This window comes from Gossypium raimondii, chromosome 11 (assembly GCF_025698545.1).
Source record: "Gossypium raimondii isolate GPD5lz chromosome 11, ASM2569854v1, whole genome shotgun sequence".
NCBI classification, from domain to species: domain Eukaryota; kingdom Viridiplantae; phylum Streptophyta; class Magnoliopsida; order Malvales; family Malvaceae; genus Gossypium; species Gossypium raimondii.
The window spans coordinates 47,785,674-47,857,762 of record NC_068575.1 but is presented as its reverse complement, the minus strand read 5'-3'; the positions used below and the strand labels follow the sequence as shown (position 1 = coordinate 47,857,762).

At 33.0% G+C, this 72,089-nt stretch overlaps 4 protein-coding genes and 1 long non-coding RNA gene across 6 annotated transcripts; 3 read left to right on the top strand and 2 right to left on the bottom strand.

Moving 5' to 3' along the window:
* Nucleotides 1-7,325: 7,325 nt before the first annotated feature.
* Nucleotides 7,326-9,768, top strand: LOC105803473 (probable WRKY transcription factor 31). The gene is made up of 5 exons (XM_012635687.2): nt 7,326-7,897; nt 8,003-8,095; nt 8,172-8,648; nt 8,743-8,856; nt 8,933-9,768. Exons 1-5 carry the CDS (start codon nt 7,583-7,585, stop codon nt 9,632-9,634), a joined length of 1,701 nt encoding a protein of 566 aa, XP_012491141.2. The 5' UTR covers nt 7,326-7,582; the 3' UTR covers nt 9,635-9,768.
* A 30,205-nt stretch (nt 9,769-39,973) lies between these two features.
* On the top strand, nt 39,974-46,648 carry LOC105803475 (methionine aminopeptidase 2B). Of its 2 annotated transcripts, none has more exons than XM_012635690.2 (12): nt 39,974-40,139; nt 40,650-40,814; nt 42,352-42,388; nt 42,478-42,585; nt 43,089-43,188; nt 43,313-43,458; nt 43,538-43,629; nt 43,768-43,862; nt 44,622-44,718; nt 45,386-45,529; nt 45,642-45,859; nt 46,235-46,648. In XM_012635690.2, the coding sequence occupies exons 2-12, from the start codon at nt 40,661-40,663 to the stop codon at nt 46,343-46,345; spliced, it is 1,302 nt and encodes a 433-aa protein (XP_012491144.2). In that variant the 5' UTR covers nt 39,974-40,139; nt 40,650-40,660; the 3' UTR covers nt 46,346-46,648. The 2 variants fall into 2 exon arrangements, with proteins under 2 accessions (XP_012491144.2, XP_012491143.2); XM_012635689.2 differs by having other exon boundaries at nt 42,349-42,388.
* A 5,257-nt stretch (nt 46,649-51,905) lies between these two features.
* LOC128034647 (uncharacterized) lies at nt 51,906-54,464 on the bottom strand. The gene is made up of 3 exons (XR_008190772.1): nt 54,359-54,464; nt 53,216-53,300; nt 51,906-52,413 (listed from the first exon to the last, which is right to left on the bottom strand). It is a non-coding gene; the product is annotated as an uncharacterized LOC128034647 (long non-coding RNA).
* Nucleotides 54,465-57,173: 2,709 nt separating this feature from the next.
* LOC105803476 (coproporphyrinogen-III oxidase 1, chloroplastic) lies at nt 57,174-61,706 on the top strand. The gene is made up of 8 exons (XM_012635692.2): nt 57,174-57,957; nt 58,069-58,144; nt 58,795-58,889; nt 59,449-59,532; nt 60,774-60,861; nt 60,957-61,081; nt 61,168-61,266; nt 61,411-61,706. The coding sequence occupies exons 1-8, from the start codon at nt 57,421-57,423 to the stop codon at nt 61,477-61,479; spliced, it is 1,173 nt and encodes a 390-aa protein (XP_012491146.1). The 5' UTR covers nt 57,174-57,420; the 3' UTR covers nt 61,480-61,706.
* An 849-nt stretch (nt 61,707-62,555) lies between these two features.
* LOC105803477 (probable inactive leucine-rich repeat receptor kinase XIAO) lies at nt 62,556-64,470 on the bottom strand. The gene has a single exon (XM_012635693.2). The coding sequence runs from the start codon at nt 64,129-64,131 to the stop codon at nt 62,875-62,877; it is 1,257 nt and encodes a 418-aa protein (XP_012491147.1). The 5' UTR covers nt 64,132-64,470; the 3' UTR covers nt 62,556-62,874.
* Nucleotides 64,471-72,089: the final 7,619 nt, after the last annotated feature.

Here is a 72,089-nt window from a genome sequence, read left to right as displayed (position 1 = left end):
TTTGTCATTAGAATTAATAAAATCTGTAAATTGTTTTTCCTTATTTATTTTTATGCTTTTTAATTATTTTATAAAATATGATTTTCTGTCACTTTAGGATTCGTCGTAATATAGTTTAATTAAATTACTAATTAGATCTATTAACGCAGAAATTAGAATTAATTTAGTCTTACCTCCCTTGGGTACGATCCTCGGAGTACTCAAATACTTTGTTGTGTAAATCTATATTACAACCTGACCCGTATACTTGCAAAAACCACCTAACAATTACATTTGTTGCAGGATTTACACTCTAGACGTTGGTACGTCTGGAGGCGGTCACCTCGTTAATTACTCAAGCCCAATTTATGTATCAACACTTATTTTTTTATTAAATTATGAAAAAGTAAATTCTAATATTAATAACTATAATTATAAAAAGAGTTTAAAGTAAATAATTAAATTACTAATTAATTTAAATATTTTAAGTTAGTTGTTTTTATTGAATAATAAACCGAAATTTAGTAGGTTTTGAATACATAAAAATATGAAGAGAATATATTCGATCTTATTTTAAAGAGAAATATAGAATATTTATTTATTTTATAATTATATAATAAATAAATATAATATAAAATTTGAAATGAATATTTTTTGTACAATTGAGCGTCGATAATGGTAATATAGAACGATCATAAAGCAATAAGAAAGAAAAATAAAACACACAGATTTTACTTAGAAACCCTTTCAAGAAAAAACCACGGGTAGAAAGAAGAAAATTCACTAGTGTTGAAAATCGAATGATACAAGAAGAGTTGTGATTACATCTATTTAAAGGTTGAAAAATATTATTCTAATAAAAGTTAAATAAAAGTAGTGTAGTGAGGTTGAAACACCTTATTCTAATCAATATCAAATAGATCTCATATTTTAATTATCTTTTTGTCATAAGTATATGGGATTGTCCAAAATCTTATGATTTAATTATAAAATAATAATTATTAAAAGTGTTAGAGATGTGACCCAAATTCATGATAAAATAAAATACAAGTGGTAAAATACAAGTGTGCAAGAGAAGCTCTAATAGAAGTTTACTTCATCTGTTTAATGTTGATTTGAATAAGGTGTTTTAACCTTACTGCATTACTTATATTTTATTTTGATTAGAATATGGTTTTACACACCTATAAATATACATAGTCTACTCCTCTTGCAATCATTCGAATTTGACATAGTGAATTATCTTCTCATCTGCCCGTGGTTTTTTCCCAAAAGAGTTTCCATGTAAAAATTTGTGTGTTCTTCATTTTTTCTTTATTTTTTCTTTGCGATACATTGTCATTATCGACATTTTATTTTTCACAAATTGGTATCAGAGCTTTTCAAGTTGCTTATCTTGATCACGGTAATAGCGTTGCTGAAGTATGAATTTTTTTGTTGGATCGCAATACCAGATTCGTGTTGTGGCAGATTAAAATGCAGGCAGTTCTTGCGTGGATGGATCTAGAGGATGCCCTGCTAGGGATAGATAAGATGCCTTCGGTATTCACGGATGAAGAGAAGAAGCGTAAGGATCGAAAGGCTTTGATGCAATTACATCTACATTTGTCTAACAAAATTTTGTAGGATGTGATGAAGGAGAAGATCGCCGCTGCATTATGGAAGGGGATGGAGCAGTTATGTATATTGAAAACTCTAACCAGCAAGCTGCATATGAAGCATTGTCTTTATGCTCATCGTTTGGAAGAAGATATGTTTGCTCGAACACTTAACAGTGTTCAAAGAAATTCTCTCGAACCTCAGGGCCATAGAGGTTTAGTATGATAAAGAAGATCTAGGGTTGATTTTGCTTTGTTAGTTGCCCCTGTCTTATTCAACCTTTAGAGACACGATTTTGTATAGCCGCGAGTCTCTCACAGTTGATGATGTTTATGTTTTTTTGACCTCGTATGATAAGATGAAGCATGTTATAGTTAAACCCGACTCTTAGGGAAAGGGTTTCATTGTTCGTAGAAGACAAGATCGGAATGTTGATGATAATCGTGGAGGGACACAGGAAAGGAATCCTCACGGTAAATCTAAGGGAAGATCGAAGTCTTCAAACAGAGGTAAAACTTGTAACTTCTGTAAGAAGAAGAGGCACATTAAATCTGAGTATTTTAAGCTACAGAACAAGATAAAAAAAGAGGCTACGAATCAAAAGAGCAAACAATCAGAAAAATCTGGTGAAGCTGATGTTGTAGAAGACTACAGGAATGGTGAACTTCTAGTCACTTCTGTCAACAATTCTAAAGTAAGCAAGGAGTGGGTCCTTGGTTCGGGTTGCACCTTCCACATGAGTCTTAATCGGGATTGGTTTACAACTTACGAAAAGTGTCTGAAGGTGTTGTTTTAATGGGAAATAATGTTTCATGTAAAATCACAGGTGTTGGAATGATTGAAGTTAATATGTTTGACGGGGTTGTTAGAACACCTAGAACTAGTTTAGCATTGCTTTTGAGAAGTTCTATGGAAAAGCGATTTTAAGAAGTACTTTTGAAAAGTTTGGTTTAAGATTTAAGTGTTTAGTATTGCTGTCGAAAAGTGTTTTTGATAAATAAAATGTCCATTTTAGACATTGTGTTATAAAGTAATAAATATACATTTAAATAATGTTCAAATTAGTTAATATTCGATATCTTAATAAGAATATAAAAATAATTTATTATAATTTGTTTTAATATTTTAATATATGAAATATAAATTTTAAATATTTTAAGCAATTAATATTAATTATTCATAAAATTTAATTGAATATATAAACTATATTTTAAATAATAAAATATGACCAATAAAAATTTAAATATATAATATTATATATAATAAGTTTTAATAAGAAAATAATTACATACACTATATAAATATTATATAAAATACATTATAAGGGTTAAAATTGTTATTTATTCCTAAAAGCACTTTTGCCAAAAGCGAAAGCTAAAAAAACTGGTTTTACTTTTGGGTTGAAAAGCACTTTTCAAAAGCACTTCTGACTCAAAATTAGTGACGTATGACATGTTTCAGAATTGAAGAGAAATTTGATTTCGTTGAGTACTTTTGATTCAAAAAGGTACAAATACACAACTGAAAGTGGGGTTTTGAAGATTTCTAAAGGTTCTCTCGTTGTGATAAAAGGGTAGAATGCAAACTGAAGTTCTGTGAGCACAGCGTTCTTGGGAAGCAAAAGAGAGTTCGATTCACCAAAGGAATCCATAACATGAAGGGAACATTGGAGTATATTCACTCTGATCTGTGGAGGCCATCCAGAGTGCCTTCGAGAGGTGGAGTTACTTATATGCTAACACTTATTGATGATTTTTCTAGAAAAGTTTGGGCATTTTTCCTGAAGCAAAAAAGTAACGCATTTAAGTCTCAGAAAAGTATGATTGAAAAATAGAAGGGAAAACAAATAAAACACTTACGCATAAACAATAGCTTAGAGTTCTGTTTTGATGAGTTTAATGAATTGTGTAAGTCAGAAGGGATCGTGAAACACTTGACAGTTCGTCATACTCCATAGCAAATGGTGTTGCAGAACGAATGAACAAAACGATCATGGAGAAGGTTTGATGTATGTTGTCGAATGCCAACTTATCAAAGTCATTTTGGGCAGAAACTTCTTTTACTAAATGTTTTTTGATCAATTGATCTTCATCCGTTGCCATTGAAAAAAAGACTCCACAAGAGGTATGGTCTGGTAATCCTGCTGATTATTTTAATTTAAATATCTTTAGGTGTTCTATGTGTGCTCATGTTGATAATGGAAAATTGGAACCGAGATATATTAAATGTGTTTTATTTGGTTATAAAGCTGGTGTAAAAGGGTATAAGTTATGGTGTCTTAAAATATAAAATTTGTGATTAGCAAATATGTTGTTTTTGATGAAACTGCTATGCTACCTAACTTATCTCTTAAAGACTCTTCCAACAAAGAACAACAAAAGCAAGTGGAGCATCAGATTTATCCAAAATCCACAATAAAGTCGACTCCTCAAGCCAGTAAAAATATTCAGAATAGAGTTGCTTCTTCACCACAATACTCTATCACCAAAAACAAAACTAGAAGAGAGATTAAACCTCTGAAGAGGTATGCTGAGGTTGATCTACTTGATTATGCTTTAAATGTGGCTAAAGATATAGATGCAAACCAAGAGCCATCTACTTATTCTGAGGCGGTTAGCTGTGAAGACTCAAAAAAGTGGATGTTTGCTATGCAAGAAGAAATGAAATCACTCCACAAAAATAGAACATTGGATCTTGTAAAACTTCCTAAAGGCAAAAAGACTGTTCGTTGTAAATGGGTGTTTAAAAAAAAGGACTCTAGGAGTTGAATAACTTAGATATAAAGCAAGGCTTGTTGCAAAGGGTTACAATCAAATTCCAAGAGTGGACTTCATAGATGTGTTATCCCTAATTGTGAAGCATAGTTCAATTTAAGCTTTGCTTGGTATTATGACCATGCATAATTTGGAGCTTGAGTAGTTAGATGTAAAAACTGCATTTTGTATGGAGAACTTAAGGAGGATATTTACATGCAATAACCAGAGGGTTTTATAGTCTTAGAAAAAAAGGACTATGTTTGCTTACTGAAAAAGTCCCTTTACGATTTGAATCAATCACCAAGACAGTGGTATAAGAGGTTTAATTCTTTTATGACTTCTCATGATTTCAAAAGAAGTAGCTTTGACAGTTGTGTTTACTTTAAGAAACACAGTGATGGTTCTTTTGTGTATCTACTCCTCTATGTTAATGACATGTTGATAGTAGCGAAAGATAAAGGAGAGATAAGAAAGGTCAAAACCCAGTTTAGTGAAGAATTTGAGATGAAAGATTTGGGACCAACAAAGAAGATACTTGGTATGGAGATTCTCAGAGATAGAAAAGTAAGTAAATTGTACCTAAGTTAGAAGGGTACATTGAGAAAGTTCTTTGCAATTTCAATATGCAGAGTGTTAAGCCTATTAGTACTTATTTAGCAGCCCATTTCAGACTTTCATCACTTTGTCTCTACAATCAAATGATGAGATTGAGTACATGTAACATGTTTTATATTCTAGTGCAGTGGGATCTCTCATGTATGCTATGGTTTGTTCACGTCCAGATTTATCATGTGCAGTCAGTGCAGTTAGCAAATACATGGTGAATCTTGGTTAAGAACTCTGGAAAGTAGTTCAGTGGATTTTAATATACTTACGAGGTACTATTGATGTTTGCTTATAGTTTAGAAGAACTAAAGATGGAGTCATTGGGTATGTTGATGCTGATTTTGCTGGAGACCTTGATAGAAGAAGATCTCTCACAGGTTATGTTTTTACAATCAGAAGTTGTGCAATCAGTTGGAAAGTCACTTTGCAAACTACAGTTACTTTGTGTACCACTGAAGTTGAGTACATGGCGATTACTGAGGCTTGTAAAGAAGCTATTTGGTTGAAATGACTCTTTATTGAACTCAATAAAGACCTTCAAATCAGTACTGTATTTTGTGACGGTCAAAGTGCCATCTTCGTTACAAAAGATCAAATGTTTCATGAGAGAACAAAGCACATTAATGTTCGGTATCATTTTTTTCGTGATATTATTGCTTGTGGTGATATTATTGTAAGCAAAATTAGTACTCATGAAAATCCTGCAGATATGATGACTAAGTCACTTCCCATAACCAAGTTTGAGCATTGCTTAGACTTGGTTGGTGTTCATTGTTAAAGTTAAACCCTTAAGGGGTTTTATGGAAGCGATGGAGTACTTGTTCGTTGAGAGTTTGCGATGAAGAATTTGTTTGTTTAAGAATTGGTGTCAAGGTGGAGATTGTTAGAGATGTGACCCAAATTCATGATAAAATAAAATACAAGTGGTAAAATACAAGTGTGAAAGAGAAGTTCGAATAGAAGTATACTTCCTTTGTTTAATGTTGATTTGAATAAGTTGTTTTAACCTTACTGCATTACTTCTATTTTATTTTGATTAGAATATGATTTTATATACATAGTCTACTCCTATTGTAATCATTCGAATTCAACATAGTGAATTATCTTCTTCTCTACCCGTGGTTTTTTCCCGAAAGGGTTTCCACGTAAAAATTTTAGTGTTCTTTATTCTTTCTTTCTTTTTCTTTACGATATATTGACATTATCGACGTTCTATTTTTCACAAAAAGAATTATAAAACTTAAACCTTTAAGTTTGATATTGTTGGGAGGAACAATGTCGAACCCCAAAAATGCACCATGAAATGAACATGAAAGAAAAATACAATCTATCATTTAAGTGCAAAGCTGGTCATGAAATTAGAACATATTTATTTACTAGATTTTTTAATATAACACCCCTAAAAAACCCTTATTTATCAACATGTTAAAATATGCCATAAGCCTCTGTATTCTTCATAAATTTGGAATTTAGTCCTTATACTTTTATTTCTATGAATTTAGTCTATACTTTTGATTTCAATTGTATTAACTGTTGGACTGAATTTTGAAATCTAAAAGTAAAGACTAAATTCATAAAAATAGAAGTATAGAGACTAAATTCTAAATTTGTGAAGAGTACAAAACTTATGACATATTTTAACATGTTGATAAATAAGATTTTTTAGGAGGCGTTATATTAAAAATCAAGTCAATGTAATTGTACTAATTTCATGACCAGCTTTACACTTAAGATTAGATGATAGATTGTATTTTTTATTCTTTATGTTTATTTTATGATCCATTTTGGGATTCGTGATTGTTCCTCCTAACGATATCAACTTAAAGGTTAGAGTTGACAACTAGACCTAAATTTTAAAATTTAAAAGTAGAGACTAGATTCATAAAAAAGTATAGGGACTAAATTTCAAATTTGTGAATAGTACAAAAATTTATGGCATATTTTAACAGGTTGATAAATAAGGGATTTTTTTAAGGGTGTTATTTTAAAAAATCTAGTCAATGTAACTGTTCTAATTTCATGACCAGTTTTGCACTTTAGATTAGATGATAGATTGTATTATTATTTTTATTCTTCAACATTAAAGATTAGAGTTAACAAATAGACCTAGATTTTGAAATTTAAAAAGTAAAAATTAAATTCATAAAAATAAAAATAAAGAGACTAAATTCTAAATTTACCAATAGTTTAAACTAGTATTTTTTTAATGAGGTGACATGATTTCTTAAATATAATTTAATATAATTTTAATAGTAAAAGGTTATTAATAGGTATAATAATTTTGAAAAAAATTTATATTAATTTAAAAAATAAAAAAGCAATACTTCCAAATATCTTGGAAGTGATAAATAATATAACGATATAAACTAGATGTAGTTAGGCATTGTTACAGTAGTGGTGCTTTGGTGGCATAATACTAGTATTTGGTCGTCTTGTTAAGTGTGGAACTCCCTTTTCTACTGCCGGGTCCGTTGCACCGTTCAAAGACTTCTCTCTCTCTTGATTTATGGCCAAACCCCAGTGGATTCTCCATTGATTTAGATCCCCTCCTTCACGACCCATCTGTCCCCATTGCTTTCCTGACTCAGTCTCAACTCACTACTAAACTCCACCACAACTGCGCCCTTTTTCTTGTTAATGCCATGGATGCTACAACTCCGCCTACCATTCAGTTCCCTGTTAACTTCAACTGTTGCCATGATCAAGACCCTTCCTTTTTACCATCTGATGATGATGTTGTTGTCGATAATGATGATGATAAACGGAAGGTCGTCGGTGAAATGGATTTTTTCGCTCAAAGGAGTAATAAGCTTGTTGATGATATCGATGATGAGGAGGTGGAGGAGGAGGAGGACGACGACGACGACGACGACGACGATGATGGTAATCTCATCCACACCTCCGATTCCGACATCAAAGACTCTGCCGGTCGGACTAAGCTTCAGCTTAATGTCAACGTCAGTCAACCCTTCCATTCCATTTCTTTGTTGCTAGCGCTGCAGCTTTGTTTTTATTGATGAAATGATGAATTACAAATGCATTAATTGGTTCTTGATTTTCAGACTGGTTTAAATCTGTTAACTACGAATACTAGTAGCGATATATCCAATGATGGTATACATTGTAACACGGAGGATAAACGAGCTAAAGACGAGGTGAGTCAAGTGATGATTTATATTAAGGATAGGGAAATTTTGTTGTGTTAAAAGAAACATTGGGGGTTTTGTTTAGGTAGCTGTTTTACAAGCTGAAGTGGAACGAATGAACACCGAGAACCAAAGGTTACGCGAGATGTTGAGCCAGGTAACAAGCAATTACAACACGGTGCAGATGCATCTGGTCACCCTCATGCAACAACCACCCGATGCAAAAGCCGAAGAACAAGATCTAATGAAACAAATTAAGAAATCAAATGGAGGATTGATGGTGCTAAGCCCAAGACAGCTTATGGACCTTCGTCTACCCGCAGTCGATATCGACGAACCTTCGTTGTCTTCGTCGGACCATTCGGGATCGGAGATAGTCTCCAAGGGATTTGGACTGAGAAAGCGTGACAGTAGCGAAGATAGCCTGGATCAAGGGTCCCAAGCCCAAGGTTGGGTTGCTAATAAGGTACCCAGGTTTAATTCTTCCAAAAACGTTGATCAAACTGAGGCTACCATGAGAAAAGCAAGAGTTTCAGTTCGAGCTAGATCGGAGGCAACCATGGTACGTATGTGGCTCCAAATTCATGATTTTGGTTTTATATATATGTATGGTGTTAGAGATTGGATTTTTATGTATTTATTGAAATCTATAAAAGATCACGGATGGATGTCAGTGGAGAAAGTATGGACAGAAAATGGCCAAAGGAAATCCATGTCCTCGCGCATATTACCGCTGTACCATGGCCGCTGGTTGTCCCGTTAGAAAACAGGTACAGTTTTGAAGAACAATGATGGCGATGGGGAATAATATATAATTAATGACTGAATGTTGAATATTGTGGACAGGTTCAGAGATGCGCAGAAGATCGAACAATCCTTATTACAACATATGAAGGAAATCACAACCACCCTTTGCCTCCAGCTGCAATGGCGATGGCTTCCACGACTTCATCCGCGGCACGAATGCTGCTATCGGGTTCGATGTCGAGTGCCGATGGACTAATGAACTCCAATTTTCTTACAAGAACTATCCTGCCATGTTCCTCTAGCATGGCTACTATATCAGCTTCAGCCCCATTCCCCACTGTTACCTTGGACCTAACCCAGACCCCAAACCCTTTACAGTTCCCCAGGCTGACCCCAGGCCAGTTCCAGGTCCCATTTCCCAATCCACCCCAAAATCTTGCCAATTCCCCTGCAGCTGCATTACTGCCGCAAATTTTTGGTCAAGCAGTTCACACCCAATCCAAGTTCTCCGGTCTGCAAATGTCTGGAGATGTGGGGCATCAGCAACTGCAAATTTCACTTGCTGAAACTGTAAACGCCGCCACTGCTGCCATTGCGGCGGATCCTAACTTCACCGCTGCGTTAGCCGCAGCTATCACTTCTATTATTGGGAGTTCTCAACCCAACAACGCTGCCGTCCCTAATGACAATGCTGCCACTGCCAACCTCACGTCTGTCACTAACAGCAGTGCCAACAATGCCACTACTACTAGCAACAGCAACAATAAAATCACCAATAATTCCAATTTCACTGCAAATTAGGAGAAACCAAGATGATCATCTTCCATTCTTTTATATATTCATATATGTTTATTTAGAAAGAAGGGCATGCCCTTTAGTTTTTTTTTTCCTTCCTTTCGTTAAAGAACAAAGTTCAAAAATCAAATCATACATATCTCTAGCCAGTTTGCTTTTTCCCTCGATTGCTATAAACATTAGAGTAAATTGCACCGGTACCCACCCAATTTTGTCCAATGTTTCGTTTTGGTTAGTTAACTAGGGTTACAATTTCATCGTTAACGTCATTAAGATTGTTTTTTATCATCCCAGTGTGTGACACTAGTATAATAATAAATTGGTTAATATATGTAACAAGTTGTTGTAATTTCTAAAATTTTGAAATTTAGTCATTATGCTTTAATTTTATGAACTTAGTTCATTTATTTTTAGATTTCAAAATTTTATAATCATTATTATTGAAAAGATTTTACTTGAATATCACCCAGTCTGAATAGAATTTGACTCAAAACTGATGATGACACAAAAAATATTTTAACCTAATATATCTAGTCCTTGAGCTTTTATACTTTCTACCAATTTTGATGATGATTGTATATAAAAATGATAAAAATCATAAATCTTTTAAAAGAAATTATATTCTTAAAACTACATAGAAAATTATAAAAAGAAGATATAAGTAGATAAAAATCAAAATATACATGAGTTTATTTAATTGCTTAAACAAACCCCATTTATCTCCAAAACTTAAAAGTACCTCAGCTGTTGTGGCTGTTACATACAACTTGTGTCCTGCGAAGATCAAACTCAACTCCCACTCCCCTCGTGTTATTGCTGTAACTTGGGAGCTATTATAGGTTGGGTTGGGGTAAGGGATGGGAGGATTGGGGTTCGGGTAATGGGGATTGTGGTGAGACAATGGTTTTGGTGAAGTCGAAATTGACGAGATTTCGCTCATCGCCAACAACCTCCGCACCCACTGCCGCCTCTTCCTCTCCCCATTTCTCCATCTCCTCAACCGGTCATGCCTTGTTTGTGTGTGTGTGTGTGTGCGCGTGTGTTTTTTAATGTTATTTATATTTATAAAACAAAAGAAATTATCTCATTTTATGTATTTATGTTTATATATTAATTTTTTATGTATTTTAATTTCTTATGTATATTTGGCAAAAAATCCTACGTATACATATTAAAGTTTCTTATATTTTTTAAAATATATAATTTTCTATATCTTTTAAAATTTTTACTTTTTAAAAGAATTTTGATTTTAATAATATAAAATAAGACTAAATTGAAAGAAAGTATAAAAGTTGAGGACTATCTTTATTATTATTTCAATTAAAAAGTGTCACTTGATGCTTTCATTAGTCACTTAATGGTTAAGTGACAAAAAAACAATTTAAAAATTTGTTAAACGGTTAAAACAAAATTATACATAATTGAGTGATTTGTTAATAAAGTTTACCTTAAACAAAAAGATTTTAACATCAAAATTAAAATTTTCATAATTTCTTTATATGAAAAGATTGGAAAGGAAATTATTAATTCAAACTTTTTTTTTTTTTGATATAGTGGCTTAAGAGAGGCTAGACTGTAGGACCACTATCATTCACTATAAGATGGGATATCAAATTTTCTTTATCCAGCTAAACAAAATTAGTAGCCAAAGTAAGAGGACTATCGAAGAGGATCAAATCCAACCTCAGCGATCTCCCTGTTTTCACCATAGAATCAACAACTCGATTATGTTGTTGATTTGCATGATAAAAAACTAGTTGCCATGAATGTGTAGCCAGCTTCCGAATGTGTCTACACCGTTGCTGGCCGCATGCTCACTGCAGACAACTTCGATCAACAAAGCATTATAACTTTCAACTTCAACCATTCTAAAACCTTTCGCCCAAGCTACTTGAAGTCCTTCCAAAAGAGCCTTTGCTTCCGCTTCAAAAACTGAGGTAACATCGAGTTTCTTAGCATATCCTAGTATCCAATCATAGTTAGCATCCCTCAGCACCCCTCAAATGGCTGAGATACCAAAATTTATATTTGTTGCCCCCTTCAGAGTTGAGTTTAACTCATCCCGCTCTAGGTTGCCGCCACTGGCACGCTAAACCCGAGATAGCAACACCGTGATAATGGATGGTATTCGAAAGAGCCAAACACTTTGACTAGGACAAAGCTCGTCATAATCACTTCTTTACAACTGATGTTTGAATCTTAAAACACAAACGCATTGTAACATTTCCAAATGAACCAACATATAATGGGAAAGAGAGTGTATCGACCTTGTTAAATAAACTTAAATGAAAGTTAAGAGTTATGTAAGTGAAAGGTCAAGAGTTGAAAGGTCAAGAGTTATGTTGTTGTTTTTTTTAATGGGTTTAAATTAGTAGTTTTTTGTTTAGGAAAATGAAAGGTCAAGAGTCATTGGTTTATGGTTATTATTAGATTTTAATATTTTCAGTTTTTTGTTGTTTTAAAGGGTAGACTATAACCTATAAATAGTTTGTAAGCTTTCGATTTTATAAGAGAGAACAATTTTAATATTGAGAACATTTTCTTCAATTTGGTATCTGAGCTATGGAGAGTGTGACTAGTAATGTGCCATTGCCTCGACTAACAAAGGTGAACTATGAGAATTGGAGCATCCAAATGAAAGCTCTTCTCGGGTCTCAAGATGGTTGGGAGGTGGTCCAAGAAGGTTTCGTAGAACCGAAAACTACTACGGGATATACGGCGGCTCAAAACAAGGCGTTGAAAGAAATACGGTCGAAAGATAAGGCGGTATTGTACATGTTATTTCGAGCCGTTGATGAGTCGGGCTTTGAGAAGATTGCAAGTGCGACAACTTCAAAAGAAGCGTGGGACATTTTAGCAAAGGTGTACAAAGGAGCCGACCGAGTTAAACAAGTCCGCCTTCAAACTCTTCGTGGCAAGCTGGAAGGCATGACAAGCTGGAAGGCATGAAGATGAAGGAATCGGAAGGTGTCTCCGACTACATCACGCGTGTTCAAACCGTGGTGAACCAACTCAACTGAAACGGAGAAGCGTTAACCGATGCACGAGTTGTGGAAAAGATTTTGAGATCATTAACTGACAGTTTCGAGAATGTCGTATGTGCCATAGAAGAGTCAAAAGATCTAGCAACGCTCACAGTCGATGAACTTACCGGTTCTCTCGAGGCACATGAACAACGTAAGAAGAAGAAGAAAGATGAGACACTCGAGTAAACAATTCAAACCAAGGCATCAATCAAAGACAAGAAGGTTCTCTATTCTCAAAGCCTTCAAGGTAGAGGTCGTGGTCAAGAAGGGAATTATGAAGAGAAGGAGCATTCAAACCAACAAAATTGGTGTGGAAGAAGACGTGGTCGTGGAAGAGGCGGATGGTCGAATTATTCCAATGTCGAGTGCTATAAGTGTGGCAAATATGGTCACTATGCGAAGGATTGTAACTCTGATAAGTGTTACAATTGTGGTAAGGTGGGACATTTCGCGAAAGAATGTCGCGTCTCAAAAAAGGTGGAAGAGACAACCAACCTAACCATGAAAAATGAGGAGGCAAAAGAAGGTTTTCTCTTGATGGCACACAACGAAGTCAACACCAACAACAACATGGTGTGGTACCTTGACACAGGTGCAAGCAACCATATGTGTGGGCTCAAGCACCTATTCAAAGAGATGCAAAAGGTTGAAAAGGGACATGTGTCATTTGGAGATGCGTCAAAGGTTGAGGTAAAAGGCCAAGGTACCATTTGTTATTTACAAAATGATGGGTTAGTTGGGTCAATCCAAGATGTGTATTACGTACCAGACCTCAAGAGCGACATTTTAAGTATAGGGCAACTCATGGAAAAAGGTTATTCGGTACTTATGAAAGATCTGGTGTTACACTTGAAAGATAAGAAAGGGTGTTTGGTCGCTCGAGTTGAAATGGAGAGAAATCGCATGTTCAGGTTGAATCTAAGAACTGTTCGAGGAAAATGTTTGCGAGTTGATGTTGAAGACAATGCGTCGCTGTGGCATCTCCGTTTTGGCCATCTACATTATGGTGGTCTAAACGAGTTGGTGAAGAATAATTTGGTGCATGGGCTACCAGACATGGACTATGAGGGAAAATTTTGTGAAGAATGTGTGCTCGGTAAACATGCGAGAACTTCGTTTCAAAAGAAGGCAGAATATCAGGCTAAGTAACTTCTCGAATTGATTTATACCGACATATGTGGACCAATCACCCCTGAATCTTTTAGCGGTAAAAGGTATTTCATTTCTTTTATCGATGATTTCTCACGAAAAACTTGGGTTTATTTTCTTAAAGAAAAATCCGAGGCATTTGAGGTGTTCAAGAAGTTCAAAGTGATGGTTGAAAAAGCAACTGGTAGACACATCAAATCTATACGATCTGATAGAGGTGGCGAGTATACTTCAACGGCTTTCATGGAGTATTATGAGGAGCAAGGCATAAGACAATTCCTAACCGCACCGTACTCTCCCCAACAAAATGGTGTGGCCGAGAGGAAGAATCGGACTATTCTCGACATGGTTCAATCAATGCTCAAGAGCAGGAAGATGCCGAAGGAATTTTGGGCGAAAGCCGTGCAATGTGCCATCTATGTGCAAAATCGATGTCGACATGCGAAGTTGGATGATCAAACACCACAAGAGGCTTGGAGCGGACAAAAACCATCAGTTTCTCATCTTAATGTATTCGGTAGTAAGGCCTATGCACATGTGCCGGATCAACGAAGAACGAAGCTCGAAGACAAAAGCAAAATGTTTATTTTTATTGGTTATGATGAGAAAACAAAAGGATACAAGCTACTCGACCCGATAAGTAAGAAGGTTGTGGTAAGTCGTGATGTACGATTGAATGAAGCAAGCAAGTGGAATTGGAATAACTCAACAGAGGTTATCATCAAAGATGGAGGATCATCAATCGCTACACCAACAATTATACCGACAAATCCTGAAACTACCGATGATGAAGATGAACCGCAACAACCAAAAATGCGAAGTTTGCAAGATTTGTATGATTCAACAAATGAGGTACATATTGTATGTCTTTTGGCAGATTCCGAGATTATAAGTTTTGAAGAGGCGGTGCGAGACAAGAAGTGGCAAACTGCTATGGATGAGGAGATTAAAGCAATTGACCGCAACAACACATGGGGATTAACGGAATTACCGAAAGGAAGTCAGCCCATTGGTGTGAAGTGGGTGTTCAAAAGAAAGATGAATGCTCAAGGCGAGTTAGAACGGTACAAGGCGCAACTTGTTGCAAAGGGATATAAGCAAAAGGAGGGGATCGATTATGATGAGGTATTTGCTCCCGTTGTAAGAATGGAGACAATTCGGTTGCTCATTGCACAAGTGGCACAATTTAAATGGCCAATATTTCAAATGGATGTCAAGTCGGCATTCTTGAATGGTGTGCTTGAAGAAGAAGTCTATATCGAACAACCATCCGGGTATATGAAAAATGGAGAGGAGAAGAAGGTGCTGAAATTGAAGAAGGCACTTTACGGGTTGAAGCAAGTACCGCGGGCATGGAATACTCGTATCGATACATACTTCAAGGAGAATGGGTTCAAACAATGTCCTTATGAACATGCCCTCTACGTGAAGAAGAATGGAGGTAATATGTTATTTGTTGCTCTTTATGTCGATGACCTCATTTTTATGAGGAACAATGGTGAGATGATATTGGATTTTAAGAGCAAAATGACACAAGAATTCGAGATGACAAATTTGGGTTTAATGAAATTTTTCCTTGGTTTGGAGGTTCGACAAGAAAGGACAGGTATTTTTGTGTCACAGGAGGCATATGCAAAGGAAATTTTGAAAAAGTACAAGATGGCACATTGCAACCCGGTATCAACACCAATGGAACCAGGTGTAAAACTCTCGAAATTCGATGGAGGAGAACGAGTCGACGCAAGTAAATACCGAAGTTTGGTGGGAAGCCTTCGCTATCTCACTTGCACAAGGCCTGACATTTCGCTAAGTGTTGCCATTGTAAGTCGGTTCATGGAAGAGCCGGTTTATTCACATTGGAAGGCGTTGAAGCGAATCCTATGGTACATTCAAGGAACGATGTCACTCGGGTTATTTTATTCAAATATGGAAGATTACAAGTTGATTGGGTATTCCGACAATGATTGGTGCGGAGACTTAAATGATCGGAAAAGTACATCGGGATATGTGTTCTTTATGGGTAACACAGCATTTGCTTGGCTTTCAAAGAAGCAACCAATTGTGACACTATCGACATGTGAAGCTGAATATGTGGCAGCATCTTGGTGTTTGTGTCATGCTATATGGCTCAGAAATTTGTTGGGCGAGTTGGAGCAACAACAACTTGGTGCAACTGAGATACGAGTTGACAATAAATCAACGATTGAGTTGGCAAAGAACCCAGTGAATCATGAGAGAAGCAAACACATTGACATTCATTTTCATTTCATCCGAGATCATGTAAAGGAAGGAAGTGTGAAATTAGTGCACGTGGCAAGTCGGGACCAAGTCGCGGATATCTTTACAAAACCACTACCGATGGTACTCTTCGACAACTACAAGAAATTAATCGGCATGAAGGATGACAGAAGCATTTAAGTTTACAGGGGAGTTTTGTTAAATAAACTTAAATGAAAGTTAAGAGTTATGTAAGTGAAAGGTCAAGAGTTGAAAGGTCAAGAGTTATGTTGTTTTTTTTAATGGGTTTAAATTAGTAGTTTTTTGTTTAGGAAAATGAAAGGTCAAAAGTCATTGGTTTATGGTTATTATTAGATTTTAATATTTTCAGTTTTTTGTTGTTTTAAAGGGTAGACTATAACCTATAAATAGTTTGTAAGCTTTTGATTTTATAAGAGAGAACAATTTTAATATTGAGAACATTTTCTTCAGACCTTTCTAGTGTGGTGAGGGATTATTTTAATAATTTTTTCGACAGAGGTGTTGAAAACTATGTGCTGGTTAGTAGAAGCTAGGGTGACAAAAGCCATAATAATATTGTGATGGCACCCTTTGTGGCAGATGAACTTAGACAAGCCATATTTTTTATGCCTTCAATGGTCCAGATGGTCTGAATCCTACTTTTTTCCAGAAATTTTGAAATTTACTTGGTGACGATGTTGTAGCTGCTTGCACAGAAAGGTTGCAATCAAGTAAATTTCCTACGTCATTAACAAACACTCTTATAGTCCATTATTCCTAACGTAAGCAAGTTGAATTCTCCCAAATACCTTAGTTATAGTCCATTATTCCTAACGTAAGCAAGTTGAATTCTCCCAAATACCTTAGTTATAGTCCATTATTCCTAACGTAAGCAAGTTGAATTCTCCCAAATACCTTAGACCAATATCTCTCTATGACATGATGTATAAAATTGTGGCAAAGGTGTTGGCTAACTAGTGAAGGTCTTGCTATCTACTACTTTTTAGAATCAATCTATGTCAGTTCCAGGAAGATTTATAACTGTAACACCCCTATCCTATCTCCTCATCGGATTAGGGTTATATAACATTACCGAACAAATCAGAACAATCAATTTCAAAACAAATCAATAATTTCATTTAATATTAATTACCAAAAACTCGTTGCAAACCTAGCAAACATACCCATTTGGGCCTTAAATCGAGCCTTCGAGGCCCTAGAAACAGTTTGAGAACAATTTGAGACTAATTTAAAACAAATCAGAAAATTTAGGAAAAAGTTGAAAATTTTAGAAACTGGGGTGACACGGTCGTGTGGTCAGGCCATGTGACATAGTCTAGACCGTGTTGACACTCAAAATAGGGCCACACGGTTGTGTCCTAGCCCGTGTGTCTACCCGTGTGTATATTCGAAATAGGGTCACACGGCCGTGTCACAGCCCGTGTGTGTATTCGATGTTAGGTCACACGGCTGTGTCGCAGGCCGTGTACGAGACCGTGCTTGAAACTATTTTGGAAGACGCGACCGTGTGGTAGGCTGTGTCTTAGACCGTGTATAACCTGCACCTAAAAACTTTAAGACACACAGCTGTGTGGGTTGGCCGTGTATGGCACACGGTCGTGTGACAGCTCGTGTTGTAACAGCCCTGTTTTAGCCAAATCGAAACAGTAGTTTCGGAACCACAAATCCGAGGTTGTAAAATTATTTTAAAATTATTTTTTGTATTTACAGTATGTTATTTAATATGTGTGAAAATTTCGTGATTTAATTTTACCGATTGTTTAGTTAATTTGATAAAAGGTCTTAATCGCGTAAAATACAAAAGTTGCATACTATTTGTTTAAAGTGCTCAATTGTTATGTTTAATTAAATTAAAAGTCCTTATGATGATATTAACCATTGGTGGTGTTAATGGACATTAATGGATATTAACCATTGGTGGTGTTAATGGACATTAATGGACATACATTATAAAATTTCTATGTTTATTCATTAAGGGTAAATATGTAAAATGAATATTAATATGTAATAAATAAAAGAAAACATAAAAATCATGCATGTTCATCTTTGTTGGCCAAAAATAGCAAGGAAAAGAAACATTTTGAAGCTTTAGGGATTCGACACTCTGAAGTCTTGATTGAGGTATGTTTTGAGTTCTGTTTTTGATAATTTTTACGTTTTTAAGATCGTTGCTTTGTATTCTAGCTAGCCCATGCTTTAATTTTTGAATTTGATGATGATTTTGTGAAATTCCATTGTTGAATATTCAATATTTTTGTTGTTTGATGATGCAAAATAAATATTTGATGTTAGATTATCATGTTTTATTAAGTGATTTTTGATAAAAATGCTTATTAAGGATTAAATTGTGAAATTTGTAAATTGAAAGGTTAAAATGTGAAATAAATTGAATTAATGGACTTCTAGGGACATAGGGAAGATTCGGCCAAGCATGAGTCTATTAAAATTTTTTGTATTATGTGTTGTTTTGAAATAGGGACTAAATTATGAAAATGTGAAATGTTAGGGGCTAAAGTGAAAAATGCCCATTTATGTGTTTTTGGATGAAATTGAATGAATATGTCTTTAATTAAGTTAAATTTGAATTGATTTAGATCAAGAAAGAAAGAAATCGGAGTTAGATTGGGGAAAGTCGAAAGTTGTCGAATAGTCGTTCCGATCCGTTCGTTTTCAAACGAGGTAAGTTCATAAGTAATTAAATGTTTTAAAATTTAAATGTATGTATATATATTATATGTAGCCGAATTGAAGTGTATGTATTGACATATATATATTGCCGAATTTATTTGAGCATAGGCTGACCTGTTTTGAGCTTGAATCGATTGAATTATGACGTCCGAAAGCCCCATACGAACCATAGGAATAGTATAGGATACGTATGTCATGACATTAGGATTTTCAAGGTATGATTTCGTGTAAGACCATGTTTGGGACATTGGCATCGATATGAAATTATGTGTAAGACCCTGTCTGGGATAGTGGCATTGATATGGGATAACATGTAGGACTATATCTAGGATATGGCATTGCATGTGATATATGTGTTTCCGAGTATCCTTAACAATTCCAAATGGTTCAACGGGCAATTTCAAAACGAGTCCGAATGTGAATTTGATCTAAATGGCTTGGTATAGGTAGCTTGGATTGGTTATTGAGCATACGAATTGGATATATTTATGTGGTTAGTTGTTCGGTTAAATGTTAATATTGGTATGTGTTTGTATTTGCCATGTGATGACTATGCTATGTCATGTGAATTTGGATATTTGGTGTGGCTTGTTAATGACCTATGTTTTGATGTATAAATTGTCTTGTAAGTTGTTTTGTAAATGATGAAAATTGCTTTGAGTATTAGGTGAGATAAATTATGATATACATATATATGATGCATATTTATATTCGGCTATGGTATTTGGTTCATTTTGATAAGCATTAGATTTTGATATTTGGTAATGTATAAAGATTATATTTAAACATTTGTTAATGTTTGCTAATGAATCATATTTGGATAACTAATAAATGGTATAATATAATTTGTTTAACTTGTTATGTGAAAGTGCATAGGTATATAAAATGGTTTGTATTTGTGATATGATTAATAAGGCATGTTTGAATTAATTGGTTATGTGCTTTATATATATATATATATGAATTTGACATATATGAATGAGGGAATGGTTGTTGTTTGAATTTGATAACTATTGTAAAGAAGTCATTATAATTTCGTGCATGAATTTTAATAAATGATCGTGATGAACTATGTTTTGTACGGTAATGCCTCGTAACCCTAATCTGGTGACTGATACGGGTTAGAGGTGTTACATTTTATGCTCCATAATTAACCCCTAAAACAAGGCATTACAAAGCCAAACCATTCCCAACAAGCTACTTAATTTGTACATACAATCAATGGACCTAAACACCTTTAAACATTCATAAACATACCAATTCAATCAACCTAAATATTCTAACCCATATGCCATTCAGAGTCACCTTATTTAATACCAAAACAAAATCAATTAAGAACAAAGTTATAATACCATTTCTTAATCACAAAACTTAGATAAAATAGCTACCTAATGTCAACCATTATCAACCTATTTCACCATTCAAAATAAGCATACCAAAATGACCATTTTCATATAGTTTTTAACATGTACAAACTAACCATACCATATATGCATATAACCATTTACAAAATTAACCAAAAAGCAACAAAAGTATAAATGACATTAATCCCTATACATACCATTTATAACCATAGTTCAAATTAACCAAAACTACCAAAGTGTTCGTGGGATAGTGTGATAGGTCTCTGACTAAATTCCAACTGTTCGAGCTTCTGATGATCTTAAAATAAAGAAAACCAACTACATAAGCAACGAGTGCTTAGTAAGTTCTTATAAACTTAAACATAAACTTACCTTTTCAAACTCAATTTATAAATTATGCATAACATCATTAACATGCTCATAAGCTTAATAAACTCCTATTTACACCACCAAACTCACAAGTTAGTAAGTTCATACATAATTCATTTAACTTTAACCATATCATGGAGCATATCATGAATGAATTTCCGTACGCATACCATTCATCACAGATTTATTTAGTTCCCTTTTCAATCAATTTGCATTCACCAAATTTACCTTTTCATAAGACTATGAACAATAATCAATTTGTATACATGCCTTTCTATTAACCTTTACTTACCCGTTGAACCATCTAGAATTTCATCAGATACTTGGGAATGCTCACACATAGTGTGCCTTTTCATGTAATTGTAGCCTTTCCTTTTCATTAATGCTCACACGAGCTGTGAATTGGGCCTACTCACACGAGCTGTGAGTCAGAATGTTAGCTACATGAAAAGCTTTCTCTTACTTAATTTTGTCCAATATAAAGGAGTTTTACATTTCCGACCATACAAGGCTTCATACGATGTCATTTTAATACTCGACTGGTAACTATTGTTATATGCAAATTCAACTAACGAAAGAAATTTTTCCCAGCTACCTTTAAACTCTAAAATGCAACGAAAAAGCATATCCTCGAGTATTTGAATTACATGCTCGAATTGACCATCTATTTGTGGATGAAATGCAGTACTAAAATGTAGTTGAGTACCCAAAGCTTCGTGCAATTTACTCCAAAATCTAAAAGTAAACCGTGAATCTCTATCGAGGATAATAGACTCTGGCACACCATGCAGTCTAAAAATCTCATAAACATATAATTCTACCAACTTTTCATGTAACAACCCGGTTTTGACCCTAATCGGAATAGTGGTTTCGGGACCACAAATTCAAGTCCTAAAAATATTTTAATGTTATTTTCTGAAATTTTTATGTATGAATTTACTTGTGTGAAAATTTCATGATTTAATTTCGTCGTTTGAGTGTCCGATTAAATAAAAGGATTAAATCACGTAAAATAAAAATTTTGTGGTTATTTTTAGAAGGGCTGAATAGTGGATGTTCTTTTAATATGGAGGTTTTATGTGGCAATTAATCCATTTAAATGCTAGTGGACGGCATTAAGTGATAGTATATAGTTTTTATATTATTAATATTAATTATAAAGGTTATAATTATGTATATTATATTATTATGTTATAATAAAAATATTATAAGCCATTATCATTTCATTTTTTTTTCTTTCTTCATCTTTATGACCGAAACTAAACAAAAGAAAAAGAAAGAAGAACCTATCTACATTTGGCCATTTTGAATTTTGATTAAGGTTAGTTCTTTGTTCGATTTTTGATAATTTTTACGTTTTTGATATCGTTGTTTTGTGTTCTTCAAAACTCATGCTTCAATTTTGTGAATTGATGATGATTTTGAAATGTGCCATTGATGGATGTTTGAGTTTTATGATGTTAGTTGATGAAATATGAAATATATGTGTTAGATTAACATGTTTTGTCTTGGGATTTTTGATGAATTTGAGTATTTAGGGCTAAATTGTGAAAATAAATTTTTGAGGGACTAAAATACGAAATAAATGAAATTCATGGACTTGTATGAGTAGAATGAAGTTTCGGCCTAACCATAGTATAGTCAAAATTTGAATGTTTTGTGTTTTGTGTAATTCGGACTAAATTGTGAAAAAATGTAAAATGTTAAGGGCAAATTTGTAATTTTCCATTTATGTGTTTTTGGATTAAATTGAAGTTAATAATATTTAAACTAGCTCATTTTGAATATGTTTAGATCAAGAACCAAAGAAATCGGAGCTAGATCGAGGAAAAACCAAAATTGTCGACTAATTATCCGATTTCAATTTTTCACTGTCCGAGGTAAGTCTAAGAGCAATTTAAATGTTATAAAATTGGAATTTATATAAATATATCTATCATTCATTTAGTAAGCTGGAACTAAAAGTATATAAATTGAATAAAACTTAGTGATTTTTTTCTATGTGATAGCCCTAACATAGAAATTGATTTTGGGAGGTTGATATTAATGGTATAAATTACATGTATATTAGCTAAAGTATGCTTTAAGTCCAATGATATGAAACTAATAGTAAAATTTACATGGATATGTAGTTAGAATGTAAGATTTAATTTGTTAAGTTGAATTTAAAGTTATGAATTATATATATAAAGTTTGAATGTATGATATAAGTTCTTTGAGTGAACATAACATTATGAATTATATATATATATATGCACATATGGTTCGAATATATATATTTAAAGTTCTTGAGCTGTATTTAATGTATGAATTATATATACATATGTGGTTCAAATATAGGTTACAAAGTTTTTGAGCGGAATTTAATGTATGAATTTTACATACATATGTGGTTTGAATATAGGTTACAAATTCTTTGAGCTGAAATTTAATGCTGTAAATTATAAATATGTGGTTCGAATGTTTGTTTGCTATGAAGAATTGAATTATATTCAATTCTTACAGAGATACGGTTATTGAGTAAGACTTATGTAAACATAAAGAATTATACGAAAGATCTTCCTTGTATCTGAGATTTTCAAGCTTAATGCCTAGCAGACTTGATGTCGGTGAATTACTTCAGACTTTATGTCTAGCAGACTTGATGTCGGTGAATTTCTTCAGACTTTATGTCTAGCAGGCTTTGTGCCGGTGAAATGTATCGGGCTTTGTGCCTAGCAGGCTTTATGTCGGTGTTTTATACAAGGTTCTATGTTCTATAAATCTTATCTGAGCAATAGTAAAAGCAAATAAATGTGTTAAGAAAGCTAAATTATTCAGGTATGTGTTAGCCATTTGCTTAATTAGTGTTAAGGTAAGTTGATTGTTTTAAATTGATAATAGTTTCAAATGAAATATAGAGTATGAGTTAACCATTTGAATATAAGCATGTTTTGGCATAATGATTTGTTGAAAATTTGGCTTTGCTAAATATTTATGTGTATTTAGCCATATGGTTTGTTTATATGAAAATACAATGTGATTTTTATTAAAATGTTATATGGTACAAAATATTAGGATATTTGGTTTATTTTAACTTAATGATGGAATAAGTATTAGTATATATGTGTATGCTTTTTTGCTCATGACTTACTAAGCTTTAATAGCTTACTGTATGTGTTTTTGTTTATCTCTGTTTTATAGATTTTGGAGTCGCGTTACGAGCTCGGGGATCATCAGCATAGTCTATCACACTATCGACTTCTTTTGGTATTTTGTTAGAGTTTGAACTTGATCTTATGAAATGTATAGGCTTGATTATGTTTTTGGTTAGTTTTGGATCATAATATATAAATAGCCATGCAAAAATGGTTTAATTTCCATGTTTGTGTTCGGTTTGGTTTAAAAATGGCTTGTTCATGATCATTTTGTTTAAATTGGGTTTTATGTGTTTTTGAATCGGTGCTTGATGTGTTTAATTTTTATGCTTGAATTTGACTACATTTGATCATGATTTGAGCTTGCATTTGAATGAGATATTCAAGTTACATGTATGTGATAAATTTGGTTTATGTTAGATATTAAAGCTTTGTCATATAAGTTGAATAAAAGGTGATATTTAGTTATGTGTTTCGGCAATAAGATTTATATTGGATGTTAGTTGAATTAAGATTATGTTATGTGATAATTAGGTATTTAGAAATATTGTATATACATGTGGTGTATTTAAATTATGTTTGATTTGAAAATGTAAGTGATTATATGATTTATGTGACTACATATATGTTCGTTTTAAAATATGGAATAAATCATAAAGAGTTTATGTTAACTTTATGATTTAAAATTTGATTGATTTAAGAGACTTGTTTATGTGTACCTGTAAATTGTTCGGATGTGTGCTTTGTTTAGTAATGCCTCGTAACTCTAATCCGACGACGGACACGGGTCGAGGTGTTACATTTCAAGTGAGTAATCCGTATGTACTGGAATACAATGAGCGGACTTAGTCAGACAATCAACAATAACCCATATAACATCGTTCTTCCATGGAGACAATGGTAACTGTAACACCCCTAACCTATATTTATCGCCAGAACAGGGTTACGGAGCATTACCGGAGTTTACAGATCAAGTACAATTAATTCATATCATTTACTATTCATATCCAAAATCAATCATATTGTCCCTTAAATGGGCCATTGAAGCCCAAAATATGCATTTAAAACAAGTCGGGACTAAACCGGGAACTCAAAGAATTTTTCGTAAAATTTCAAAATTCTTCCTAGGTGCAGGGGACACGCCCGTGTGTCTAGCCCGTTCGTCTAGCCCTTGCGGGCATTTGATATAGAGGCACACGGCCGTGTCCCAACCCGTGTTCAATTTAGCGTGCTTACTGACTTAGGTCACACGGCCAAGCCACACGCCCGTGTGCTAGGCCGTGTGATCAATTTAATTTGCATTAATTAGGTGCAGGGGTCACATGGCCAAGACACACGCCCGTGTGTTTGCCTGTGTGAAAATACTTGGCATTCTGTTTCTCAATTTTTAAGATGCAGGAGACACACGGCCAAACCACATGCCCGTGCGCATGGCCGTGTGTCACACACGGCTGATACACATGCCCGTGTCTCCGCCCGTGTGGACGAAAATAGGCCAGTTCTTAGGCCACTTTTCTCACCCAATTTGCCTTCCACCTACAACAACATTTAAGCACATTCACAAGCCAATTCATAACCCTTAAATCAAGCCAAAAAAAATAAGTTTTATGCATGATATATCGTCACATTTATTCAAGTATTAAACTTACCAAATTGACCAAATACTTATTTAAGCATGTTTATACCTAATATACTAATCCAACTAAATCCTAGCACACACATACCAAACATAATACAATCTCATATATATATATATATATATATATATATATATATATATATATATATATACACACCAAAACATGCCATCACTAGTCATTCCAATGGCTAATTTAACATATACATGCCATTATACCCAAAGAAGACTATTTATACCAAAACGAGCTGAAGGATAGTGTATGTTGCTCCGACCCACTTCCAACCTTTACGAGCTTTTGGGTACTATAAAACAGAGGAAATAAAATAGAGTAAGCATTTAATGCTTAGTAAGTTCGTATAACAAAAAATGAACTTACCATTCATATTCATTAAAATAAACAGTTAAAATGCATCCAAGCAATTTGGCTAATAGCCTAAAAAGCACAACTTCATCAAACATGTTAGTCATGTATTTCATATTAATGACAAGCACAAGGATGAGCTCATCAAACATTATGTTTCCGTGTAAACAAGGGTAACAATACATTCAGAATTCATCTTAACTATATCAGAGTTTCACTCATTGAATCCTTTGAAATCTCAATGGATACATGGGTAGTATACACGAAGTGTACAATATTATAAATCCGTCAAGTCATATTCAGGAGTGCTTATAAAATCACATAAACGGGAAGCTCACATGAGCCATGTAACGGGAAGCTCACATAAGCCATGTAACGGGAAGCTTATTTGGGTTCTAATAAGAAGCTCATACGAGCCTATAACGGTTAGCTCCGAAGAGCCATTAATCTAGAAGCTTCGGATAGCCATATATCGGGAAGTTTAAGAGAGCCATATCGAGAAGCTCATAAAAAGCCTTTGATCGAGAAGCTCATGAAGAGCTATATATCGGGACGTTTATACAAGTTGCGGTGTGCCCACAACACATGTAAGTTCACAATCGACCGGGATGCTCCGAAGAGCTATTAACGGGAAGCTCGCAATAACCATATAATAGGAAGCTCGAGAGGGCTATTAACGGGACACTCTTTTGAGCTATGGTGTATCCGCAACTTATGCAAGACCACAACCAATATGGGAACCCTTATCCAATCGAATTTCATTTATTTAAGCGGAATTTAATATTTATCGGACATTGTCGAATATATGATTAATTTCATATACATAGAAATTACACAATTCACATATACAATATTTAATTCAAATATATAAATATGCATAATTTAGTTACACGAACTTACCTCGATAATTGTTCGTGTATACAAAATCTACTAATCAAACACTTTTTCTTTTCCACGATCAAACTTCGTATTTGATCTATCCGGATCTATACGAATGAATTTAACTCAATTTAATAGAATTCACATTCAATTCAATTCAATTTACATCTTAGGAAAAATTACCATTTTGCCCTTATACTTTTGATTAATTATGATTTCGTCCCTCGGAAAATGAAATTCATGCAATTTAATCCTTGTTCCAAGCCTAGCCAATTTTTATATATAACATTTACAGCCCATTTATTTCACAAATTTTAGAATTTTTCCATGAATTTTATAACTTTTCAATTTAGTCCCTAAATCACAATTTCATGAAAATTTCCTTTACAAAAGTTGTTTATCTATCAACAACATTTCCATTTCTACCATAAAACTTCATAATTCATGCATATTCATCCATGTTAAAACTTTAATACTTTGATAACTTTGCAAATTAATCCCCAAAATAGCTAGACTAAGTTATTACGATCTCGAAAATATAAAAATTACTAAAAACGGGACAAGATTGCTTACCTAACTAAGCCAAATAAGCTTCCTTGAGTCCTTTTCTCTTAGTTAGGGTTTCCATGTATTTTAATTTGGGAAAGATGGTAAAATAAGAAGATATTATTTTATTATCATCTTTAGTTATTTCAATTTCCAATTTACTCCTTTTCTTTATTTAATTTTCCATGGATGAATCATCATACTTATCTACTAACTCCTCTTAATGGTCTACTTGCTATATAAGGACCTCCAATTTTGAATGCCATAGCTATTTGTGTAATGGTCCAAATTCAAAGTTATCGAAATAGTGGTTTCGTAACCATAAATCCGATTTAAAGATAAATTTATTTTAATATTTTTGCATGAATATTGGTATGATAGGAAAATCGTATGAAAATATCGATAGAAAAATTTTACCGATTTAGTGGTTAGTTAGAAAAAGAAATTGTAGAAGAAATTGGGTAAAAACAAGGTATCGAGACTTCGATCTGGTAAAACCGAATCAAAAATATTTTTATAAATATTTATGAAGTGTTAGTAATATGGTATTAAAATTTCGTTAGAAAATTTTAATGTTTGGGTAGTCAATTAAGTGAAAAGGACTAAATTGAAAAAGGTGTAAAAGTTACTAGAATGATTAAATAGCTCAATTGTTAAATGAAGAGGGACATAAATTGAAAATAACCCCAAAAGGAGATATTTTGGGCGGCATACGCTGAGAAAAATCAGGAGAATTGAAGAATTAAGGGTAAAATTGGAATATTGCAAAATTTGCTTTAAAAGTTAGGACTAAAGTGGAATTATCTAGATTCCCCTTTATTTTTCTGCATTCCCATCAACCAAAAACGTCCTAAGGGTTTCTTCAAGCTGGTTTTTCATAATTTTTGCACCAAGTGAGTTAATCCTTGCCTTTTTCTTGTAATTTTTGTATTTCTAAAACTTTTACAACTAGGTCCTATTACTAAATTCATTAGTTTTTGATTTTGTGAATGAATTTGAAAGTTGCTATGAATATTTTCTAGAATTTTATGATGAAATAGGATGAAATTGAAGCTTTAATTTGTTTATGAGATGATTTTATTAGGTAATTTCAATAGAAATTGATTTGTAGGACCTAATTGTGAAAATGTTTGGAATCAAAGTCTAGTGCTGAAATTCTGACTTACAAAGGTTATAAAGTAGTCTAAAGTGATGGGATAAAGTTTTAATTGAGAAAAATCAGCTCAATTGAGAGGTTAATTGGGCAGGGATGAAATTATCATTTATTGAAAGTTTAGGGATAAATGGTAATTAACATCATACACTAAAACAGTTTTGGACAGCAGCAGTACTCTAACTTTGAAAAATCACCAAAAATTGTAGAGATCGAATTAAAGGATGAATAAAATATGAAATTAAAGTTTATTGAGTCTAGTTTCTTATAAAAGAAACGGTGTAAGCAATGGAATTGTAAATCATGAGATATAATAGATTTTGTGAGACAATGTCAGAATGAATTCGGGTTCCCCTATTCTGAGTTTGGAAAATCATTAAAAATTGTAAAAAAATGATTATGAGTTATAATTTATATGGTTAGAATCCTTAATGAGTTTATTTTTAGAAGAAACAAATGGAAACATCATCCTAATTCTGTACTATGAGATAACTAATTTTTAGTGAAGAGAGGTCGGAACTGTCGAACAGTGAAACAGGGGAAACTTTAAAGAATAAACTGTACTTATTGGCTAAACCAAAAATTCTGAAAATTTTATGATAAGATTATATATGAGTCTAGTTTCAGGAAAAATTAGCAGATCTTAATTTGGAGTTCCGTAGCTCAAGATATAAATAATTTAGTGACTGTGACTCAGTGAGACAGCTTTGAATGCACTATAAATAATAATGGAATTATAGAGAATGTTACATATGAACATGAAATGTATTAGATTAATGATTAAATTTATTTATTTAGATCCGGAAAATTCAAATACGAAGCAAGATTGAGGAAAAGAAAAAGTTCGGGATTAGTAGATTTTTGGTTACGAACAAGTGTCGAGGTAAGTTCGTGTAACTTGAATTATATTCTTAAATGCTTAAAATGTTTGTTATTGTTGTGAATATGAGTTGTATGTTTATTGTATGATAATTGATGAAGTATTGATATTCTTGATGAAAAGAGGAAATAAATCCGGTTGAATGAAAGGAAAATTCGATGGATCTCGAAAAGGAATTGACGGTAAAAGGATCTAGCCGGACGGGTGATCCTATTCGATATAGCCCTCCAAGAATATGTGGAAAATGGATTTCTTGCAGACGGTTAATCCGAATTAGGTCTCAATTTAGCTTTGACTGTAATTCAGATCCAAGCTCATTAGAGTAATTGTCATTGCAGGATTTAGCTTGACCGGTAATCCCGACAATACTCGTGAGTTTATATTACTGAGGATTTAGCTCGACCGTAATCCCATTGTAAGGATGAGGTTCGCGGGAGTGTGCTCTCTGAAATGGAAATGTGCGCACATGAATATGAATTGACGGTCCCGAAATTGTACACTAAAGTGTACCTCTGAAAAACCATCGAAATTTTAAGTAGTTCAACGTGGTAAATATGGAAAAATAACAAGGAAATGGAAATCATGGAATTGATGAGCTCATCAATCATGATATGTATATTATTGATACATGGAAATTATTGAACTAACTTGAATGTTGAGTTTGTGCATGATAGGGGAATAATGTGTTGAATGGATGTATGAATGTTTATTGCATTGTATTAAAAATATTAGGTAAGTATAATTCCTGTTACATGAGCTTACTAAGCACAAAGTGCTTACCCTGTTTCTTTTCACCCTGTTTCTTTTCACCCTGTTTTGTAGTGTTAAGAGCTCGGAGGTCGGATTTGGTCGGAGAAGCATCACACTATCAACCTCAAGATCTCGATACATAAAGAAACTTATTTTGGAAATCAATGGCATGTATAAGCTAGTAAAGTAGATGTTAATGTGGAATGAATGTATGGTTAGCCATTGGTATGGCTAACAAATTTTGGTTTTGGCATGTGATGAGATTAACTTATGAATACAATAAATCTATCTTGAAAATATGTTGAAATGGATTGGTTGTGTTGGCTTGGTCTCGGTTTAAAATTTGCAAGGAGGATTAGATATTTATAAAAGGGTTATATTGAGTTTAAAAAAAAATCAGTAAAATATGGTAATACCTCGTATCCTATTCCGGCGACGGATACGGGTAAGGGGTGTTACAATTTGATCCCTTTAGCTACTAGAATTTAACTTTTGCATTTTATGCAATTTGGTCCTTTTCTCAATTAAACATGAAATCGGTAAAATTTTTCTTAACGAAATTTATATACAATATTCCTATCATAATGCAGATTATAAAATAATATTAAAATTTTTTTTTATAGACTTGAATTTGTGGTCCCAAAACCACTATTCCTATTTCACTGAAAATGGGCTGTTACAGTAACCCTGATACGAAATCATAGTAACTCGTTCTCATTTCTATTCTGGAATCATAACAGGTTGTAGCAGTCCAAAAGGTACTTGATGTTCGGCTTTGACTTGCTGACAAATCAAACATTTAGGCACAAATTCTGAAATCTCAAGTTTCATACCTAGCCATCAATACATTTGTTTCAAATTACTGTACATTTTGTTACTACAAGGGTGTATCGAGTAATTACTGCTGTGAACTTCTTGTAAAATCTTCTGTTTAATATCAAAATTTCTCAGAACACAAATTCTGTTTCGGAAATATAAACTACCAGCATAACTAATATGAAATTCTGAATCAGATGTCTTTTCAATCTGTTCTCGTTTAACAATCAACTCGGGATCATTTTTTTTAGCTTCACAAATCTGCTATAAAAATGTCAATTTAGCTTTTGATTCAGCTAAAATAGAACTATCATAAATTAATGTCAATCGAGTATTCAAAGCTCGCAAAACAAATAAGGATTTTCTACTCAAAGCATCCGTAACAATATTAGCTTTACTCGGGTGATAGTCAATGAATAAATCATAATCTTTAAGCAGTTCCACCCATCTATGTTGTCACAAATTTAATTCTTTTTGGGACATGAGATACTTCAGGCTTTTGTGATCCGTGAAAATGTGGTATTTTCCCCATATAAATAATGTCTTCAAATCTTTAAAGCAAACACAATAGCTGCAAGCTCTGAATCATGGGTAGAATAATTTTTCTCGTGCGATTTCAACTGATGAGAAGCATAAGCTACAAATTTACCTTCCTGCATCAAAACGCAACTCAGACTATTAAGTGAAACGTCACTGCAAATCACAATTTTTTTATCAGACTCTGTCTATACCTTTTGACTTAATAATTATATTAAAATTGAGTAATTGTTAATAAATTAAGTGGATTTTATTTCAATGTTAATATTGAACATGAATTTATAAAGTATGTGAAATTATGCTTTATTACATGATTTTTGTGCATAAATTATATCATTTTCATGTTAATTATTAATATGTTAATTATTATTATGTAGTGGGTCCATGAAAGATGATATTATCATAATGTTGTTTGGACATGAATACATCCACCTTACTTGGATGGCAAAACCATACAAAATTGGGTCATAAGAATGTTAATTTTACCAGGTGAAGTGTTGTTACAAAGTGGACATGCCTGGTTATTTATTGGATCATGAAACTATCCAACAAGAGGGAGTCAAGCCCAAATTCGGCACAAGCATATGGCTACCCAAAAATCAAATTTGGGATATTTTATTAGAGGTCCCTTGTAATAGCCCGATTTTTGGGTCTCGTCAGAACAGTGGTTTTGGGACCACAAATCCGACGAGGAAAATTTCGAGGACGAAATTTATTTTAAGGGGGAGAGAAATGTAATACCCCGAAAATTTTTACAGTAAGATATTATCTTTGATATAGTAAGGAAATAAATTGACAAAAAGGGGAATTTTGAGTTATGACAACATTGGGAAGTATATTATGACATATTAATTAAAGAAATGATTAAATTGTAAAAGTGAGAAAAGTTTTGTTATCCAAGAGTAAATACTCAAAATTTGAGAGGTTAAAGTGTAAATATGAAAAGTTGAAGGACCAATAGTGTAAATATTTTAAGGGTGGAATAATCTAGAAACTAAGGAAAATGGATGAATTGGGACCAAATTGAATAGATGAAAAATTATGAGGGACTAAATTATAATTTTACCAAATTAAGTGATGACTCAATGATTGAATTTTAAAAGATCTAAAGGGAAAAATGGTCAATTAGAAGAAAGAGAAATCTAGAAAATAATGATGATGTTGGAGATATTTTAGATCAAATAAATAAATAAATATTAGTTTATTAATATTTTAATTTGATTTTAAATGACATTTTATCATTTTATTATTATTTTATTTAGTATATATATATATATATATATATGTGGAAGAAAAGATGAAAAATCATCTTCCTTTCCCACGCATTTCACGTTAGAATAGAAGAGAAGAAAGAAAGTTTTGCTTTCTTTACAATTTGGCCTTTCCACAAAAAAATTACCATTTTCACCTAGAAATCAAAAGAATTTCCATAGCTACCAAGAGAAAAAAATGTTAAGAAGACTATGGGGAGCTAGAATATCAAGTTAGATTCAAGAAATAGAAGCTGGAGGAGAGAGAAAATCAAGTTAAAGATTGAAATCAATAGCACAAGGTAAGAACATCAAGATTTCAATATACTTTTGAGTTTGATATTATTGAAAAAGTAGGAAATTAATGTTAATGTAGAGTTTCATTATATAAGGTTCTATATTCTTGTTATGTTAGTAAAGGGAAATAAGAGAAAGCGATGGAAAATATTGAAGAGAAAGGAAAGGAGGTGTTATAAATTTAGTTATCAACATTTTATACTAAAACAGTTTTGAATAGTAACAGTAGGTTAACTTTGAAAAATCACCACAAATCGTAAAAATTGAATTAGAGGATATAGGGGTGAGCAAAATTCGATTCGATTCGAAAAAATCGAAAAAAAATTCAAATTTCGAGTTAAACGAATCGAGTTATTCGAGTTAATCGAGTTATTCGAATCAACTTGAATTTTTTTTCGAATTTCGAGTTCGAATCGAGTTGAGTTTTCAAATTCGAATAACTCGAATAATTCAAATAATTCGAATATCAAACTATAATATTTTACATTTTTACCCCAAACTCCCAAACCTTTTTACTTTTCCCTCAAAACTTTTACTCCTTCCCACTTTCCCCAAAACTTTTACTCCTCCTCCCAACCCCTAATCTACCCAAAATCCATTTCCACCAAAATTTTACTCTCCCATTTATTTTTCTCAAAATTTTACTCCCAAAACCCTCAAAACCTTTTATTTTCTCCCAAAATTTTTACTCCTCCCACTTTTCCCTAAAACTTTTATTCCTTCCCATCCCACCTCCCATCTACCCCAAACCCTCCCCCTCCAATTTTTTTAATATTTTCCTCCAAAATTTTACTCCCCTATTTACTTTCCTCAAACTTTTATTCTCCAAAACTTTTATTTTCCCCTAAACTTTTACTTCTCACCCTTTACCCTCAAATAAAAATCAAAATTATCCAAAAAATTCACTAAACATAAATAGTAATAATTTTATTTATATCTACTATTTATATTATTAAATTAAATTTCACATTTTATATTATTGTATTATTTATATCATTGAATTGTTTAGTCATATTGAATATTTATATTAAAATTGAATTATTAATTATGCCATAAATATTTGTGTTAAAATTTTATATTGGTATCAATTTCACATTTTATTTTTAAAATAACTTTTATTAAAAAATCACATTTTTACATTTAATATATTTTTAATTCCAAAATACATAGTGACAAGAATCTGAAGATAATTGAAACAACTAAGCAAGCGAAGAAGCTAACCAATATATAAAAAATTAATAAATAAATTATGAGGTGACGAAAGTTAATAAAAATTTTGATTTAGGTGGACAATTTTTATTACGATGGGTGACAGTGGTTACAAGGACCCAAAATTATTTTTAAAAATTTAACTCGAACAAATATATTTGATTCGATTTGATTCGAATTCCATCTCACTCGACTCGATTCGAGAAAACTTCAAATAAATTTAGGATGATAAAATGAGATTCGAAAACTCGATTAACTCGAAAATTTTCGATTCGATTCGATTCGATTCAATCGAATGCTCACCCCTAAGAGGATAAAAAATATGGAATTAAAGCTTATTGAGTCTAGTTTCTCATAGAAGAAACGGTGTAAGTAATGGAATTGTAAATCATGAGATATAATGAATTTTGTGAGACAATGTCAGAATGAATTCGGGTTCCCCTATTCTGACTTGGAAAAATCATTAAAAATTGTGTAAAAATAATTATGGGTTATAATTTATATATTTAAAATCCTTAATTAGTCTATTTTCAATAGAAATAAATAGGGACATCATCTGAATTCTATACAAAGAGATAATTAATTTTTAGTGAAGAGGGGTCAGAACTGTCGAACAGTGAAATAGGGGAACTTTAAAGAATAAACTATACTTATTGGCTGAACCAAAAATTTTGAAAATTTTATGGTAAGAAGATATGTGAGTCTAGTTCAGGGAAAATTAACGGATCTATATTTGGAGCTCTATAGCTCGACGTATAAATAAATTAGTGACTTTGAGTCAGACAGACAGCTTGAATTTACATACAGGAAAATAGTGATAGTATGGATAATGTTGTTTAAAGTGTTATACACATTAAAGATGTGGAATGGAGAGGAGGAGGAGGAGGAAAATTGGGAAATATATGAATGGTTTGTGTATAGTTGGTCATATGCTTGATTATAATTGATAAACGATGAAATAGAAATGATGCTTATATTTGTGTATTATTGGTCATTGTCTAAGCTCATGTGTGAAAATAAAGTTTCATAGTATTTGTGTATGGTATATTCGGTATATGATCTGGCATGAAGTAATGTCATGAATGGTTTATGAATTAACACATGTTGGTAAGTGTGATACATGAAAAAATGTTGTGCTCATCCATGCTTATAATGCTTATGCTATATGTGTATTTGGCTAACATATTTGGTGTACATGCTTAGGCTTTGGCCAAGTAGTGGTTGGATTATGCCACGTTAAATTTATAAGTTATGCATTGAAATGGTAAGTGCCTAATTGGAAATATGCTTGTGATCATGAAAAGGGTGTTAAGGTTTAAATTATGTAATCTCTAGTGAAATGGTTTATCATGTGGTTAGTTCCAAAAAGAGTTATGTTTAAATACACTAGCTTGCGACTATGGTTGAATGATATGTTTATATCTTGTGTGATGTGCATAGGAAACGAGTGTGGAAAGATAATGAAATAGTAAGTTCATATGGCTAAAATTTAATGATTACATGTTAATTTCATGAATTATATAATGTATGATGAGATATATTTGTTGATGAATTGAGAATAAAATAACAATACGAAAACCGAATAAATGATCAAATTGAGCGGAATGTCGGATTTGAGTACTTCTGGTCAGTGACAAGTGATAAGTGGTAGCTTTAGCTACACTTATCTGATCAGTGACAAGTGACAAGTGATAAGTGGTAGCTTTAGCTACACTTATCTGATCAGTGACAAGTGACAAGTGATAAGTGATAGCTTTAGCTACACTTATCTTATCAGTGACAAGTGATGAGTGGTAGCTTTAGCTACATTTATCTGATCAGTGACAAATGACAAGTGATGAGTGGTAGCTTTAGCTACACTTATCTGATCAGGGACAAGTGACAAGTGATAAATGTGATCCGTGTAAAACCATGGCAGGGCTATGGCTTTGGAAAGTGCTAAGTGATCATACACAAGACCATAGTTATACTATGGCAAAGTTGAAGTGAAGTACTCAATTTTCCATAACCGTTCCCTAATTTGATTAAGGATGGTAAGTAACAAATGGGCCTAAAAGAATTATAGTAAATGGATAAGTGGTAGTGAATTTATACCAGGATGATGAGTTTAGTTGATGTTGTTATTTAAGCTAAAGTGATATTTTCATTGCAAACTTGAGAATTTCATAAATGTGTTAATGAATGGTATAATCAATAAATGTTGAGATAAATGATAAATACGTATTAGTATTGAACTTAACGATTTGAATTGTGAACATGAGAAATTTTTGAATTGAATGAAATGGAAATGAAGTATTGAATTATTAAGACTTGTGAATTGCATGAATATGTATCGGGTCTCGTAGGTCCTATTTATTATGAATATAATATGTTGAGGTTATATTATGAAGAATTATAAAAGCATGTTAATAATTTAAAAGTTTTAATTTAGATGAAGTTTTATAACTCGGTTAAATACGTTTACAAGTGTATGCGTTCTGGTAATGCCTCGTACCTTATTATAGTGCTGAATACGGGTAAGGGGTGTTACATCCCTGGAGTTGCAATATAATTAGAAAAGAGCCTTGAAAGATTGCTTTTGAAATCGTCCACTCTATGCCTAATTATAGCATGATTTTGTCCTCAAAATAAGCAACCAAATCACCTCATCTTCCACATATTGTGGTCGGCCAAGAAATGGAGAAGATGGAGGGATTTTAATCCCTATTTTTAGTAAACTTCACCCTCGACCTCACCTATAAATACCACACTACTCTCACCTCTCAAAACATCCCTCACACCTCTCATCCTTCATTTTCACAAACATTATTCATTCTCTCATTCCCTCTCTTGCTCTCTTCTTCCTACGCATAGCCCTTCCATTTTAGCCAACAAAAGCCTTGAAAAGATCACCTCTTGGCCAGCCACATTGAGGAACCATTAGCAAAAGGGCAACGAGCGGATCGGTGGAACACTTTCAATCCAAATCCAAAAGGCTACTGAATTGAAATAGAGTTTACTCTTTCCTTACTAGTTGTTTAATTTAATTATGTTTGTGATGTGTTTTATGATATTTTTCATCAACAATGATAGCTTAATTCTGTTTAGCTAGGATGATTGCGTTAATTCAATAATATTTGTTTGCATCATGTTTAAAGTGTTTGTGCCTTAGTCGATCATGTTTTCAATTAAAATCAAGATGTATTTCATTCATACGTGATTGAATGCATTCAAATTAGCTGAGCGATCCTAACCAAACGACGGCTAGTAGAAACAATAATTGAAAAGTGCATGCTTAATTTAGATAATTAAACCCGACTAAATTGAAGGTTCATAATAACTTTAATTAGCTCTATTGTCTTGCATAGTTTTTAGGTTTATGTGATTAAATTGTTTCAAACTTAATTTGTCACTGTTACCTCACATAAATACTAAGAAACCCTTAGTTTAATATGACCAGTAAAATGCATATTTCACTAAGTAAAAGATTCTGAAATGACTTAATTTGGTTTCCAAACTCATGAAAGATCAAGTTACCATGGAATGTTTTCCAACACTGTTAAGTTTATGGAAATGAAATGATCTGATTAATGTTATTATCCTAGCCTATACATGTTATTGATTGTTGAAGTTGTGTTTCTATTGCTAAAATCCATTCATACATTTAGATAATTTTGCATACTTAGTTTAAAATTGCATTAGGGAGCAATCTTATGTTTAGTTAAATTAATCTAGTTTAATCATCATCACTCAAATTATTGTGTTTTTATCACCAAATTTTAACTTATAATTTTGCAAATAATTGATTAATGTACACAGTCCTTGTGGAGACGATAACTCATTTTACTTACTTATTACTTGAATGACTGTGTACACTTGCACAAAAATTCTGTTGCAAGTTTTTAGCGCCGTTGTCGAGGACTGTTGCCTTAATCATTCTTTATGAAATTATTTTTTGCAGATTGGTTTTTATTTAATTTCTAACATTGATAATTTATTCTTTATTTGGGATTTATTTATCAGGTGTTTATAAGCATAAATCGAATCATCGATCTATTATCTATAGACCCTGAAATTGAGAGGACGTTTAGATAGAAAAGACGTGAGAAAGTAGCTCAAAGAAAAACTGAGATAGACCTTGTAAATTAAAATGATGGACAAGGTAATGGAGTCAATCATGTGCACAATCCAATCCTTATTGCTGGTAATAGCGATCGTGCCAGTAGACAATACGCCGTGCCACTCTTCAATTCGAATTGAAACCAGTGATGTTTCAAATGTTTCAAACACTTCAAACGGTGGGCCAGTTCAGTGGTATGCCCACAGAAGATCCACATATTCACCTTCGATTATTCATGAAGGTGAGTGATTTGTTTAAGATAGTTGGTGTGACTGAAGATGCATTAAGGTTGAAATTGTTTCCATACTCGTTGCGGGATTGAGCACAAGTATGGCTAAATTTGTTGCCACCAATTTCAATTTCTACATGGCAAGAATTAGCAGAAAGGTTTTTGATAAAGAATTTTCCACCAAGCAAGAACGCAAAATTGCAAAATGAGATAACCACTTTCCAACAATTGGATGACGAGTCTTTGTACGAGGAGTGGGAAAGATTCAAAGAATTAATTCTCTTCATCGCTTGCTTACTTCAGCAGGGCAATAGGGAAATTTTTGCATACTTAGGTGATCGCGCCATGGGAACAACGTTTGTGTCTCACCACTAGTAGACATAAATCTCATTGAACCTCTAAGAGGACCATGATCAACAATCAAACCAAAAGTATCTCCTATAAGTGGTCTTGGTGGAGGTAGAGATCTAGGAGGAGAACCAGGGGGAGAAAGAACCACAGCAAGGACTATCACCAGATGTTGCAGTGTGATCTTTCCTTTTTTTTCGACAAAGCTCCTTACAAGGTTATCCTCATATTCGCTGCTTAGAACAATTACATATATACTAAAAATGTAAATGTTTCTAATCATATATACTAAAAATGTAAATGTGTTTTTTAAAAAAACTTATAAAATTTAGTTTATAGAATTTTTAGGAACGTTTTCAAATTAATGTAATTAATTGTGATTAAAATATGGTAGTATTATTATTAAAAAGTTCTATAAAGTATGCTAGACACGATACCTTTAAATAACATTCTTTTGGTTGGTATATGAATTAAATGATTTAAAATTTTACAATTACAAATGAGTGTAATAATTATAACTTTTAACGTGAATATATACATATCTGGTATATATTAGTATTAATTTAAAATAATAACCGAAGACTAAAAAAATTAAGCAATCATTTTATTAGTGAAAGTCGCGAATTTTAAAATTATTTTTAAATTAATACATCGAAACTAATTAAAGTATAAAGCAAATAAAAGGATAGTATAAAACTTAAGTTTAATTGATAATAAAAAATAACATTCAAATGTGGAATAGCAAACATCCCTAATTACTCCAGAATTTGAATCCATGAGTTTTCACCCTAAAAACCTCAACTTTAGAAAATGCTTAGATATTGAATATTGGGACATTTCTACATGGTCAAATTTAACAACTAGGTGAATTGGATTTATTATTTTAATCATCTCCAAATGTATAGGTTTTATCTTCCTCTTTTCTCAAAAGATGTAAAAAAATTTATTATTTTTTATCTAAACTCATTTTTAATTTAATACTTTTGTTTAAATTCTCAAATTTCGACAGATATTCGTGGTATAATTATTGATTACGGATTATACATGATAGATATGATTTATATTTTAGAGATAAATCTAAAATTATAAATGAACTTTAGTCTAATGACCAATTGTATACATGAAGTTTGAATTTGTGTAAGATTTTGATCGATTCAATTCTCACAAATTATTAATATAATATTATTTTATATTTATATATTGTATATAGAAATAATTATATTTATTTAATATAAAATAAATCAAGATTAAAAATGGATGTATACATTTAAGACACCTTTATTTAATTAATTAATTATAATAATTAAATCTCGCAGAACGAGATCATATTCCTACTGACAAATAAAACCTAATTTATATTATATTTTAGTTAATTTTGTTGGGCTATCTTATGGCAAGTTGCTAGGTCTGCTTCACGTTGATATTGCTTCGCTTGCTTCTGCAAAGGGGATTTTCATTTCCGTATTATATATACACTTGGAAGGGATAAAATAACAGAGCTTTGCTTCGTTTAGACCGATCGAAAGGTAATGATTTCTCTGTAAGCTCTCTCTAGTTTTACATAATCTAATTATTTTCTTTCCTTCCTTCTTTCTTTCTTTTCTTTTAAATCATCTGTTATAATTAACCTGTAATTTGTTTCAATTCATGGAATAAAAAAGTGGGTTTATACTTTTTTCATCCTTGATCTCTTGTCTAGGACATGTCTGACCTTTTCTTCTCGTACCCAACTGTGTCGGATACATTTCTTGGGGTTTCTATAATGCTTTGGGGATATTGGCCCTATCCATGCTTCGTAGTGAACTAATTTCTAGAAATATTTAGGATGAAATGACAATGGTAGCTTTTTTTTGAGCTACTGCTGGTAAAAAATAGAGATGTTTACGCTGTAGATGGAGACGTATGCAGCTTATTTATGCATAAGCGTTAAGTTGTCATTCCTATTGCGAATGGTATGTTTAAAATTGGGAACCTGGGTGATCCTTATATTGCTTTAATAATGTGGATTTTGTATTGATGACGTTTTGTGCAAACAGGGTATTCAGTGATGGCCACTGAAATCATGAATAATGAAGTTGGTGTGGAAGAAAATGAGGAGTCGGAGGCTTCAAATGGCATTGAGAAATTAGAGATTTCGAATGGCACTGATGAGGTCTCCAAAAACTCTTCATCTATGCAAAAAGATGAAGATGGGGTGACAGGTGATTATTGTTTGGTCAATAGTTCTTTAGATTGTCATATAATTTGCATGCTGCTGCTTGTCCTGTAATCTGCACTTCATAGTTTTGAGATCCCTAGAAGTTTGCAGCAAATGTTTAATAACCAAAGGTGCTTTCAATTTTAAGAAATTGAATCAAAGCAAAAGAATTTGAAGACAATTAAAGGTAATTAATGCCAAGAACCCCTAAACTGCATATTTTTAAGTTCATCAACTATAAATACTTTTTGCTTGCTTATTGTATACTTGATTATTTACCTTAGCACATCATGTCGTTCAGCCGAGTGTCTTACACCTCAAGCATTTTTTTTCCTTTTAGAGGTGGCAAAACTGTTTTTGAATATTTTTATCTCACTTGAACCTAAATCCATTTGACTTGAAGCTATAGGACTAAGCAATGGCCCAGATCTTATCCTAACTAGAAATAACCCAAACTTGAACATGATCATTATTCCCATACAATGTAAAATGTGGCAACAGTTGACTGGAACCTAGAAACCTGCACAAACAACCCCAATACCCACCCAAATTCACCTAAAATGAAACAAGCGAACCAGAATCCAACCATGAGATGGAGTTGGAATGATTCAAACATGAAAATGACTCGAAAATTAGAAGTCTAAATCTCATCCAAAACTAAAACACCCCAACCTGACTTGGATGCCAAATTGCCACCTCTAGGTTGAATCCTAAGTAATTTTTAAGTTTCCTATTAGTGTTGGGGTGTTTATATTTATTGTAAGTTTTCTTTTACCTTTTGTCTTGGTGCTTTTGTAGTTATGTTTTATTTCCTTTTATAGTGCATTTTTGTTTACTCTCTTTCATAATCAGTGCCCAACTTTCTCCTTCCTTTCTATCATGCATTTTTAACTTTGTGTGTGATATTAGTTTGCCGGTGGTTTTTCTAACCATGCTAAGAGCCTAAGGTTCTTTTTTGCGTTGTAAGTATGACACCTTGTTTTCTTTGTAAATATGGTGCTCCTGTATGTTCTTCCCTAACTTGCACTCATCCTGTTCTCATCTCGTAACAAGTCATTGGTATAGAACTTTTCTTAATCTAATATAGAATACTTCTGCAATGTACATTACCAATTGCGCAATCTGCACATTCATTGGGCAAGGAGAGTGAGGGAAACTTCTGTCTAGTTTTATTTTGCTTGTGAAGAGTGCAAGTTTGAAAGAGGATTGTTTCTATTTCGCAATATAGGTTTGTAGTCTAGGAACTTAGCTTTAATTACTCTTCTAAATGTTGTTTGTATTTGCCTCACCTAATAGACATATGTAAGTCATTTTGTACATTGTAAGATTATCATGCGGCTGATAATGTTAGATGTCCACTTTGTGGTCGTTGCTTCTATCTCTCTCCAAATTTCAACTCCTAATCCATTTAATTTTGCTTTGAGATACTGTTTTTCGTTAAGATGATAGTGCTCATCTTGAAGGCTTCTTATTTCGATGGTCCTGATTGTGGTCTTGCTAATATATGCACTTTTCTGCATTTTTAAATTGTTTCCTAGCAGAAGTTGCCAAAAAGAAAAAGAAGAAAAATAAAAGCAAGTGAGTACTTGTTTCTAGCTTGGTTAGTTGTTTTCTTTTCGAAGATGTTTAGTTGAGAGTTTGATGATATTATGTTCTTTAACCCACAGAAAAAAGAAGGAGCCCTTGAAGCAGACTGATCCTCCATCTATTCCCGTTGTTGAGCTTTTTCCGTCCGGGGAGTTTCCTGAGGGTGAAATTCAACAGTACAAGGATGAGTGAGTCAAACCATATTCTTGAAACTATGTTTAGATGCAAGTATATATTTCGTTATTTCCTAAAGCTTAAGAGATCTCTTAAGTGCATGTCCTTGTTCTTTTGAAATCAAAATAAAAATAGGAGTGGCTTGTAACAAGATATTCCTGGGAGGTCATTCATGTCTTCCATTGTCTTTGGTGATTGCTTTTTGTTGTAGTTTCATTTATGTGTAAAAAATAGAAAATCCTAAGTTGTCTTAAGTTGTGAAAGTAAAATATGTTGTGATGTATTTTAACTAAGAAGGTAACTATGTCTGGATATTATTGAGAAAAAAAATACTTTTTCTTGCTTTGGAATATAAATAGCACATGAATGTATATAATGTTTCCTTATTTTATGCTACATAGTTTGTCTACATTTTCATTTTATGATTGCCTGTAATAGATTTGTTCCAGTTTGAGGTACATATTCTTATATTTGTCCATGTAAAGCTTGAACCTTTATTGTTTTTATTGCTTTGTAGTAATTTGTGGAGGACTACCTCTGAGGAGAAGAGAGACTTGGAGCGATTTGAAAAGCCAAAATATAATGCAGTGCGACAAGCAGCCGAAGTCCATCGTCAGGTTTGTTTTGTCTTGTATCCACATAAGTTGCTGCTGTATGGCATAAAAATGACTATTATTCAAAATGGTGAGTTTGGCTTTGGGGACTTACTGGTTTTCTGTAATCGCTACTATTCATCCTCAGGTTCGGAAATACATCAGAAGTATCTTGAAACCTGGAATGTTAATGACTGATCTATGTGAGACCTTGGAGAACACAGTTCGCAAGCTCATTTCAGAGAATGGTTTGCAAGCAGGGATTGCATTCCCTACTGGATGCTCACTGAATTGGTTAGTTTTTTCTTTGACATTTGATGAACCTACTTGTCTGTAATTGATTGTATCCGTGTTCAACCTTTTGCCCTGTTAGGGTCGCTGCTCACTGGACTCCTAATTCTGGAGACAAGACTGTGCTCGAGTATGATGATGTGATGAAGTTAGATTTTGGAACTCATATTGATGGTAATATCATTGTTGCTCCATCTTGTACACTTTTTGGTCCGCACTATTTCTGTATAGATGTATAATTTCAACATGTGTTATGATATAACTAGCTTTTTAGCTGGAGATGTTTTCAAACACGAGTTCTTGGCTTTGCAGGGAATATAGTTGATTGTGCCTTTACAGTGGCGTTTAATCCTATGTATGATCCGCTTCTTGAAGCTTCTCGTGAAGCAACCAATACAGGCATCAAGGTACTGGATCCTATTAAATATGCATATTTAATGAGAGAACAGATTTCCCTTGTCTTTTTTATTTTCTTGCTATCAGTCTTTATATAAATTTTCTTGTTTGTTTTTCTAGTCATAAAGTCCAGACATGGTTCTGTTAGGGGAGAATCAGTAATAAGGGAAAAGCCATGCTAGAACAATTTTGTGATTTTGTCTGATATAGTCGGGTAGGATTCTAAGAGGACTACATGGACAAGATTGATGTTGGTGCACTTGAACCTTTCTCTCAAATATGTACATAAAATATGCCAATTGAAGATGTAGATGAAAGGATCTTCTTGTTATTTATGTCACTTGGACTTTAGGTACCATGCCTGACAAAGGTATGTTCAATATTTTAATAAATATTTTCTATATATAATATTTGTGCTAGGCACAGGTACCTAAAGAAAAATGAAGTTGAAGCAACATACCTTGTTATACTTGGTGCTTTCTTGTCTTCTCTTTCTTGTAGTTAGTGGAAGACAGCCAACTGTGGTGTACCTTTTCCCTCAGAAATCTTTCTTTCCTTGGGAGTTCATCAATCTCAAAACAAAAGTGTCCTTGTTTGTTTTAGATTCCACATTTAAATTATTATCTACTTTTTGTTCTTGTTGAATTTGTTGGATGGGTATTTAATATGGTTGGAGTCTTGTTGCCTTTTGAGGTTCTTCTCTTTAAAATTAGATTTACTAATTTCACTAAAATCTTTAATATATCTTTGATGGTTATTTAATTGTTCAGGAAGCTGGTATTGATGTCCGTCTTTGTGATATTGGTGCTGCAATTCAAGAGGTGATGGAATCATATGAGGTTGAAATAAATGGGAAGGTGTTTCAAGGTAAGAAATTCAGGAGAACATATGTATTTTTAAATAAGAATTATTATGGGAAAAATGCTGCTACAGTGCTAATTGTTTTTACTCTTGTGCTTCTGATAACTGACCAGTAAGGTAGTTTATTCTTATTAAAAGAATGTAGGTTTGTTTTATCACCTCTGCAAAAAATTAATTTTTGCGTTTTTGGTTATTTGATATTTATAACTGTCAATTTTAACAAGTGGGCTCCTATTTAGAGCAGTCGTCAAAGCAAATGTTTGCAAGACAAAATTTGCAATAATTGTAGTTTCCTTGGATATGTAATCTTTTGAGTAAATTTAAAATAATATTTGATATTCTTCCTTTTTCATTAAGTTGACATCAAAAGACTTAACGATTATGCATGTGGCGGACAATAACTAGAATCGGTAGTTTCATTTGATTGGTATGATTTGATACAGTTGTTCTGGACTCCCAATGGCAAGTAACAGCATTATTTTTAATCCTTCTCCTCTGAGACTGCATATAGTTGAAATTGCAGAAATTCTTTCAAACAGATATGGGTCTAGTAAAGAAATGAAAATCATTTACCCATACGCTGTGCAGACAGAAGTCCATATTTAGTAAATAGTATAACCTTATACGCGTCTTTATATGACCTTTTCTTAAGGGATTTGATTGTCCTTGGCAGTGAAAAGTATACGGAACTTGAATGGGCACAGCATTGGGCCCTATCAGATACATGCTGGAAAATCAGTTCCTATTGTGAAAGGAGGGGAGCAAACAAAAATGGAAGAGGGTGAATTTTATGCCATTGAAACCTTTGCTTCTACTGGTAATATATCTCATCTTCAACATATAAGAAACTGAATCTTTTTAAATATTAGATGGTAGTTTGTGTGGATTACCTACATTGGTCTAACCAGCCTTTGTTTTTTTGGGTGCAGGGAAAGGGTATGTCAGAGAAGATCTAGAGTGCAGCCATTATATGAAAAACTTTGATGCAGGACACATTCCACTGAGGTTGCCTAGAGCTAAGCAACTACTAGCTACAATAAACAAGAATTTTTCAACATTGGCCTTCTGTAGACGGTATTTAGATCGTTTGGGAGAGACTAAATATCTAATGGCATTGAAGAATTTATGTGATGTCGGCATTGTTCAGGTATCTTCTTGCTATTGTTATCAACTGTGTGTTCTTTTTTTTAATTAAATTTTTGGTTTTGCACTCTTGTTTCAAGTCCTTACCGAAAACATCTTGATAGAGGCCATGCTAATATGGTACGCCATTTTCTGAATGTGATTCTGACCTTTTTGAGGCGTTGAATAGCGGTTGTCAGTTAAGCTAATAATAATAATAATAATAATAATAACAATAATAGTAATAGTAATTGAATTGGGGTGGACATCTGGTATAAATGGCATAACAAATCAGTCCAAACACATTCCTCTTATATTGGTATATACCCGAAATGTAAAACTTGTAATTTTCTATGAAGATTCAGCCGATATCTATAATCATCCTTTTCTGTTGTTGCAGCCGTATCCTCCTCTCTGCGACATCAAGGGCAGCTATGTTTCTCAGTTTGAACACACCATCCTACTGCGGCCAACCTGCAAAGAAGTTATATCGAGAGGTGATGACTATTAAGGTGGAAGACCAAAAAGTTTAGTTGGTAATCATCTCCTCAAATATTTTGCGAATAATTTTAGTTGTGTACTTTTTGTGTTTTTTAACATAAGGAAGGTCCCTAAATAGCGGATGGTACCCATGTTTGTCACTTGTCTGTACTCTTGCTTTGCCGTGTTTGATGATAGATGGTGTGATTGAGACTTGAATCAGGCAATAGGTGATAGGAAGACTAGAATTTTCCATTGCAGTCAAGGTTATGTCTTACTACTACAAGACATGAATGATGTTTTTCTTATTTGGGTAAACTTTTTAAATGTTAAAGGTGGATAAAGTTTTTTCTTTTTAAAAAAAAATAAGTTTTCAAATAAGGATTAGAGTTGGATCGAAATCCTTCTCTAGACAAAGATTCAAACTTAACTAGGTTTGATGAAAATAATTTGGTTGGCATTTACCAAATATTTCAAATTAAATGATTCAAGGTTTAATTGAAAAAGTTAAACGTTTGGGTATATTTATGGTGTTGGAGGAAAAAGGATAGCGAAAATTTGGTGAGGAATTCAACATCCATAAATCTTGAAGTCAAAACTGATATATGTGAGATTCAAGATATCCATATCAAGGTAATGCCATATCATGTATGTATAGTGATATGAATCATGTTACATCATGAATCTATTAATAGAGGAAAAAAGTTAAAAACTCTAAGCTCTGCTGAGATTCATCTAAAACTATTCATGTCCACCCCATCAAAACCATGTAATATTAAAATAGCACAGTTTAAGAATTCTTTTAGAAATATCCTTATTTTTTTAAAGAGAACTGCGATAATGGAATAAAAAAAATCATCTCACGTTTGGTTTGCAATAGAATTTGTTTTAATTGAAATAAATCAAAGAATTCGTATTCCAAATCTTGGATACATGTGTTATCACAAAATTCTATATTTCAAATTTGATGAAGCAATGTAGAGATAGATTTTATGAAATTCAATCTAATGTGAGAACTTGTGGAACCCATAGAATCCTTAAGGATTGAAATAATAAAGTGATGGTTTTATCACAAACTTTATACATGAACAAGATATTGTAATATTTTGTTATAGCTGATTCAAAGAAAGGTACACAACCTCCTGTATTAGCTTTTATCTTCTTTTAGAGAATTGTCCCAAGACAATGGAAGAAAGTGAGCATATGAGAAAGGTTTTATATTCTTTGTTAGTAAGAAGTCTCATGTATGCAATGTTATGCACACGTCCAAATATTTGTTTTGTAGTAGAATTGGTAAGTCTATATCAGGTAAATCCTGGTCTAAAACGCCTGCAATTTGTTAAGCACATACTCAAATGTTTACGGAGAATGAGAGATTATACGTTAGTATATTCTGGAGGGGGCTTAACTCTCATTGGATATACAAGCTTTGACTTTCAAATGTATCTGGATTCGTGGAAATTGATGTCGTGTTGTGTTTTTGCAATAGACAACAGAGCCATGGTATGATGAAGTGTTGGGCAAAGTTGTAGTGTTGGCTCCACTATGGAGGTCAAATATGTGGTTGCTTTTGAAGTAACAAAAGAAGCAATTTGACTTCGGAAGTTCCTTGCTGATGTCGAAGTCGTTCCTAGTATGGAGAAAACTATTACATTGTATTGCGATGACAATGTGACAATAGCTAATACTAAGAAAATGAGAAATCATAAACGAATAAAACATATTGATTAGAAACAGGGATGGATCCAGGATTTTAGTCCAAGGGGGGCGAAACTTCTAAATCCAAATGACCTTTTTTTAACATAAAAAAGTCACTAACCTAATATGTATGGGTATAGGCCAAATCGATTAATTCTGTAATTTGGCTTTAAAGTCCATATTGGGTTTCTAAGCTTAGTGTTTCAAGGCCCATCATACATTAATATTTTATTATTATTCAAGTTATACAATTAAAAATTGACAAATACTTTGTTAATATAAAGTATAACCTTATGGCTTAAATAGGGGTGTTCAATTCGTTAACCGACCCGAATAACCATTAATCGAATTAATAGACCCTTTTAAACCCTTAACCATTAATCAAACCAAAAATTTTTAAAAAAAATTAACCAAACCGAACTATTTCAGTTAATTCTGTCGGTTAACCAAATTAACCGAAATTTATATGTTTTTTGTTTTTGTTTTTTGGTTAAAACAAGTATAAAACATATAAAAATTTAACTGAATTTAATATATGTAAAATGTATATAAAAACTATAAATTTTCGATTAATTAACCGATTTTGAACCGAATTAACCATTAATCAAACTTTCAAAAAGTTATTAACCGACCCCCAACCAAATTAATTCGGTTAACTGATCGATTAACCGATCGATTAACCGAATTCAGCCAGTTAACCAAATTAATTCGGTTTTACCCGAAATTTGCACACCCCTAGGCTTAAGGGGGTGAATTATATGCAATACAATTGGTCAAGGGGGCAGAATGTTATACAATGTGGAATTAATTGCTGAATTAATTGCTTATTAAGGTATAAGGACTAAATTGTAAAAGTCTTTTCGCTATAAGTTTTTAATTGGCCAAAGACTTAGGGAATTAAAGTGCAATTAGTCCAAGGTCCAAAATGGTAATTAAACCATTTTTTATTATAAGTTAATGCTTGATGATGAAAGATTCCACTTATAATTGTTAATGATGGATTAAGTTAATTTAATTAGGTGATTACGATTTTAATTAAAGTATATATAACAAATTTAAGTGGAGATGCTCATCTTTTTCTTCTTCAACCATCCAACCTAAGAAAAAAAAAGGGGATAAAAGGGTTTCAAAGCTTTAAACTTTTGGCCCTCAATTTTAAGGTATTTTCAAGTTTTTTTTTTTGTAATTTATATGTTTTTGAGGTCATGGTAGCTTGATTTAGCTAGCTCATGTACCAATTTGCAAAATTTTTAAAGTTTTAATTGTTTATTTCTTGAAGAAATTGATGTTAAATTGATAGATTTTAAGCTTAGATTATGAAAAGGACTAGATTGTAACATTTACTTGATAGTTTTGTACATAAGGACTAAAGTGAATAAAATCTAATTTTTGTGAAATTTTGGTATAAATAGATAGTATAGGGTCTCTAAATGATGTAATTAAAGTCGGTTTTAAATCGAGACTCAAAATTAAAAGATATGGTTATTTTGATGTCGGGACTAAATTGAAAAATGTAAAACCTTAAGGGTATAAAAATAAGATTATATAGGTTCATACATGTCATTACATAATGTATAAATGTTTCGTATTGATAAATTGAATGGAATAATTGTATAGATCAAGAATTGGATCAAATCGGAGATAATCGATGAAAAGCTAAAATTGTTTATTAGTCCCTGAAGATTCAACTTGTTTGTTGTTTTGATCAGGTAAGTTTATATGATTTTTTTTTTATATAGGTTGTTGTATATTTGATTTGTAATTATTTATGTGTTTGGTTGTGAATTGGTTCAAAATGCTAGAATTAGACTAAATTGAAAAGAAATGTTTACATGTGTTAAAGATGTCCATGTGAACTTAGTAAATGTTAGGATACAATTGGCATGCTAAAAGGGTCTTGTGCGCGCTTATACGGGATTGATTACATATATTACTGAGATCCAACATTTGTTGCGGACTTATAAATACATATGACATAGGTTTAGCCCAGATGAGTAACTTGATGTCGTTTTAAAGGTTTAGCCCAGACGGATATATATATTTAGATCAGACGAGTAACTGGTGTGGTGTAGATACATGTGTATCCGACCCCGTTTACTAAGGTTCATCGGGTGAAACGATTAAGGTGGAAACGAGAAATTGAAATGAAATGGAATGAACTTGTTAAAAAGATAAATGTTGAATTGATCATGAACAATGTAATTGAAATAACATTTTAGACATGTATGTGATTATATTATCTCTTGATTGAATGAGCTTGAAATTGTTATCTAATGTGTCATGAATTGGCATATTGAACACTTGTGGTTTTATATGTGGATTCATTTTAAACTAATGCTCACCTTGTTGATGTTGTGATTTGCCATGTCTAGCCAAACTATGCCAAAATTATGGTAGCTTATAGTATTTAATTGAAAGATAAGGTAAGTTTTGTTTAATGTCTATGCACTTGCTAAGCAATTTATATGTTTACCTAGTTTGCTTTCTCTTTTCCTTATAGATTGTCACACTGCAGAACATGTCAAGTCGGGTCGTCTTAGAGCTCACACTATTACTGAGTCAGTAGCTATTTGGTCTTTTTGAGTCTAAGATTTTGGCATGTATATATATATAATATGTATACAAGTTATGGTGAATTAAAAGGTTTGGGATGATTATGGCAAATGTTGATTTTTGAATGTTAAGCAAAGTATATGAACTAGTAATGCATACCTAAGCAATGTTTGATGTCTTTGGAAAGGAGGATCATGAATCTTTTGAACTTGGTATATTTAATATGGTGAAATGAGATAAGTAGAATGGCTAAAATGATACTTAGTTGAAATGGTATGTTTGACTGGTATGCTTGATATATGTATTGTTGAATGGTTGATTTGGTTCATGTTGATAAAATGAACATAAATGTATGAAGATAAGGTGAAATGGTATTTTTCAAATTGGTATGGCATAGGTAAGGTTTGGAATTTGGATATCTTGGTTGATATGTATTCCATGGCATTGAATTGTTAAGTTTAATTGATGAATAGGTATGGAATGTTTAATATGAAGTTGAAATTGTATGTTTGAACTCATTTGGTATGTTTTGATTCAAATGGAATTGGTATGTGGTAGATATGTTGAATGGTTGTTGTTGGAAACTTGGAATAGGTACCAAATGGTTCATTTTTACCAAAAACAGGGTCCCCGTCCCAACGAGTATCTTTCCTCATCGCAACGTTGACCGACAATATGTAACGTCGCGACGTCAAGTGGCCTGAGGTCGCAATGTGAAAAATTTTTTTGACAACATCACGACATAGAAGGGATGACATCACACAGTTGACCCTGAACTTTTAAAATTTTACAATTTGGTCCTATTTCGAGTTCGGGTTGACAAAAGAGCTTTCGTAAGCTCGATTAAGACACAAAATTGATTGTTTATTATAAATAGATTGTGATTGATGTTTAACTGCATATGTAAAATATTATTTACTGTGTTTTTTTACTCTAGTTGCTCCAAAAACGAATTTAGCATTCCGTAATTCGGACCTGACGATAGGATCGGGTGAGGGGTGTTACAATATATTCATTTACTTCACTAGGGTAAATGGGAGATTGTTGGGATCTAGTGCCTTTAGTGTAGTTTTTCTTTATATGCCATTGTAATTTTTCAAACAGATTAGTTTAATAAAATTCCAACATTTACATTAATATTGTTTGTATTTGTCCTTAATGGTTTTTGCACGCAAAGCAAAATAAACAAGCAAATATTGACTCATTGATTACTTAACGTTTAACTTGTATTAAGTTGTATTATATGGCAGGATCATAATGCGAGAAAACTACTTATATTAGTAGTTAAATAATGCGAGAAAACTACTTATATTAGTAGTTAATTTAAATAGTCCATAGTAGGCTATTATGTCGTCTGTTAAATTCAATTGAGAAGATACATTGTCTTGGGTATCAAAATGGATGACTCCTAAAAGATAGAGACATAGATGTGATTCTTTGGAGTGACAATACATTAGATAGGACCCAAGTTGAATTAAGTTCTAGATTTTATATAGATTTATTCACTTGTGACATTCATAGTGTGGCTTACCTAAATCCTGAGCATGTGATTTGTAATACCCCCTACCCGTACTCGTCGCCGAAATAGAGTATGAGGCATTACCAGATTTTACCGAATTTTTTTTTCAAGATAGATTTATCATATTCATAAGATAATTTCATCACATACCAAAACCAAAATTTGTTAGCCATACCAATGGCTAACCATACATTCATTTCACATTAACATCTAATTTACTAGCTTATACATGCCATTAATTTCCAAAATAAAGTTCCTTTATGTACCGAGATCTCGAGATTGATAGTGTGATGTGTCTCCAACCAAATCCGACCTCCGAGCTCTTAACTCTACAAACAGGGGAAAAAGAAACAGGGTAAGCACTTTGTGCTTAGTAAGTTCATGCAACAGGAATTATACTTACCATACTTATACATCCATCATTTAATAACACAAGCACACATCCAATTCACATAAACATATACCTATCACATACAAACTCAACCTCATACAAATTCATTACAAAGATAAATGATTGATGAGCTCATCAATTCCATGATTTCCATTTCCTTGTTATTTTTCCATATTTATCCCGTTGAACTACTTGGAATTTCGATGGATATTCAGGGGTACACCTAAGTGTACAAATCCGGGTCCGTCAATTCATATTCATGTGCGCACATTTCCATTTCAGAGAGCACACTCCCGCGAACCTCATCCTTACAGCGGGATTACCAGTCCAGGCTAAATCCCCTGTAATATAAACTCACAGAGTATTGTCGGGATTACCAGTCCAGGCTAAATCCCCTGCAACGACAATTACTCTAATGAGCTTGGATCTGAATTACCAGTCCAGGCTAAATTCAGACCCTAATTCGGATTACCCGTCCGGGCTAAATCCATTTTCCACATATTCTTCGGGAGGGCTATATCAGGATAGGATCACCCGTCCGGGCTAGATCCTTTTTACCGTCAATTCCTTTTCAGAGATCCATCGAATTTTTCCTTTCATTCAACCGGGATTTATTTTCTCTTTTCATCAAGAATATCAATACTTCATCAATTATCATACAATAAACATCCAACTCATATTCACATCAATAACAAACATTTCAAGCATTTATGAATATAATTCAAGTTACACGAACTTACCTCGACACTTGTTCATAACCAAAAATCTACTAATCCCGAACTTTTTCTTTTCCTCGATCTTGCTTCGTATTTTAATTTTCCGGATCTAAATAAATAAATTTAATCATTAATCTAATACATTTCATGTTCATATGTAACTTTCTCTACAATTCCATTATTATTTATAGTGCATTCAAAGCTGCTTCACTGAGTCACAGTCACTAAATTATTTATATCTTGAGCTAAAGAACTCCAAATTAAGATCCGTTAATTTTACCTAAAACTAGACTCACATATCTTCTTACCATAAAAATTTCAGAATTTTTGGTTTAGCCAATAAGTACAGTTTATTCTTTAAAGTTTCCCCTGTTTCACTGTATGACAGTTCTGACCCCTCTTCACTAAAAATTAATTATCTCACTGTACAGAATTAGGATGATGCTTCCCTTTATTTCTTCAGAAAATAGACTCATTAAGGATTCTAAGCATATAAATTATAACTCATAATAATTTTTGTACAATTTTTAATGATTTTCAAAAGTCAAAACAGGGGAACCCGAATTCATTCTGACCTTGTCTCACAAAATCTATTATATCTCATGATTTACAATTCCATTTCTTACACCGTTTCTTTTATAAGAAACTAGACTCAATAAGCTTTAATTTCATATTTTATTCATCCTCTAATTCTATCTCTACAATTTTTGGTGATTTTTCAAAGTCAGAGTACTGCTGCTGTCCAAAACTGTTTTAGTGCATGGTGTTAATTACCATTTTTCCCTTAAACTTTCAACAATGATAATTTCGTCCCTGCTCAATTAACCTCTCAATTGAGCTGATTTTTCTCAATCAACACTTTATTATATCACTTTAAACTACCTTATAACCTTTGGAAATCAGAATTTCAGCACTAAACTTTAATTCCAAACTTTTTCACAATTAGGTCCTACAAATCAATTTCTATTGGAATTACCTAATAAAATCATCTCATAAACAAATTAAATCATCAATTTCATCCTATTTCCTCATAAAATTCCAGCACATATTCATAGAAACTTTCAAATTCATTCATAAAATCAAAAACTAATGAATTTAGTAATAGGACCTAGTTGTAAAAGTCTTAGAAACACAAAAATTACAAGAAAAAGGCAAGAATTAACTCACTTGGTGCAAAAATTATGAAAAACCAGCTTGAAGAAACCCTTAGGACATTTTTGGCTGATGGGAATGCAGAAAAATAAAGAGAAATCTAGATAATTCCACTTTAGTTCTAACTTTTAAAGCAAATTTTGTAATATTCCAATTTTACCCTTATTTCTTCAATTCTCCTGATTTTTCTCAGCGTATGCCGCCCAAAATATCTCCTTTTGGGGTTATTTTCAATTTATGTCCCTCCTCATTTCACAATGGAGCTATTTAATCCCTCTAGTAACTTTTACACCTTTTTCAATTTAGTCCTTTTTACTTAATTGACTACCCAAACATTAAAATTTTCTAACGAAATTTTAATACCATATTACTAACACTTCATAAATATTTATAAAAATATTTTTGACTCGGTTTCTGAGATCAAGTCTCGATATCTTATTTTACCTAATTTCTTCAATAATTTCTTTTTCTAACTAACCGCTTAATCAAGAAAATTTTTCTATCGATATTTTCATACGATTTTTCCTATCATATCAATATTCATGCAAAAATATTAAAATAAATTTCTCTTTAAATTGGATTTGTGGTTACGAAACCACTATTCCGATAATTTTAAATTTGGGCCATTACATGATTGACTATGCGTGCATGTACTTGACTCAAATACTTTGATGTACTGAAAGCCTGAGTTCAATTGATATTAGAGTTGGAAGTTGGTACATTGGGTATATGACTTTTACATGGCATAGCTTCATTTACAATAGTGGAATTCATAGCGCAATAAATGGTAAATGATATCGTGTGACAACCCAATTTTCAGTGGTACTGAAAAAGGCGATTTTGGAACCCTATTTTCGTAAACCAGATCTGTAAATATTAAATATAAATACTTATAGAGTTAGCATAATAGTTTATTAAAGTTTGGTTCGATAATTTGTTAAATTAATTGCTTAATTAGGGTACAGGGACTAAATTGTAAAAGTCTTATCTCTATAGATTTTTAATTGGCGAAACTTAAGGATTTAAATTGCAATTAACCAAATGTTAAAATGAAAATTAAACCATTTTGAAATATATGTTAGTGCTTGATGATGGAAGATTCCACTTGTATTTAGTTAATGATGGTTTAAGTCAATTAAGTTTACTTAATTTTAATTAAACCAAATTAAGTAATTACTAATCCTAATATATAAGTTAAAATAATGGAAAGATGTCATCTTGAATTTTTCTTCGAATTTATTACATTATTACTCACCGATGAGACACTTAGGTGATGAGTTTATTTTTCTACCTCAATGAAGATCAAGATTAAGCTCAATATTTGGTTAAGTAGTGCTACCATCGAACGTATGATCATATAGGTTTGTGCCATGTATTTGTTTAATTATATTAGATTCTATATAATTTGTTTGTTTAATTTTATAATTTTATTTTATTCTATCAAATAAATTAAAATTATTTATTTACTTTTTAAGGAAAATTCAAAAGAAAGTTAATATAGCATTTATAAACAACAAATCATAACATCAACATCCTAACCGGTACACAAACCAACTCACTACCACTTTCAATAGCATCATTTAGATTAACCCTAAATAGCTTTTATTAAAATCGCATTAACCTTATTTACAGTTAGTGTAGAAGTTTTTTTATTTAAAAAAATGCTTAAACACTTATAAAAGACAATGTTCACTCAAGGCATCTAAATCAAAAGAGCAAAGTTGATTTCGATTAAATTTGGAGTCAAACTTGATTAGGTTGAACGAGCATTTATTAAATGTTTCAATTTAAAATGTTTAAAATGCATTTATAGAGGAAGGTGTAGCAGAAATCCGACAATAACCTCCACGCTTATAGTGTGGAGGTCAATCTTAAGTTTTATGAAGAAGAAGACGTCCACATCCATTAGACTTGAGATCAAGATAATATCCCAATAGTGGAAATCATGTTATGTGGGGGTTGAGATAAAAGTATCCAAATCGAGCAGAATAGTTGTAAGTATTGAGATGATTTAATATATAAAAAGATTTAACCCACAAATTGATACTTAAATTATTATTTTTCTAAATTTTTTGTCACAAGTGATACTTAAACTATCTTTTTTCCCCAAGTTGCTACTTTGGTGACAAATTGTTTTCTCTTTTTTTTTCCCTTTTTTTTGCTTTATAATGTTTAGCAATTCCAACAATACTCAAAATTTATCCTTCCGAGATCGTGATGCTAGCAATTAATTTTGTTGTTGAACTTAATTGCCTACTTGCTTTACTTGATGGGATAGAAAAAGTTAATTCATTGATCAAAACCAATGTTTCCAAAACTAGACCTATTGGATTGGGAACCAATGGAGTATTAGCAAGAAGGTGAGGTTCGAACCGATACATGCTGATTGAACCAAGTTAAAAAAATAGTTAAAGCAATTTTCTCTATTTTAAATATATTTTTATTTTTATTTAAAAGTATTTAAGTATGAAAATGAGAAAAAAAAACATATTTTAGGCACCAATTTATAGGTTAAGACTCTTTTTAAAAACTTAACGGTTTGACTGAAAATGTAACAATTTGACTAACTAATGTATTAACTTAGGAAAAGAATAATTTATGTACCTTTTGTTGTGATAAAAAAATTAAGTACCCAAATAAAAAAATTTAAATAGGTTGAGTGAATAAATAAAAAAACAATTGTGAGAATTAAATTTGAAAGACGAAAATTGCAAAAATAGAATAAAAATAAGTTATTAAACAAAAAAAAAAAGAGTTTAAAATATAATATAAAATAAATAATTAAGTAAGAAGTTTAGATGGTAATATAAAAAAGAGAGAGATGAGTCGAGCGGAAAATGAAATCCAATGGATGGTTTGTTTGCTTGGGGAGGGTGGTGGGTTTTGACTAAATCAGTAGAGTAACTCTAAAATACCAATGGCGGAACCATTCGCACACTGTGGGCCGACTCCTACGCTTTTCCCTTTTTATATGATCTCTCTCTCGTTCTAACTCCAACTGATTTTTGTTCCCAATTCATCCTTAAGTGTTCTTTTTTAAGTTTTTGTTTGCGGTTTTGGCGTTTTCATCCTTTGCAATGCCGCCACCTCCCACAGCCGCTCTCTCTTCTTCTTCTTCCCTATGTCTCTTCCCATTTTCTTCTTACTCTTCTCCCAAGAAAACCCAATTAGGCTTCTGCCCATCCTTCCCCTTCACCAGGCTTATCAATGTCACTCCCACCCGCAGACTCATGACATGCTCCGCCGTTTCCATCGAGAAAGAAACTCTCATCTCCCACCGCCCCCACTCTTTCCTCCGTGAAACCGACGGCCTAGATGACGGTTCCGTCAGGTCCCGCTTCCTGCGCATGATAATGGAGGTGCAGGACAGCGTCTGCGGCGCCCTCGAGGCTGTCGACGGAGCGGGGAAGTTCAAGGAGGACGCTTGGACGAGGCCCGGAGGCGGTGGAGGAATTAGTCGAGTGTTGCAAGACGGTGACGTTTTCGAGAAGGCTGGTGTCAATATCTCTGTTGTTTACGGAGTTATGCCCCCTGAAGCTTATCGAGCTGCCAAGGCTAATGTCACTGATCAGAAGCCCGGTCCCGTTCCCTTTTTCGCTGCTGGGATCAGCTCGGTATTTAGTAACTTTTTGAATTTCCTTTCTTTGCCTCAATGTTTTGGTGCAATTCCATAGCAAAAAGAAATTGCTGATAATTATAACATTCTGGTTTTCTCCACTTTTCAGGTTTTGCATCCCAAGAACCCCTTTGCTCCTACGCTGCATTTTAACTACAGATATTTCGAAACAGATGCTCCCAAAGGTACTTACTTTATCCATAGTTATTGTTAAAGTTGTTGATTTGGGAATGCTAAAATGGTAGTTTAAATGTTGGAAACATGAAAATATCAAAATCTATATAATAAAAATTATTAGCTTGTCAAAAAGTGATATAAATCTAAACTGCTTTGAACATTATGACACTGAGAAAATCTACTAGCATGACACAAATATTTGAATTCTCAGCTGATAAATTGTATCCTCATTTATCAACAAAGTGATATATTGTATCCTCATTTTTGTAATGAGTTCTCTGAGTTCATCAGAGTTTGGCCAGTTTATGTTGTAATCTGATTCCTGGAAATGGCTCCCAATAATCCCATTAGCTTAGACTTGAGTTACCATCAGCATATTAATCAAGCAAAAATTTTATTCTCTACTTGTTTGCTATTCGGTAGTGATGAATATTATGCTTTGTGGTTTGCTTTGGTACTTGTTTTCATAAACAAAAATGAGGTAGGTCCCCAATATCCCCCAAAAAAAAAAACAAAGTTCCTTGATTAAAAAATTTTCAAATTGCCTTGATTTTCTTTAGTTGCATTTGCGATACTTTGTGATTATTCTCTACATTAGTCTCTTTCGTGCTTCAAAGATAAGTGGTTTAAGTTTAGTCAGTGACTTGAAAATTTGCAGATGCTCCTGGAGCTCCAAGGCAATGGTGGTTTGGGGGTGGAACTGATTTGACTCCATCTTACATCTTTGAGGAGGATGTCAAGCACTTCCATTCAGTGAGTTGAATTTCAATTCTTTATTTCTTATGTCTTTTTCTTTTCAAAAGAAAAAAAAATCATGAGTTTCTTGTTCTCGTGGCAAAAGTTTTCTCTATTTTACCAACCAGTAAAGCTTCAGACTTCTGCATTTGGCACTATTAAGATATGGAGGAGCTCAAGCAATTAAATTAGTTCTAATTCTAGTTGTCCCACTTTGAGAAAGTAAAGTATTGATTTTATCAAAGAAGGGATTTGAAAAGAACCTTCTTATTTCAAGATTTCTCTAAATTTGATATATATGGATTTACCTTAAAGCACATGGATTTGATATATATATATATATATGGGTTATAGATTGATAGGTAGACTGGAGACAAATGTTTAAAACTGTCAATGCACTGCGCATGTCGGTCTAAAGATAACTACAGTGTTCTATAAATACCAGTGTATGTGTGTGTTAAAATTAGTTCTATCCTTGTAAAATAGTATTTGAATAAATGAAATATTTTGCCGGTTGTTCTTTTGCTAACATTGGCCTTCTTTTTCAATAAAAAAAAACATTGTCCTTCTTTTGTAGATACAAAAAAAGGCATGTGACAAATTTGATCCATCCTTTTATCCTCGATTCAAAAAATGGTGCGATGACTACTTTTACATTAAGGTATTATCTTGCCAGACCTTTTTGGTGTTATATGCATTTCTCATTTATTTTCTGAGTTTTATAATTATGTGTATAGAATTTGAATATATATGTATGTTTTTCTCTGTGATGATTTTACTTGATGTTTGGGTTGGCAGCAAAGTATTAAGAGTGTGATGAAGCAAATTCTGGAATAAAATTTCAAATTACATATTCAGGCTTATTATATGTAATAAATGGAATTTCCTTGTGTATGTATTTAAGTTTTTATAAACTAGAGGTTTACTTCACTAGGGTGAGTGCTTCTTTTTTGCCTTACGCACTAGGCAATTTAAGGGTCTAGATTTCAGCTTGTCCTTTCAACAACATCGATGGTATTTGGTCACTCTTTAGTCGAAGGGTGGATGTGTTCAGGTTTTGTCCAAAAAGAGCTCCTTATGAATAGACCACAATAATGATGGACAATTCTGGTTTATGGCACTCAGGGTACTCATCCATCCAAACCATAATGTTATGTGCATTCTTTTGACTTGAATTGCCTGTCAATCCAGCTTACATAAACTCACCTTTGCCCTGCTTTTACTAACTTATTCATGGGCATAAGAAATATTGTTTTTTATTTTTTAACAAATTGTAGATAGCATAAAGCCCACTTTGAAGTTTGAACTTATAAGTGCATGCATAATACCTACCCTAAGCTGTGCTTGCCACCTTTGAACTAGCAACTATATGTTTCACAGTATGTTCAAAATATTTACTAAAACATTTTGCCTTAATTCGTTCTTGATTTGGTTGGTGTTAATTTTATGTTTACTGAAACGATGTTCTTGAATTCTTCTTCTGTCCCACTAGAGTTTTCCTTCAATAGATATCTGACGATGAATATTGTTTGCCATGATCTAAGGGTTTTGATTTCTTTACTTTTATTTTTTATTTTAAGATTGATATTGTTTATCTTTTTACTTTTTATTTAATGTAAAAGGACATGGAGTCAGATATTATATCATATTTTAAAATTCAGTGCAAAAAGTGTATCAATTTGGATATATCTCTTGCTGAAAACAGTCATCTACAGTATGATAGACATTTAACTTTGAGTGATATCAGTAGCCTAGCCTGTGTGGTGATCATATATTTGTTCTGAAAGCTATTATATATAGTCAGTTTTTTTCACATTGACTAATACCATACGTTTACAATTTTCTCCTCCTTTATCATGGATGAAATTGTTAAATCTTTATGTCTGCTTTTGCTCTATGTAGCATCGAGATGAGAGACGAGGGCTTGGGGGAATATTTTTTGATGATCTAAATGACAATGATCAAGAGATGCTTCTTTCATTTGCCACTGGTATACTCAGGAAGGAGATTAATCATTGGGTGTTAGCCACATATAAATAGTGATTCCGATTGGCCTTCAATTTCTCTAATGCTATCTATTTGCAGAATGTGCGAATTCCGTGGTTCCTGCATACGTACCCATTGTTGAGAAAAGGAAGAATACACCATTCACTGAGAGCCACAAGGCATGGCAACAATTGCGAAGGGGCCGCTACATTGAATTCAACTTGGTATCATATCTACCTATAACTAAACTGGAGAGATTTTGACTTTGTAGACATCTCTTAATCAACTTAATTTGATTTGTTAATAAAAGGTATATGATCGAGGTACAACGTTTGGACTGAAGACTGGAGGTCGAATTGAAAGCATTCTCGTCTCTCTCCCTTTAACGGCACGGTGGGAATACGATCATGTAAGCTTTCTTCCCTCATTTTCCTTTTTCCCCTCCCTCCAAGGAAAAAATATTCCCATTATTTGCAAATAATGTTGACTGATTTATGTTAATGAGAAGCCATAACTGTAACTGCCAAATATATAATTTGTGTTGGACATACAGAAACCAAAAGAAGGAGGTGAAGAGTGGAAACTATTAGATGCGTGCATGAATCCCAAGGAATGGATTTGAGACTTAGTGGTTGAATATTTTTTATTTTTCTTTGAAGGTGGTATTTCATATTGCATATGTTGTATAAGTTAGGCTTTCATTGTTTTCTGGTGTTAAGGGTTTAGGGAACTCACTCGTGTTGTAAAATCATGTGAATGTGGGTGCTTACTTTTTCCTGTAATTTACACATTGTTCAGAGCCTAACGGTAGCTTATTGTTAATAATAATATTGTCTGTGGGTAGTTCTAGATATTGTATTAAAAAGAGCAGATATAATGAGATTTTTTTTTTTAAAAAAATTGACAAGGAATAAATGGATATTTACACAAATTTGTTATTCAAATGATTCGAATTTTAAAATTCAATTCGACTCAAACTCAAATTATTTCTCGGATTTATTAAATATTTTTTTGAGTAGAATCTAATCCAATCCGGTTATGGATTGGTTTCAAAGTTTTGACGGTTGGCCCGCTTGTCTCCCTCTCCTTCGCTTATGTCATTTTCCCCTTTTCTCACTAATTTACTTTCTCTTCCTTTTTGATTTTTAATTATATAAAAACCTATATTTCTCTTTTACAACTCATTTCTGTTGGTTTATATTTTCTTTATTTATTTATCAAAGCTTCAACTCAAATGATATTAGCAATATATATATATAATTAAAAGGAAATAAAAGTCAAGTATTTAGGTCTTTTATTCTTTTAAATGATTAAAACTAACTTTTGTCACATTCAATGTAAAAAAGGATTTTCATAAATTATAATAATAGGGTAAAGCCCGAACAATAAACGCTACACATAGAGTGCTGAACATTCTTAACCATCAAACCATTATATGGGGTTCAAAGAACTTTATTTATTATAATTGAACTGAAAATTTTATTTTTATGTTATAACTATAATTGTATTTGGTTACAAATTAGATTGCAAGTTGCAAGAGATGTTAACAGAGCGGTGAATGATATGGACAGTGCGCAGCACCCACTCACTTTAACCAACATTCACTCATTGGTTTCTAAAACTCCCTCGGACATCCCAAATAAGTGACCACCTACATCATCCTTGATGTATGAAATCATAGCAGCGGAATTTATTAAATTTTCGTATGAAATCAATATCAAACAAAATAAATATATTAAAAACTATGAATTATTAACAAGTCAAGTCAAAATTTATAATAAAAAAAAGTAACCCAAATAAAATACGATTACATTGAGGGGTGGGGAGGGGTTAAGTATAAGAGAAGCAGGGCTGCTAATAAAACCTTTCTTTTTCACTTTTTATATAACTCATCCTTAAAACAAATTATATAAATTAAAAAAAAAAATACCTATATGGTAGTAATATAAGTTACACACACTCTTAATATTGCTTCTAGTAATGTGAAACGTATAACCATATCCACCTTATCCTGATGTCAGTTGGTGGAGCCACGATGGGTGAATACGGAACATTGCGATTGCGGCCTGGAGGGCTGGCTTCCGGCACTGGCCGGGCAGGCTGATATCCCAACGGGCGGCACCATGCAATTATAGGACAAGCACAAGGAGACGGTATCAGGCAGAGTGGAACCTTGAGGTAATGGGAATCCGGATAGATAGTTATGCTGCAAATACAAAGTTTTGGTGGTGCCGTCGTACACGCTTTTCACGTACTCCTCAGGTACAGACCCAGTGAGATGGTTATTGTTCAAGAAGAGAGTCTCCACCCCAGCCAAGAAGGGGGTTATATCCCCCGTGATGAAGTTATGGCTCAAGTCCACGATGGATCCCTTGCCGCCGTAGGATTGGAAGGTGGGGTCCATCTTGATTGATGATGGGAGGCCACCCGATAAATTGTTCCGTTGCAAAAACAGTGAAGTGAGGGAGGGGTTTAAGAAGAGTGAAGACGGGATGGGCCCACTGAATTGGTTCATGCTAACGTCCAGGTACACTAACTCGGATAGCGATTCCAGGGCCTTGAGTGGGCCCCACATCCAGTTCTCCGACACTGACAAGTAACGGACAGTTGACGGTAACCTTGGCAACGGTCCGCTGATCTTGTTCTTCTTCAAATCTAAGTGTAATAACTGCGCCGACACTGTTCTGGGTAACTCCCCTGTTAACTCGTTCCAGCTCAACACCATGACTTTTAAAGATGGAAGCTTCGTGAGGCCTGGCGGGATGGACCCGGTGAGCCGGTTTGAACTCAGATCCAGAGTGTGCAAGAAGGGGAGAGTAGAAAAGGAGGGTGGTATGGGTCCTGTTAAGCGGTTGTTGGTCAAGGAAATGACTCGAAGACTAGTGAGTTGACCCAGTTGGGGGGGGATGGGACCGGTGACGAGACCAGGGAAGAGGATGAGTTGGGTTAGCTGGGTAAGGTTGGAAAGAGCGGGGGAGAGGGAGCCAGCGAGGCCAGGCGAGTCGGAAAGGCCAGTGCCGAGCGACAGAATGGTGACTCGGTCGTTGAAACCGCAGGTGACGCCGGTGAATGAGGAGCAAGGATCTGGTGCGGTGAAGTCCCAAGTGGAGAAGAATCTTGAGCCTGGAATGTCTGTCAGACTGTCTTTGATCGCTGACAGCGCCGCCAGATCAACGGCGCTGATCTTGGGTCGTTGCTGAAATGCTAGAACAGACGCATTGACGGAAAACAGCAGAAAAAGAAGGAAAAAACATGGCTGGTACTGGTAAGCCATTGCTGAATCAAACACAAAAAAGAAAATACCCTGAAAAACAAGCTCATAAGTCTTTAAGAGAGAAAGGAGGGAAGGAGGGACAGACGGTGGACGTACGTGAATTTATTAATTATGCATTTAGAAGAATTTATATTTTAAAGCTGAATGAATGAGATCCAAGAGAGGCCAATAAATAATAGTTTAGCTCAACAAATGGAAATGGCGACAATAAATCGAAAAGACATTAAACCAGGACCATGTAATAATAATTAAAATAAGTGATAGTAGCGTAGAGAAGGAAAATGACAGGGGAGAAGAAGGAGAGGGAGGCAACGGAGGTCGGAAGAAGTGAGAATGGGGTCAACTTGTATGTGTTTTTTTGTTCTAAAATTAGTGGTCGGAATTGGGAAGGGGACGTACGGACCAAAGTCTTTTGTTTTGCCTTAAAATTTAAATGTAACAAAATATTGTTTTAATTATACCAAATTTCAAATAAATCTTAAAATTACATTAAATTTTGATTTGATGTAGAATGTGATTTCAAAATTTTATTTTGGTGCAATTGTATAAATATAAATTTAATTTTGATTTAATATATAAATGAAATTTTGATTTTGGTTTCAACTATACAAATATACTTACAAAGCATCAACATAAAAACAAGACGAAGAATTGATGCAAATTGTTCTAGACTATTTTCAAAATTTGTTCACCTCACAAGGATAGTCTAATTCTACATAAGTTCTAGATGGGGTATCAAGCAAAGTAATCGAAAAAATGGATAACTACTTGACTTCATCCTTCTAAGAAGACGAGGCGGTGGCTGCCTTAAAAATATGCATCCCACCAAATCCTCTTGGACTCGACTGCCTACGATGCTTTTTTAGAACTACTGACATTTAGTTGAAAGTGGGGTTCTAAATTTTTGCTTGGAGGTGTTTAATGAAGGGAGGGATTTGCCTGATATTTACTCTATAAATATTGTTATTATTCTTAAGATCAAGAATCCTAAGTTTATTAGCCAATTTCATCCTATAAGTCTTTATAATGTTTTATAAAAAATAATTTCAAAGGTTTTGGTTAATAGACTAAGGCATGCCATCTGTGATTGTATTATCGAGTCCTAAAGTGCTTTTATATCATGACAACTAATCTTTGATAATGTGTTAGTAGCTTTTGAAATGATGCATGCTATGAAAAACAAAGAAAGGGGGATGGTTTATTTGCGCTAACCCAGTAGAATGGGGATTTTTGGATAGTATAACATGCACAAAAAGGTTTTGCAAACAACTAGGTTAAATTCGCTATGAGATGTGTCACCTTAGTATCTTAACTGTGGTGGTTAATGGATATCGTACCAATAGCTTTCAGTTAGGGAAAGGTCTTCGCCAATGATATCCGCTTTCATCGTTTCTATTTTTATTTTGTAGTGAAGATTTTTTTTTTTGCATTATTAAGAAAAAGCAATGGGGATAAAAGAATTTAAGGTATACAAGTAAGCAAAGATGGACTGTGTGACACATCTAGTTTTTTGCTAATGATAGTGTTATTTTCGAAGACTTTACTTTAGTAAGGGAAACAAGAATTAAAAGGATTATTTAGTCTTGTACAACTTGTTTAGATCAACAAGTTGATTTTGATAAATCTGAGGTCTTTTTTAGTTCTAATACAACACTAAAGGCTGAAGTTAATGTCAAAAAGAAACTAGAGGTTCAACAAACCAATGCCCTTGAGAGATGCTTAGGTTTACCAACCATAGTAGAAAGGAACACAAGAAGAACCCTTGAGAGATGCTTAGGTTTACCAACCATAGTAGAAAGGAACACAAGAAGAACTTTTCATATACTATTGTATAAGCTGAGAGCTAAAATCATAACTTGGGGCATTAGAAGCCTATCTAGTAAGGGTAAGGAAATATTTATTAAGGCAATTTCACAAGTCATCCCTACTTATTTATATGGATTATTTTCAATTACTCAGGTCTTTTATAGTTAAGACTACCAAGATTATTAGTAGCTACTGGTGGAGACATAGCAAAATCAGAAGGGGGAATAGTTGGCTACAATACTGAGAGGTGTGTATAGTTAAAGAAGCTAAGCAAACATGGGTGGAGGATTCTTACTCTATTTGCCTCAGACTTTCAAGAAGCATATTTGGGCAAGAATCCTTTTTTGACTTGAAAGGGTGTTTAGGACACCAAAGTTGATTACAGATTGGGTGGGTTGGAAACTAGGTATTGGAAATTCTAGTAGAATATAAGAAGACTCATAGTTACCTAATTTTTCTAGGGCAAACCACTACCACCACATATCCGTAGGGCATAAATAAGGATGGTAAATGATCTCATTGGCCCTGTTAGTGCCAATTACATGGGCCATATATAACTTTAGTTGCAACTTAGCTTGCATTTGGTAGACCAATGTAACTTTCCATGTTTGGTTGACATATTTTGATCGAAAAACCTTGAAAATTCATAAGCAGCACCAACATTATCTACTATCAAACAATTATGAACAAAAAGACTATGGTTCTTGCTCACACAAACAGGTAAAATAGCCTTCAAATGATTGGTCAAAACTTTAGAGATTATGTTATATATTTTTTGAGGGCGTTGAGTCCTTCAGGAGAAGTTTCCGAAGTGTTATTCGTTGGGTAGTCGACTAGGCCCTTAACAATCGAAGGTATTGTCCCGGGCTTGGTATGGTCCGAGTTTTGTCTCCCGAATCTACGGAGAACCCCCGACGGTTCATAGAGTGGAAGCACCTATGTCTCCTTGAAAAGGCTACTTATTCATTGTTGGTAGTTATATTCAGTATGCGTGCATTCTTCACAATTAATTATCTACACATCCTTCAGGTACGAACTCTCTCCACTAACCAAGGTGCTCCCATTCTATGAACCCTCGGGGATCTCCGCGGAGTTGGGAGACAAAACTTAGACCATCCTGGGCTCAAGACAATATATTCAATTGCTTAGAGCCTAATTGAATGCCCGATGGACGACACTTTGGAGACTTCTCCCAAAGGAGTCGACCCCCCTTAACAATATTATATTGTATAAACTAATCAATCAAAACTAGGATATTTGTTTAGAAATAGGCTTTTGAGATATGGCTAATATAAGTGTAGTTGCAACTAGCCAAGGAATTTTCTTCGCTGAAACCCCCAAGCATAAATGACATCACTTTTAATAATATGCCAATAATGTTGGTATATTAAAGTAGACATATTGCTAGGTTCATGTGACTTATTTGGGTGCATTTGCTTTAGGGCTTTAGTAATCTCTGTTGGATTTGGTACACTGAGTGTAGTATATTCATTTGTAAACTTGTAATTTTTTTCGAACAGATTGATTAATAAAACAAATTCATTGATTACATTAATATAGTTTGTATGATTATCCTCATGTGGTTTTTGCACGCAAAGCAAAATAGAAGCAAATGCTGCTCATTGATCGTCTAATGTTTAAACTAATATTAAGCGGTATTAACTTATATTAGTAGACAAACCTAAACATGTCCTTAGTCTAATAAAAAATGAGCAAATCGATTTAAAGACTAATATGTCGTCTATCAAGTCCAATTGGGGAAATGTTTTGTCTTAGGCATTGGAGTAAATGACTCCAAGAAGATAGAGACTGCATAGATGTGACTGGCTGGACTGACAATACATCGAATTGGATCCAAGAAGAATAGATCCTGAATTCGTTTATTGTTTTATTCACTTGTGACGTTCATAGTGTGGCATACCTAAATCCTAAGTGGATGGCGGACTATGTATGCATGACTTGTATAATTTAATTCATGAACTGATGAACACTGTGAAAACTTTCTATTGATATTCAGTGGGAATATCGATAACTCTCAAAGGCTAGAAATCCAAAAAAAAAAAAAACTCTTCTTCAAAATTAGAATTTATTTGGAAGAATAAATCTTTTAGAAATTTGACAGAGTGTTGACGCTTAGTATAGTGCCAGTTTGACCTAGCCAATGGTCTCTATTTATAGAGAAAACATATAGTCCTACTAGGACTATTAGGGGTGAACGACACACACCCTTTTTGGGAACTTTGTGTGCTATCTATCCTGTGTATTTTGGGCTTATTGGGTCTTTTATTATATCATGTTCAATTATATGTGTTATCTAGTCTTTAAACCAACATATATAATTTTGCCAATTCAATAACTTGTTTTCTTTTCCCAAAATATTATTTATTTAAAATAAATTTAATTAATTCACTCAATTAAATTATTTTCTCAGCCTAATTTAAATTCCATTAAAGTCATGACAACTTTATCGTACCAAAACCCGAGTAAAGAAATTTAATTTTCTTGTTCAATAAAATTGCGATGACTAATTAATTTAATTTTAATTATTTCTTTAATTTTAATTTTAATTATTTCTTTAATTTTAATTAATTTAATTTTCTTGTTCGATAAAATTGCGATGACTTTGAATTTTAATTATTTAATTACAATCAAATAAATAATAATTTAAAAAATCTAATCTCCAAGCCATCTCTTGCTCACAACGAGAAAATGTATTCATTGATAATAGTGATATATGCACTATATTTCTCTAATTTGTCATTTTCATTTTTTTATCTCATCAATTTAAATGCAAGCCATCAAAGTTATACCGAGCTAGCGGAGAGCCTGACTGAACATATATAATTAGGGCTCAAAGAATTTGTAATTAAGTTTCAACTTTTCGTCTATTAATTACAAGATTATTTAGTCATGGAGTCATTCCACTAAAGTACCATGACTAAGCTCTCCTTATTATATACCATCACAAAAGCTACTTATTAAGTGCTCATCCAATAGCCTTGTCATATATGTATTACCCTCGTAGGATATCCTCAATCTATTTGGGTTAGATTTGTTCACCCAATCTGATCTTATTTTATCTCATAATAATCATTACATTTTCCTTCATGGAAAAGTCAATTACTAATATGTAGTAATTAAATTATTCATTCTAGACAAATGAATTATAATCATGTTAATTTTTCATTTGTCATGTAATGCTAATAAGATGATACCATTTACCCTTTACTTGGGCTATGAATTCCACTATCATAAGTGAAGTTATGTCATACGGAAATCGTATACCCAACATACCAGCTGTAAGCTCTATAACCAATTGAACTTAAGCTTTCAATACATCAAATTATACGAGTTACGCACACATAGTCTGTCACTTACTCAGTATTGAGGTAAGTCACACTATGAATGTCACAAATGAATAAAATCATAAACAAATCTAGGATTTATTCTGCTTGGGTCCAGTTTGATGTATTGCTAGTCCAAACAATCACATCTATGTCTCTATCTTTTGGAAGTTATCCGCTCCGATACCCAAGACAAGAATCTCCCACTTGGACTTAATAGACGACATAATAGTATTTTAATCAATTTGCTCAATTGTTGTCTTCTTGCATTATGATCCGACCACATAATGCAACTTAATATTAGATAACCAATGAGCTAATATTTGCTTATTTATTTTGTTTTGTGTGCAAAAAAATTGTTGAAGACAAATATAAAAGATATTAATGCGAATGATGGAATTTTATTAAAACAATCTATTCGAAAAATTAGTATTACATATGGCGAAAAACTACACTAAAACACTAGATTCCAACGTCCATAAGAAAGCATAAATCATACAACAAACCCTTTTGATTTGGTTCGTGTCAAACAAATTGACAAAAGCCCTAGTTGAGGCTACCTCCAAATTCGACTAAAGTTCATAAAGACCATAACTTTAAAAACCTGTAAACACCAAGCACAATCCATTTTGAGCAATTCACACAAACCAAAACCCCTAAATCAAATTTTCACAAAACCAAAATATGGAAGAGCTAAAACCAAATCAAGAAGTGTTGAGACCTAATAATTTGTGAAATTTTGAATTGAAATAAGAACTTAAAATTAAGTTTTTTAGATGGAATCAAAATGATGATCATTTATCTCAATCCAAATCCTAAAATAACAATGATTACATAGCTTCATCAAGTGAAATCCAAAAAAAAAAGTAAGGGATAAACTTATAATAAATGAAATTGTATAAAATTAGGATTGTTGGATCATTATCGTACAGATTGCGACACTTAGGATGTTAAAAGAATAACCTGTCCTACCTACAGATTGACCCCATAGTTTTTATTTTATTTTGTTGTTGATTTTGATGTATGTATATTCTCCACTTTTAGCTTTGCCTTTCTCACGCTTCCCATCCTCAGATTCACCTTTTTCAGCCACAACATTTGCTGCACTCTGCAAAAGTATATAGCTTCAAAATTACTTGCACTACCCCCTTTTCTTTTTGCTAACACAAAATTGGGGAATTAAATAGTTTACCCATTTTTATATAAAATTTTCAGAAACATTCTACTTTTTACTCATACCATCAACATAATTGACTAAAATATTAATTTTTTTTAAATAGGACAACTTACATGACAATGCACATATACGATAAATGATATTTTGTTAGCATGATGTGCACAATATGAACTGTCATATGAATTGCCACCTGAACAACATTAAAAATTAAAAATTTTAGTCAATATTTTTATTATTTTTTTAAAAAATTGGGTTCAATTTAAAATTTTGTAACTGGAATTCTTAGATAATATTGGGAGCAAATAAACTTAAACTGTTGAAGGTATTATTAATATTAAAAACATTGAAGAAAGAGAGATGCACATGGGGCATGTAGCACACATCCTTATGTTTAAATTGACTGGGGAAAGCAGTTGATTGATTCATTTTCTTACTGGGTTTGCCAAAAGCATGCATCTAAAAATCCCACTCCAGTCCCACATTACATACAATACACTATAACACCTCACCATTTATGAATTAATTATGCACAGCTTTCTTTTCTCGCGTGTCTCTTTATTCATCAATGCCTGCGACTGCGAGTTGTGACCCACTCTTTTCATGGGTAACAAAAGAATTCAAATCTTCATATTCTTTTTTTTAAGATTATCATTTTGTCGTAAGCATATGTCCATCCAAGGACCACCCTAAATTATGTTTAATATTGCTTTCAAACTTGTTCATTAAGTTCATAACCTCATTTTCTTTTAATCATGCTTGTTATTACACACTGAAAATTAATTGATATTTGTTAGGGATCGATTCGAATAAACAACGAGATAGAAAGCTGGAGAAGATAGAATATATAAATATTTACGTGAAAAACTCCTCCGAAGAGGATAGAAAACACGAACAAAGAAAACTTCACTAATCAGCAAACCAACGAAGAGTACAAGATGGAGAAAATAATACCAAAGAGAAATATATTTATTAATTTTAAAAAAATTGAAATAACATGAAATAAAAATTACAAATGTGTTTAGAAGAATGAAATCATTGTTATTCATCCATTTAACTAAATGAGCAAATATGTTAAAAGCATTAATTAAAAATAATAAAAAGCTTAAAACAACATTAAATAAAAAATACAAATATGAGTGGAACTGTGGAAGAGCAATCGAATCCAGGAATGAAGGACAAAACCACTCACATTTAACCATCCAACCAAAGACACTAAGTGTGGGCTTGGATAGGTGATGCGTTTATTTACGGTTAGTGTAAAAACAATGATTGTGGTGAGATTAAGTACTATAGCGATACTGTAGCATGAGACAAAAAAAAAATTAAAGACACCGCCCCGCCCATCCAAAGGGGTACTAATTATATTTTAAAAGTCAGAATATGCAACTTAAAAGGAAAACGTGTCCAATTGGACATGCATTTTTGTTAACTATGCACAAAAACACATCCAACACTTTCCAAAATCAATCTATTTCTTTAAATTAAAAAAAAAATCCATTTTACCAACTTGAGTGATTAGTGCATGAGGACAGGAGAAAAATTCGTAAGCAGCTAAGTGCAGAATTTGGCATTAACTACACTATACTGAATGTTGAGGAAAGTTTGAGATGAGTTGTTAGGATTCATTATAA

Excerpts from the sequence above, each read along its gene's own strand:
- LOC105803473 (XM_012635687.2), top strand. The coding sequence starts at position 7,583 with ATGGATGCTACAACTCCGCCTACCATTCAGTTCCCTGTTAACTTCAAC. Across the intron at positions 8,649-8,742 it reads CTAGATCGGAGGCAACCATG|ATCACGGATGGATGTCAGTG; the intron begins GTACGTATGTGG and ends AATCTATAAAAG. Across the intron at positions 8,857-8,932 it reads GTTGTCCCGTTAGAAAACAG|GTTCAGAGATGCGCAGAAGA; the intron begins GTACAGTTTTGA and ends TATTGTGGACAG.
- LOC105803477 (XM_012635693.2), bottom strand. The coding sequence starts at position 64,131 with ATGGCTTACCAGTACCAGCCATGTTTTTTCCTTCTTTTTCTGCTGTTT.
- LOC105803475 (XM_012635689.2), top strand. The coding sequence starts at position 40,661 with ATGGCCACTGAAATCATGAATAATGAAGTTGGTGTGGAAGAAAATGAG. Across the intron at positions 43,630-43,767 it reads TTTTGGAACTCATATTGATG|GGAATATAGTTGATTGTGCC; the intron begins GTAATATCATTG and ends TTGGCTTTGCAG. Across the intron at positions 44,719-45,385 it reads AAATGGGAAGGTGTTTCAAG|TGAAAAGTATACGGAACTTG; the intron begins GTAAGAAATTCA and ends TGTCCTTGGCAG.
- LOC105803476 (XM_012635692.2), top strand. The coding sequence starts at position 57,421 with ATGCCGCCACCTCCCACAGCCGCTCTCTCTTCTTCTTCTTCCCTATGT. Across the intron at positions 58,145-58,794 it reads CGAAACAGATGCTCCCAAAG|ATGCTCCTGGAGCTCCAAGG; the intron begins GTACTTACTTTA and ends GAAAATTTGCAG. Across the intron at positions 61,267-61,410 it reads CACGGTGGGAATACGATCAT|AAACCAAAAGAAGGAGGTGA; the intron begins GTAAGCTTTCTT and ends TTGGACATACAG.